Below are 72089 nucleotides of genomic sequence, written 5' to 3' on the forward strand. Positions count from 1 at the left end.
CAGAGTGAAATATTTCAATATCTATCTGTGATGTACCTGTCGAGCCCAGTTCCAAAAAACAGTCTAAATGTCTGTCTCTTGCAGAAATGGTGAGAAGTGAGGGTTTGTCATTTATCCCTTAATCAACATCACTTAAAAAGAAAACAGATTTTCTGGTCATTATCGCATTGCTGTTTGTGGGATCTTTCTGTGCGCAAATTGGCTGCTATGTTAATTTACAACAGTGACTACATTCAAAAGTACTTCATTGGCTGTAAAGCACCTTAGAATGTCCTGATATCATGAAAGACGCTATATAAATGCAAGTCTGTCTCTATTTATATCATGCCTCTGCCATCTTCTTTCTTGTACCATTGAGTGGAGGTTTTATCGTCACTAGTTTATTGGATTGTCAACCAACTCTTCCTTTTTATCTTCAATCCTTCATTTCTTTGCTTATCTTGTCTTCCGATTTCATGTCCACACTGTTAGTGTCCCTAATAAATATGGAGGTAAATTAATTATTCAATACATGGCCATTTTACTGCTATTACCTGTGAGTTTATCCTGTACATGCCTGAGTGTCTTTATCCCAATTCTGATTTTTTCTTTATTGTTCCAGTGTGTGCAGAGTATTTTATTATTTCTATTTATCTGTCCTTGATCAGAACTCCACAATCAGATAGTTTCACTCTATCAATCTTTTCAATACAATAAATCTTAAATGCCTCGAAGATATTACACTTGCAGCTTCTATACCAAAGGGACTGAGCAAAGCAGATTGAGTGCGTGAGTGTTGTCATAACAGTTTTGCTTTTTGTTTAAAAAAAAACTGAGTTCTGTGTGCCTTTAAGACTGAGAAAAAAGGACTTTCTGTGGACACTGAATGGGGACTTGGTGTTTGAAGTACAGGCTGTAAAACCTGTATTCAAGCAACCAGACAGATTGTTATTGAAAGCTTTTAGTTACAGTTCTACAGTGTTTAATATGCACCAAGCGCATCAATGCAGCTTCTGCGAAACATGCAAGTCAACACACGACTGTCATTCATCAATAGACCAAATTCTGCCAGTTTCCTGCAGCATTTCCTTCTGCTCCTGTCACTGCTTTTCCTGCAGCTCCCTCTGCTGCTCCAGCTCTCTCTACTGCTCCAGCTGCCAGGTGAATTAGTTGCTTGTTGAATTCGGTGTGTTTGCATGAAACCCAACTTTCCCTGGAGAGCAGGGAGTGGGAATGAAAGATGCAGAACATTGAGAAGTGACGGGTTTTGTAGGTAACAGGATAAATAAGCACTGGAATCTCATCTTCCTGCTTCTTCCAGGCAGTGAATACATATATTTTGCATATTTTCCCACTGGCTTTCAAAGTGAAGAAAGCTGAGCCATGATCAGCTAATGATGTTCAGCAGGTCTACTAAAAGCAGAAACATAACACGCCGATCAAAACAATGACACTGATACCTGCAGTTAAACATTGACACCATTTAAAGTGTCATTCAGCAGGTCTGCTTCCAAATCCTGTAATAAAAATCAGAAGAAAACTTATTGGTGAATTTCTTCAGTAGTATGACGTCAAAACACAAGGCAAGAAAGTGTATTTAGCATTAATGACTGTGAAGACAGCAGCAGTGGCGTTGTGAAAGATAAAACACAGAAAGAAGCCATTCAGCCCAACATGCTTCTTTGACGCAGCAGTTGTGATTGGTGAATCAGAGTGATATATCTACCAATTTGAACAGCAAGCAGGAAAAGCTGCCCCAATACCACCCACATTTTGCTCGCACCAGCATCGTTTCGTCAGTTTGTCCATCATGCCTTGCAACCTATCATAGCCTTTCCATTTTTGTTCTATAAGTGCTATAGTGCGATATTCCTTCACCAGAATTCGAAGTCAGGTTGCAGTGGCAGCTGAAATATCAGGCCATAACCACTAGACCTCCAGATGCACTGCACTACAAGTTAGCTAAGCCACTTCACTTCAGTCCATTTTCGCTACAGACAACATTCTCACACCAAGTGGCCATTTGAGATAGAACACATAGCACTTATTCAGCCAATGACAAGACCAGGTATGGTTATACACGGACATGAAATGTACAGTGAGGTGAAATAGTACCACAAGCTTCTTTTCCCCTCCTCCTTAAAACTTGCCTCTGACCAACCTTTTAATCATCTGCCCTAATATCCTCTTATATGGCTCAGTTTCACATTTTGTCGAGGATCGCTTCTGTGAAGTGTCTTTAAACATTATACTGTATTAAAGGCATCATATAAATGCAGGCTGTCGTTATGGTTCTAAACATAGGAATAGACCATTCAGCCCCTTGAGATTGTTCCACAATTCAATTAGATCATGGCTGATCTGTGTCTTAACTCTATTTGCCCACATTCATTCCCTTATCTTATGTTTTCTCTGCTCTTTGCTATGTACTCCGTTTTAGACTCTGATTTTGTTCGAAGTCTGCATCATTGTCTCAATTATTGCCGAAGATCCCATTGAGCTCTAGTATGGCTTTTTCTAGTTGCACTTCCAGCGTCCTGGTCTGTGTCTATGTTCCAGAGGATGAGGCCATGATTACTGCCATTGAGGCAACATCAGGACCATGGGCGAGGTGGGAAAACACTTCCAGTGGGTAGGGGTTGCAGCTGAGGATGGGACATAGAATTCTCGAATCACAGCACTGGGTGGAGGCCATTCAACCCACTGTGTCTATGTCAGTTCTTTGCAACGGTGATCCAATTAGTCCCACACTGCTGCTCTTTTCCCATAGCCCGACAATGTTTTTCATTTACACTTCCCTTTCGAAAGTTACTATTAAATCTGCTTTCACCGCCCTTTCAAGCAGTTCATTCCAGATCACAACAACTTGCTAAATTAAACAAAAACTTCTCACCCCATCTTGTCCACCATGGCATTTTTTTAAACAATTATCTTAAATCTGTGGCTTCCGGTTACTGGTGTCATGGAAACAGTTTCTCCTTTTCTGCTCTATCAAGCTGCACTGATGCTCATAATTTTGAACACCTCTATTAAATCTCTGCTTATCTTCTTTGCTGAGAACAATCCCAGGTTCTTTTGACTCTCCACATTACTGAATTTCTTCATCCCAGGATCTGATGCATGTTAGAGAGGTTTTGGAAAATATTGCCACTTGGGAGCCGGAAAGTTCAAAAGGAACCAAATAAGAAAACCCAGTCTCCAGCTTTGTGAATCCTGAAAAATGCTTTGGGAAAGGGAATCAGAGGAGAATGAGGGGTGAACTTCCCAATTGACCAGAGGAAGTCAAGACACCTTTCTCTTCTTTTAAGCTGGAACATTGACATTCATTAATTGGAAAATTACTGCACATCAGGAATTAAAATCTAATGTCGATTTTGTGACATTAAGAATTCTTAGTAGCAGATAAGGTACCGAAAGGGAGACAGCACCCAGTTGTAGGAGAGCTGGTTCATGGTGACATGGATGTGTCTGCAGTGGGTGGGATCAGACTGTTTCCATGTATCCACAATGAACGTCCCACCCTTTAATTTGGAGAAGGAAAACTGACAGAGGACAGTTGCCGTTCTGGTTGCTCTAACTCGTTGACACCCTGATATAGGGCTAAAATAAAAATAGAAAACGTTGAAAATACTCAGCAGATCTAGCAGCATCTGTAGAGAGAGTAACTGAGTTAACGTTTCAAGTTGATGACCTTCCATCAGGGCATCAGAACCCTGATTTAGAGAGTATTGCAATGCATGCATGTGAGTCTCAGAGGTGCAATTCATTAGTGCGTTTGGTTGCTAGCCTAAAGGTTGGTGTTTGTGGCCACCGAAGATGAAGCCTTTCACTGTTATCTCCCCTTCAACTTTCATTGTTGCATGGGCGCAGGTTTTCCATGTGTGCTGTGACTGCAAGACAATATTCCCAAACAGTGCCAGTTCTGCTGTTATCCAGTAAGTTCCCACCCAAATAATTTCTTGAAAATTAATTTCAAACATGAAGTAGACAATATGCAGTTGTGATGATGCAAAACCCACTGTCGAATTCAGGAATGAGGAACTATAGTTCAGTGGATACACTGGGAAGCTGGGGTTGTTCTCCTGCAAGCAGTGAAGGCTAAGAGCAGATTTGATAGAGGTGTTTAGATCGAGGAATTAAGTAGGAACTGTTTTCAATGGCTGAAGGGTTGGTAATCAGGGACACAAATTTAAGATTATTCCCAAAAGAACCAGAGGCAACAAGAGGAAAAGTTATTCATGCAGCAATGAATTGCTTGAGAGGGCAGTGGAAACAAATTCAAAAGCAGCCTTCAAAAGTGAATGCTTAAAAGGAGAATTTTCTTCAGGAAAATGGGGAAAGAGAAGGTGAATGAGACGAACTGCATTTTCAGCACAGACACAATAGGTGAAATCATCTCTTTATGTGAGGTACTTCTCAATGATTTTACAATTCTGTGAATTTTAATCAATGTGAACAATAGATAAATACATTTCAGAAAGCTAAAGCACTTTGAACGTTCACCTGCCAGTGAAAATTTCGCATCAGCTTTCATCACCTGTTATTTTTTCAACTCCACTGCTGCTGCCTTCACAGTCAATCTACCGTTTTACAACCCATTATTGTGAAACACACTTTCTTGCATTGTATCATGCTCTTGTGACGTCATAGCATTGAGCAAATCTAGTGGGAGGTTGTCTTGTATTTCTGTCTCAAGGTTTGGAACCAAACATGCTGAATGACACTTTAAATGGTGCCAATTCTTAACTGTACTGTTGGTTAGTTTATTGACTTGTTTGATTGGTGATGAACATCCACAAGCATAGAACATAGAACATTACAGCGCAGTACAGGCCCTTCGACCCTCGATGTTGCGTCGACCTGTGAAACCATCTGACCTACAATATTCCATTTTCATCCATATGTCTATCCAATGACCACTTAAATGCCCTTCAAGTTGGCGAGTCTACTACTGTTGCAGGCAGGGCGTTCCACGCCCCTACTACTCTGTGTAAAGAAACTACCTCTGACATCTGTCCTATATCTAACACCCCTCAACTTAAAGCTATGTCCCCTCGTGTTTGCCATCACCATCCGAGGAAAAAGACTCTCACTATCCACCCTATCTAACCCTCTGATTATCTTATATGTCTCTATTAAGTCACCTCTCCTCCTCCTTCTCTCCAACGAAAACAACCTCAAGTCCCTCAGCCTTTCCTCGTAAGACCTTCCCTCCATACCAGGCAACATCATAGTAAATCTCCTTTCCAAAGCTTCCACATCCTTCCTATAATGCGGTGACCAGAACTGCACGCAATACTCCAGGTGCGGCCGCGCCAGAGTTTTGTACAGCTGCAGCATGACCTCGTGGCTCCGAAACTCGATCCCCCTACTAATAAAAGCTAACACACCATATGCCTTCTTAACAGCCCTATTAACCTGGGTGGCAACTTTCAGGGATTTATGTACCTGGACACCAAGATCTCTCTGCTCATCTACCCTACCAAGAATCTTCCCATTAGCCCAGTACTCTGCATTCCTGTTACTCCTTCCAAAGTGAATCACCTCACACTTTTCCGCATTAAACTCCATTTGCCATCTCTCAGCCCAGTTCTGCAGCCTATCTATGTCCCTCTGTAACCTACAACATCCTTCGGCACTATCCACAACTCCACCGACCTTCGTGTCATCCGCAAATGTATTAACCCACCCTTCTACACCCTCTTCCCGGTCATTTATAAAAATGACAAACAGCAGTGGCCCCAAAACAGATCCTTGCGGTACACCACTAGTAACTAAACTCCAGGATGAACATTTGCCATCAACCACCACCTTCTTTCAGCTAGCCAATTTCTGATCCAAAGCTCTAAATCACCTTCAACCCCATACTTCCGTATTTTCTGCATTAGCCTACTGTGGGGAACCTTATCAAACGCCTTACTGAAATCCATATACACCACATCCACGGCTTTACCCTCATCCACCTGTTTGGTCACCTTCTCAAAAAACTCAATAAGGTTTGTGAGGCACGACCTACCCTTCACAAAACCGTGCTGACTATCGCTAATGAACTTATTCTTTTCAAGATGATTATAAATCCTATCTCTTATAACCTTTTCCAACATTTTACCCACAACCGAAGTAAGGCTCACAGGTCTATAATTACCAGGGCTGTCTCTACTCCCCTTCTTGAACAAGGGGACAACATTTGCTATCCTCCAGTCTTCCGGCACTATTCCTGTCGACAATGACGACATAAAGATCAAGGACAAAGGCTCTGCAATCTCCTCCCTGGCTTCCCAGAGAATCCTAGGATAAATCCCATCTGGCCCAGGGAACTTATCTATTTTCACACTTTCCAAAATTGCTGACACCTCCTCCTTGTGAACCTCAATCCCATCTAGCCTAGTAGTCTGTATCTCAGTATTCTCTTCGACAACATTTTCTTTCTCTACTGTAAATACTGACGAAAAATATTCATTTAAACGCTTCCCCTATCTCCTCTGATTCCACACACAACTTCCCACTACTATCCTTGATTGGCCCTAATCTAACTCTAGTCATTCTTTTATTCCTGATATACCTATAGAAAGCCTTAGGGTTTTCCTTGATCCTATCCGCCAATGACTTCTCGTGTCCTCTCCTCGCTCTTCTAAGCTCTCCCTTTAGATCCTTCCTGGCTAGCTTGTAACTCTCAAGCGCCCTAACTGAGCCTTCACGTCTCATCCTAACATAAGCACCAAAACATCACAAGGCCCTAAAGTCCAAGAGGAAGAAGATCAACATGTCAGCCCTAAAAAAAGAGAGGAATTCCAATTGCAGCTCAGAATCATTCTGGAAAATCTTCATCCAACTCAATTTCAGAACAGTGGGACCAAATAAAGTCAGCAATATTAGACTCATGTGCCCAAACCATTGGGGTTGGACTTTGTCATAACCAAAACTGGTTCAATGAAAATGATACTCAAACATGTGACCTCCTGGAAAAAAAAAAACAGCAGCCTTCATTGCCTGGCAGAACAACCCAAGGTTGCAACTCAAGGAGGCAGCATACCAACAGCTCAAGGCTGATGCCCAAAGACAAAACCGAAATATAAAGGAAATGTGGTGGAAAGAGAAAGCCAGAGAGGTTGGCGGAGACAGTGGTGTAGTGGTAATGCAACTGGACTAGTAATTCAGAGGCCTAGCCTAATGCCCTGGGGATCCAGATTCAAATAGCTCTACAGAAGCTGGTGGAATTTAAATTCAATTAATTGATAGAATCTGGAATTGAAAGCGAGTCTCAGTAAAAGTGCCATGAAATGATTATCGATATTCATAAAAAATCCCATCTGGTTCATAATGTCCTTTAGGGAAGGAAATCTTCCATCCTGACCTGGTCTGGCCTACATGTGGCTCCAGATCCACAGCATTGTGATTGACACTGAACTGCTCTCTGAAACTGCCACTCAGTTCAAGGGAAATTAGGAATGGACAACAAATGCTGCCCTTGTCAGCATCACCCACATCCCATGAAAAATAGAAAAAAGTATGCTGCTCATCACGAAATGCAAAGTCTTTTTTTTTTGAAGCTACCAGAGCCTTCTTCTTTGGCCTCCTTGTCTCTCGAGAGACAATGGGTCAGCACCTAGAGGTGGTCAGTGGTTTGTGAAGCAGCGCCTGGAGTGGCTATAAAGGCCAATTCGAGAGTGACAGACTCTTCCACAGGAGGTGCAGATAAAATTGGCTGTCGGGGCTGTTACACAGTTGGCTCTCCCCTTGCGCTTCTATCTTTTTTCCTACCAACTGCTAAGTCGCTTCGACTCGCCAAACTTTAGCCCCGCCTTTATGGCTGCCCGCCAGCTCTGGCGATCACTGGCAACTGACTCCTACGACTTGTGATCAATGTCACAGAACTTCATGTCGCGTTTGCAGACGTTTTTAAAGCGGAGACATAGATGGCCGGTGGGTCTGATACCAGTGCCGAGCTCGCTGTACAATGTGTCCTTGAGGATCCTGCCATCTTCCATGCGGCTCACATGGCCAAGCCATCTCAAGCGCCGCTGGCTCAGGAGGGTGTATATGCTGGGGATATTGGCCGCCTCGAGGACTTCTGTGTTGGAGATACGGTCCTGCCACCTGATGCCAAGGATTCTCTGGAGGCAGCGAAGATGGAATGAATTGAGACGTCACGCTTGGCTGACATACGTTGTCCAGGCCTCACTGCTGTAGAGCAAGGTACTGAGGACACAGGCTTGATACACTTGGACTTTTGTGTTCCGTGTCATTGCGCCATTTTCCCACACTCTCTTGGCCAGTCTGGACATAGCAGTGGAAACCTTTCCCATGCGCTTGTTGATTTCTGCATCAAGAGACAGGTTATTGGTGATAGTTGAGCCTAGGTAGGTGAACTCTTGAACTACTTCCAGAGCGTGGTCGCCGATATTGATGGATGGAGCATTTCTCACGTCCGGTCCCATGATGTTTGTTTTCTTGAGGCTGATGGTAAGGCCAAATTCGTTGCGGCTGCCAGAGCCAACTATAGAGTGAGGCCAAGTGGACAAAACCCACTTCATTCATGGGCTGGCATTTCTCTTAAAGATGACAATACCATCCGTAAATGACGGAAGGAACATTTTGAACAACTCCTCAGCCATAAATCCACAGTGGCAGCTGATACTCTCCAGGCTATTCTCCAGTGCCCTGTAGTAGAACCCGTGGGTGAACCACCATCGATGGGAGAGCTGCAACAAGCAATCAAACAGGTGAAAAACAACAAAGCCTGCGGCCCGATGGTATTCCAGCTGAGGTCTTCAATGCTGGTGGGCTTTTGCTTCATACACTTCCCCAACGGATCTGGGAAGAAAAAGAATTCCCTCCACCCCTGACTTCAGGGATGTGACAATTGTAACTATCTCCAAGAAGGAAGATAAATCATGCTTTAGGAACTAGTTAGATATTTCCCTCTTGTCCATAGCAGGAAAATCCTGACACACGTTCTCCTGAATCGCCTGCTTTCTGTGGCTGAGAAAATCCTCCCAAAAACACAGTCTGGCTTTAGGCCTTCCAGAGGAACCTCTGACATGGTCTTTGTTGCCCAACAAATCCAGGAAAAATGTCGAGAACAACACCAGGAACTCTTCATTGTATCGAAATGACCAAAGCTATGTGAATTGTGCTCCAATGACTTGGATGTACTAGAAGTTTCATCACAATCTTGAAATTGCTTCATGATGACATGATTGCAACTGTCTGAAAGAGACACCTTCAAAATACGGACTGGCGTCAAACAAGGCTGTGTGATAGCCCCCATACTATTCACAATCTATCTTATATTGGCTATTTACCACATCAAAGAGCAACTACCTTCCGGTGCCAGTATTAATTGCTATCTAGATGGAAAGTTGTTAAACGTCGATCACCTCCATGCCATAACAAAACTGACCACCATTGACATGCATGATCTACATTTGTGGATGACTGCTGTGTCATTGCCATCTCTGCACCAGATTTGCAAGCTACTCTCAATCTCTTCAATTCTGCATACAAGTAACTCGACCTGTCCTTGAATGTTGCCAAAGCAAAACGCATGTATCAACCCACACCTGGTCAGCCAAATATTCCACCTGTTTTATATGTTGATGGATCGACTCTGGAATATGTCGAGCACTTCTCATACCTTGGCAATTACCTCTCTCAAAAGGCCGCCATTAATGAGTTGAGCCAGTTCAGCCTTCTGCAAATTATGGCAGCGAGTGCTTGACAACAAAGACCACTGAAAATCAACAAGAGTCTCAGTGTAAAGAGTAATTGTTATCACCACCCACTTGGACTGCAGTGAGACCTAGATTGTGTATCAGCAACACATTAGAGCACTGGGGCAATTTGATTAGCAAGGCTTCTGGATTCAATGGAAGGACCATCAGACAAACACCAGTGTCCTTCTTGAATCCAGATCCACAGACATTCAGGCAAAATACCTGCAAAATCAACTCCGATGGAGTGGCCACTTTTTCCACATGGCTGAAATTTGTGTCTCCCACCAGCTGCTGTTCTCACAACTCTCAAATGGCCAACGTTGCAGGGGAGGGCAAAAAAATGCTTCAAAGACACGCTGAAGCTCTACTTAAAGCGCGGCTGCATTGGCCTTAACAACCGGGAGGAGCTTGCTACCAGTCATTCAGAATAGTAACCTCACTATTTAAAAAAATGAGGGAGAGGAAAAACAGGGAATTACAGACCAGTTAGCCTTAGATAAGTAGTGGGGAAAATGCTAGAGTCTATTATAAAGGATGTGATAGCAGAACACCTGGAAAGCATAAACGGAATTGGACAAAATCAGCATGTGTTTATGAAAGCGAAATCATGCTTAACAAATCTACTAGAGGTTTTTGAGGATGTAACTAATAGAATAGATAAAGGAGAACCGGTGGATGTGGTGTATTTGGATTTTCAGAAGGCTTTTGATAAGGTCCCACGCAAGAGGTTAGTGTGCAAAATTAAAACACATGGGATTGGGGGTGAAAGACTGGCATGGATTGAGAATTGGTTGACAGACAGGAAACAGAGAATAGGAATAAATGGGTTTTTTCCCGGGTGGCAGGCAGTGACTAGTGGGGTACCGCAGGGATCAGTGCTTGGGGCCCAGCTATTCAGAATATATATCTTCATGACTTGGGTGAGGGAACTAACTGTATCATTTCCAAGTTTGCAGATGACACAAAGCTGGGGGAGGGGGGGCGCTGGGTGGGAATGCAAGCTGTGAGGAGGTTGCAAAGAGGCTCCAATGTGATTTGGACAAGTTGGGTGAGTGGGCAAATGCATGGCAGATGCAGTATAATGTGGATAAATGTGAGGTTATCCACTTTGGTTGTAAAAACAGAAAGGCAGATTATTATCTGAATGGTGATAGATTGGGAAAGAGGGAGGCGCAATGAGATCTGGGTGTCCTTGTACACCAGTTGCTGAAAGCAAGCATTCAAGTGCAGGAAGTATGTTGGCCTTCATTGCAAGAGGATTTGAGTACAGGAGCAAGGATGTCTTACTGCAGTTATGCAGAGCTTTGGTGAGATCACATCTGGAGTATTGTGTGCAGTTTTGGTCTCCTTATCTGAGGAAGGATGGTCTTGCCTTGGAGGGAGTGCAAAGATGATTTACTAGGCTGATTCCTGGGATGGCAGGATTGACGTATGATTTATTTTATGTAAATATCAGTGACAGCTTCGATTAGTTCACCACAAACAACTGGTCAGCATTTTCCTCTGAATCTGGCATCCCTTTATCATGGAACAGAATGACTGTGGTTATACCCTTATCAGGTAGAGTTATTAACAGATTTGTTTGAAAAGTTGTATCAAGGTTTTCATGGCGAGAGTGGTATACATTGAGTAAGATATTTATTTATGGTTCACGCCATGTGAATTTTGTCTGAACTAGCAGTTGTTACCTTAAAAGAGAGGAGTTCTTAGAAGAACTGGCAGACCTCGACGTTTTGGACAGTGTACACTGCATACATTCTGGAGAAATTTCTTGAGACAACGGGAAGAGTACGCTACCCAAAATGTCGAGGCCTATCAGTTCTTCTAAGAACTACTCTCTTTTACCTTAACAACTGCTCTTTTCAGAGAAAGTCAACATGGTGTAAATTGTAAAAAAAAGTTGTCTTACTCAACGTATGATTTGTTTTGTGCTGAAGTAATTTATTGGTCCTGGTAAATGTTATAATTTTGTTGAGGGAATTTAATAAACAATGACCTTCTTTCAAAGCTCAGTATTGTTGAGTTATAAAACAGTAAGCAGCAGAATTCTCAGCTGGAAACAATATTGATCCATTGTGTGTGTCTGTGTCACATCGTTGTAAAAGATCAATCCGACTGTTCAAAACCTGCCCAGACCATGTGGCTTTATTGTAGCAAAATACAATTCAGTTAGCACCTCCTAATAACAGAGCCAGACCCGATGTTTCCTTCGTGCAGAAGTCACATATTGGCAAAGTAATTCATGACTTGCAGTGATTAACTTCAAAAGCTGACACTTCATTTTTAAAGATTTCACTCTTTTTAAGAGATGCTGGGTGAAGGATTGCACCATTGTATCCATTCATAGGAAATCGGGCAGGGAGAGTTATCATACTTCATAAAAGAGTCTGAAATCCAGAAGTATAAATAGTTTTAATAATGAGGAAACTGTAAAACTGTCTGCGAATAAACAAGTGTGAAGATAATTCCTGTAGCGAGCTCTGTCCTTCAGGACTCATCCAGTAGTGGTGCTACCAAGCCGCTTTTGATGATCAGAATTGAAGTTCACCCACACAGAGCACATTCAGTGCCGTTGCTACTTCAGTGCTTGTTCCGACTGGGGTTCAACATGGAGGAACACTGATTCATCAACTTAGGAATCGTGGTAATCAGCAGGATGTATCCTTCAGAACATAGGAACATAGGGTATAGGAGCAGGAGTAGGCCATTTGGCCCCTCAAGCCTGCTTAACCGTCAACTAGATCATGGCTGATCATCTGAATTATATTTTCCCACACTATCACCATATCCTTTGATTCATTTGATATCTAGAAATCTATCGATCTCTGTCTTGAATATATTCAATGACTGAGCCTCCACTGCCTTCTGGGGTAGAGAATTCCAAAGATTCACCACGCTCTGAGTGAAGAGATTCCTCCTCATCTCAGTCCTAAATAGCCGACCCCTTATTCTGAGACTGTGTCACCTGGTTCTAGACCCTTCAGCCAGGGGTAACATCCTTCCTGTATGTACCTTGTTGAGCCCTGTAAGAATTTTATATGTTTTGATGAGATCACCACTCATTCTTCTAAACTCTAGAGAATACAGGCCCAGTCTCCTCAATCTCTCCTCACAGGACAATCCCACCGGAGACCAAAACTGTACACAGTACTCCAGGTGCAGTCTCACTAAGGCTGTAGAAAATTTCAGCAAGACATCTTTACTTCTGTACTCAAAACCTCTTGTAATAAAGGCCAACATACCATTTGCCTCCCCAATTGCTTTCTACACCTGTATATTAAGAACAAAGAAAATTACAGCACAGGAACAGGCCCTTCGGCCCTCCAAGCCTGCGCCGATCCAGATCCTCTATCTAAACCTGTCGCCTATTTTCTAAGGGTCTGTATCTCTTTGCTTCCTGCCCATTCATGTATCTGTCCAGATACATCTTAAAAGACGCGATCGTGCCCGCGTCTACCACCTCCACTGGCAATGCGTTCCAGGCACCCACCACCCTCTGCGTAAAGAACTTTCCACGCATATCCCCCCTAAACTTTTCCCCTCTCACTTGTGACCCCTAGTAATTGAATACCCCACTCTGGGAAAAAGCTTCTTGCGATCCACCCTGTCTATACCTCTCATGATTTTGTACACCTCAATCAGGTCCCCCCTCAACCTCCGTCTTTCTAATGAAAATAATCCTAATCTACTCAACCTCTCTTCATAGCTAGCACCCTCCATACCAGGCAACATCCTGGTGAACCTCCTCTGCACCCTCTCCAAAGCATCTACATCCTTTTGGTAATGTGGCGACCAGAACTGCACGCAGTATTCCAAATGTGGCCGAACCAAAGTCTTATACAACTGTAACATGACCTGCCAACTCTTGTACTCAATACCCCGTCCGATGAAGGAAAGCATGCCGTATGCCTTCTTGACCACTCTATTGACCTGCGTTGCCACCTTCAGGGAACAATGGACCTGAACACCCAAATCTCTCTGTACATCAATTTTCCCCAGGACTTTTCCATTTATTCTATAGTTCACTCTTGAATTGGATCTTCCAAAATGCATCACCTCGCATTTGCCCGGATTGAACTCCATCTGCCATTTCTCTGCCCAACTCTCCAATCTATCTATATTCTGCTGTATTCTCTGACTGTCCCCTTCACTATCTGCTACTCCACCAATCTTAGTGCCGTCTGCAAACTTGCTAATCAGACCACCTATACTTTCCTCCAAATCATTTATGTATATCACAAACAACAGTGGTCCCAGCACGGATCCCTGTGGAACACCACTGGTCACACGTCTCCATTTTGAGAAACTCCCTTCCACTGCTACTCTCTGTCTCTTGTTGCCCAGCCAGTTCTTTTTCCATCTAGCTAGTACACCCTGGATCCCATGCGGCTTCACTTTCTCCATCAGCCTACCATGGGGAACCTTATCAAACGCCTTACTGAAGTCCATGTATATGACATCAACAGCCCTTTGGAGATGTCACTTCCTCAAAGAATTCCATTAAGTTGGTAAGACATGACCTTCCCTGCACAAAACCATGTTGCCTATCACTGATAAGCCCATTTTCTTCCAAATGGGAATAGATCCTATCCCTCAGTATCTTCTCCAGCAGCTTCCCTATCACTGACGTCAGGCTCACCGGTCCATCATTACCTGGATTATCCCTGCTACCCTTCTTAAACAAGGGGACAACATTAGCAATTCTCCAGTCCTCCGGGACCTCACCCGTGTTTAAGGATGCTGCAAAGATATCTGTTAAGGCCCCAGCTATTTCCTCTCTCGCTTCCCTCAGTAACCTGGGATAGATCCCATCCGGACCTGGGGACTTGTCCACCTTAATGCCTTTTAGAATACCCAACACTTCCTCCCTCCTTATGCCGACTTGACCTAGAGTAATCAAACATCTATCCCTAACCTCAACATCCGTCATGTCCCTTTCCTCGGTGAAAACCAATGCAAAGTACTGGTTCAGAATCTCACCCATTTTCTCTGACTCCACGCATAATTTTCCTCCTTTGTCCTTGAGTGGGCCAATCCTTTCTCTAGTTACCCTCTTGCTCCTTATATATGAATAAAAGGCTTTGGGATTTTCCTTAACCCTGTTTGCTAAAGATATTTCATGACCCCTTTTAGCCCTCTTAATTGATCGTTTCAGATTGGTCCTACATTCCCGATATTCTTCCAAAGCTTCGTCTTTCTTCAGCCGCCTAGACCTTATGTATGCTTCCTTTTTCCTCTTAGCTAGTTTCACAATTTCACCTGTCATCCATGGTTCCCTAATCTTGCCATTTCTAGCCCTCATTTTCACAGGAACATGTCTCTCCTGCACGCTAATCAACCTCTATTTAAAAGCCTCCCATATATCAAATGTGGATTTATCTTCAAACAGCTGCTCCCAATCTACATTCCCCAGCTCCTGCCGAATTTTGGTATAGTTGGCCTTCCCCCAATTTAGCACTCTTCCTTTAGGACCACTCTCGTCTTTGTCCATGAGTATTCTAAAACTTACGGAATTTTGATCACTATTCCCAAAGTAGTCCACTACTGAAACTTCAACCACCTGGCCGGGCTCATTCCCCAACACCAGGTCCAGTATGGCCCCTTCCCGAGTTGGACTATTTACATACTGCTCGAGAAAACCCTCCTGGATGCTCCTTACAAATTCTGCTCCATCTAGACCTCTAACATTAAGTGAATCCCAGTCAATGTTGGGAAAATTAAAATCTCCTATCACCACCCTGTTGCTCCTACATCTTTCCATAATCTGTTTACATATTTGTACCTGTATCTCACGCTCGCTGTTGGGAGGCCTGGAGTACAGCCCCAACATTGTTACCGCACCCTTCCTATTTCTGAGTTCTGCCCATATTGCCTCACTGCTCGAGTCCTCCATAGTGCCTTCCTTCAGCACAGCTGTGATATCCTCTTTGACCAGTAATGCAACTCCTCCACCCCTTTTACCTCCCTCTCTATCCCGCCTGAAGCATCGATATCCTGGGATATTTAGTTGCCAATCGTGCCCTTCCCTCAACCAAGTCTCAGTAATAGCAATAACATACTCCCAGGTACTAATCCAAGCCCTAAGTTGATCTGCCTTACCTACTACACTTCTTGCATTGAAACAAATGCACCTCAGACCACCAGTCCCTTTGCGTTCATCATCTGCTTCCTGCCTACTCTTCCCCTTAGTCATGCTGACTTCATTATCTAGTTCCTTACAGGCTTTAGTTACTATCTCCTTACTGTCCACTGACCTCATTTGGTTCCCATCCCCCTGCCACATTAGCTTTCAGTGACTCATGGACAAGGACACCCAGATCCCTTTGGACATCAACACTTCCCAATCTCTCACCATTACAGAAATACTCTATATTTCTGTTTCTCCTACCAAAGTGGATAACTTCACATTTTTCCACATTATATTCCATCTGCCATGTTCTTGCTCACTCATTTAGCCTGTCTTAATCCGTTTAAAGCCTCTTTGCATCCTCATCACATCTCACATTCCCATTTAGTTTTGTGTCCTCAACAAATTTGGAAATAATACATTTGGCCCCCACATCCAAATCATTGGTATAGATTGTGAATAGCTGGGGCCCAAGCATTGATCCTTGTGGTAATCCACTAGTCACAGCCTGTTTACCTGAGAATGACCCGCTTATTTCAACTCCCTGTTTTCTGTCCGTAAACCAATTCTCAATCCATCCCAGTATATTATCCACAATCCCATGTGCTCCAGTTTTATTTACTAACTCTTGTGTGGGACCTTATTGAAAGCCTTCTGAAAATCCAAACGCACCATATCCCTTATCTACTCTTCAGATGTTTGACCTGATGCTGTAAGACTGCAGGCGTCAGGAGTCAATATGCCGACTTAGAATATTGGGCCACAGTTAATCAGGCCACACTTAGAATATTGCGTGCAATTCTGGTCGCCACACTATCAGAAGGACGTGGCGGCTTTGGAGAGGGTACAGAAGAGGTTTACCAGGATGTTGCCTGGTCTGGAGGGCATTAGCTATGAGGAGAGGTTGGATAAACTCAGATTGTTTTCACTGGAACAACGGAGGTGGAGGGGCGACATGATCGAGGTTTATAAAGTTATGAGCGGCATGGACTGAGTGGATAGTCAGAAGCTTTTTCCCAGGGTGGAGGAGTTGGTTACTAGGGGACATAGGTTTAAGGTGAGAGGGGCAAAGTTTAGAGGGAATGAAGACAATAAACAGATCAGAAATGATCTATTCGAATGTGAGTACTGACTCAAAGGGCTGAATTTTCTTCCACTTGTTCTAATGTTTCATCCTATGAACTAGCACATCCCAGAGAGGAGAGAGTGCGATACCAGTCAATGTAAAACTGAAGCCAGCCATGGTCGGGGGAGGAGAGATGGAGAGAACCAGCTGGTGTAATATTGAACCCAGCCAGAAACAGCATCCTCAGTGGAGAAGAGACTGGAGAACAAATGAGTGTAGAACTGAACACAGCCAGAGGTAGCACCGACAGGGGAAAAGAGGGAGTACAATCAGTGATTGTGCAACCGAACCATGGATTTGAAAGAGTAGAGTGTGAGCTGATGCATTTTAGTAGAAGGGACTGGGGATGGCAATATAATGCTTAATGGCACAATTCTAAAGAATGTGCAGAGAGAGAGAGACCTGGGGGTTCATGTGCCGAGGTCTTTGAAGATGGCATGTTGCGAGAGTATTTGGCATAGCTTACAGGATCTTGGGCTTTGTAGGATGTGAGAGTCCTCTGTGGAGCATCACTTCGGCTCGGAGCCGTACTCTAGATGCAACAGGAATGAGTGACTCAACACCAAATAATGTGTAAAAACAGTAATTTTGTTGAGTAATTATTAAACAATTATTAATGATAAAAAGGAAGAGAAGGAAAAGAGTATAGAAAGATAAAAAAAACTTCTCGCACACTGCTGTAATACCAAATTAGTCTGTTGACGACTCCCTAAAATGGTACTGTTTCCCCCTTGCTATATACATCACCAAGTCTCCAGAGAACCTTGTATGGGGGTAGACGCTCCAGTCAGTCACTCTGTTGACATCCCTTCCTCAGTAGTCTTCAGTCGATGACTAGTGCGCTCCGGCTGCAAACCCGAACGTTGGATGCTGTGCCCCTTTAAGTCCAGTTTCTGGCTCCATCCCAGCTCCCCAAGGTTTCCATCCAGACATTCTCAAAACAAAGGTCTGACAACCATGAGTCCTTATGAAATTCTTCTCACAGGTACGATGAGACTATTCAGGTTATTGACACATCAACAAAGAACAGTACAGCAAAGGAACAGGCCATTCGGCCCTCCAAGCCTGCGCCGATCTTGATGCCTGCCTAAACTAAAACCTTCTGCACTTCCGGGGTCCGTATCCCTCTATTCCCATCCTATTCATGTATTTGTCAAGATGCCTCTTAAACGTCCCTATGGTACCTGCTTCCACCACCTCCCCCGGCAACAAGTTCCAGGCACTCACCACCCTCTGTGTAAAGAACTTGCCTCGCACATACCCTCTAAACTTTGCCCCTCTCACCTTAAACCTATGTCCACCCTAGGAAAAAGCTTCTGACTATCCACTCTGTCCATGCCGCTCATAACTTTGTAAACCTCTATCATATCGCCCCTCCACCTCTGTCGTTCCAGTGAAAACAATCCGAGTTTATCCAACCTCTCCTCATAACTAATGCCCTCCAGACCAGGCAACATCCTGGTAAACCTCTTCTGTACCCTCTCCAAAGCCGCCACGTCCTTCTGGTAGTGTGGCAACTAGAATTGCATGCAATATTCTAAGTGCGGCCTAACTAAAGTTCTGTACAACTGCAGCATGACTTGCCTATTTTTATACTCTGTGCCCCGACCAATGAAGGCAAGCATGCCGTATGCCTTCTTGACTACCTGATCCACCTGCGTTGCCACTTTCAGTGACCTGTGGACCTGTACGCCCAGATCTCTCTGCCTGTCAATACTCCTAAGGGTTCTGCCATTTACTGTATACTTCCCACCTGCATTAGACCTTCCAAAATGCATTACCTGACATTTGTCCGAATTAAACCCCATCTGCCATTTCTCCACCCAAGTCTCCAACCGATCTATATCCTGCTGTATCCTCTGACAATCCTCATCACTGTCCGCAACTCCACCAACCTTAGTGTCGTCCGCAAACTTACGAATCAGACCAGCTACATTTTCCTCCAAATCATTTATATATACTATAAACAGCAAAGGTCCCAGCACTGATCCCTGCATAACACCACTAGTCACATCCCTCCATTCAGAAAAGCACCCTTCCACTGCTACCCTCTGTCTTCTATGACCGAGCCAGTTCTGTATCCATCTTGCCAGCTCCCCTCTGATCCCATGTGACTTCACCTTTTGTACCAGTCTGCCATGAGGGACCTTGTCAAAGGCTTTACTGAAGTCCATATAGATAACATCCACTGCCCTTCCTTCATCAATCATCTGTGTCACTTCCTCAAAAAAAACAATCAAATTAGTGAGACACGACCTCCCCTTCACAAAACCATGCTGCCTCTCGCTAATAAGTTTGTTTGTTTCCAAATGGGAGTAAATCCTGTCCTGAAGAATCCTCTCTAAAAATTTCCCTACCACTGACGTAAGGCTCACCGGCCTATAATTTCCTGGATTATCCTTGCTACCCTTCTTAAACAAAGGAACAACATTGGCTATTCTCCAGTCATCTGGGACCTCACCTGTAGCCAATGAGGATGCAAATATTTCTGTCAAGGCCCCAGCAATTTCTTCCCTTGCCTCCCTCAGTATTCTGGGGTAGATCCCATCAGGCCCTGGGGACTTATCTACCTTAACGCTTTGCAAGACACCAAACACCTCCTTTTTGATAATGAGATGACTCAGACTATCTGCACTCCCTTCCCTAGGCTCATCATCCACCAAGTCCTTCTCCTTGGTAAATACTGATGCAAAGTACTCATTTAGTACCTCGCCCATTTCCTCTGGCTCCACACATAGATTCCCTTCTCTGTCCTTGAGTGGGCCAACCCTTTCCCTGGTTACCCTCTTGCTCTTTATATACGTTTAAAAAGCCTTGGGATTTTCCTTAATCCTGTTTGCCAATGACTTCTCATACCCCTTTTAGCCCTCCTGACTCCTTGCTTAAGTTCCTTCCTACTGTCTTTATATTCCTCAAGGGATTCGTCTGTTCCTAACCTTCCAGCCCTTACGAATGCTTCCTTTTTCTTTTTGACAAGGCTCACAATATCCCGCGTTATCCAAGCTTCCCGAAACTTGCCAAACTTATCCTTCTTCCTCACAGGAACATGCTGGTCCTGGATTCTAATCAACTGACGCATGAAAGACTCCCACATGTCAGATGTTGATTTACCCTCAAACAGCCGCCCCCAATCTAAATTCTTCAGTTCCTGCCTAATATTGTTATAATTAGCCTTCCCCCAATTTAGCACCTTCACCCGAGGACTACTCTTATCCTTATCCACAAGTACCTTAAAACTTAGAGAATTATAGTAACTGTTCCCGAAATGCTCCCCTACTGAAACTTCGACCACCTGGCCGGGCTCATTCCCCAATACCAGGTCCAGTACGGCCCCTTCCCTAGTTGGACTATCTACGTTTTGTTTCAAGAAGCCCTCCTGGATGCTCCTTACAAATTATGCCCCATCCATGCCCCTCGCACTAATTGAGTCCCAGTCAATATAGGGGAAGTTAAAATCACCCTCCACTACAACCCTGTTACCTTTACATCTTTCCAAATTCTGTCTACATATCTGCTCCTCTGCCTCCCGCTGACTGTTGGGAGGCCTGTAGTAAACTCCCAACATCGTGACTGCACCCTTCCTATTCCTGAGCTCCACCCATATTGCCTCGCTGCATGACCCCTCTGAGGTGTCCTCCCGCAGTACAGCTGTGATATTCTCCTTAACCAGTAATGCAACTCCCCCACCCCTTTTACATCCCCCTCTATCCCGCCTGAAGCTTCTAAATCCTGGAACATTTAGCTGCCAATCCTGTCCTTCTCTGAACCAGGTCTCTGTAATAGCAACATCATAGTTCCAAGTACTAATCCAAGCTCTAAGTTCATCTGCCTTACCTGTTTTACTTCTTGCATTGAAACAAATGCACTTCAGACCACCAGTCCCGCTGTTCTCTGCAACATCTCCCTGCCTGCTCTTCCTCTTAGTCTTACTGGCCTTATTTACTAGTTCCCCTTCCTTTATTACACTTGCTGTCCTACTGCTCTGGTTCCCACCCCCCTGCCACACCAGTTTAAATCCTCCCGAGTGACGCTAGCAAACCTTGCAGCCAGGATATTTGTGCCCCTCCAGTTTAGATGCAACCCATCCTTCTTGTACAGGTCCCATCTGTCCCTGAAGAGATTCCAATGGTCCAGATATCTGAAGCCCTCCCTTCTACACCAGCTGTTCAGCCACGTGTTTAGCTGCACTATCTTCCTATTTCTAGCCTCACTGGCACGTGGCACAGGGAGTAATCCCGAGATTACAACCCTAGAGGTCCTGTTTTTTTAAACTTTCTACCTAACTCCCTAAACTCCCCCTGCAGGATTTCATCACTCTTCCTGCCTATGTCGTTGGTACCGATGTGTACCACAACCTCTGGCTGTTCACCCTCCCCATTCAGAATGCCCCCTGTCCGTTTAGAGACATCCTTGACCCTGGCACCAGGGAGGCAACATCCCATCCTGGAGTCTCTTTCACGTCCACAGAAGCGCCTATCTGTGCCCCTGACTATAGAGTCCCCTATAACTATTGCTCTTCTGCGCTTTGTCCCTCCCTGCTGAACAACAGTGCCAGCCGTGGTGCCACTGCTCTGGCTGCTGCTGTTTACCCCTGATAGGCCATCCCCCCCAACAGTATCCAAGACGGTATACTTGTTGGAGAGGAGGATAGCCACAGGGGATTCCTGTACTGACTGCATGCCCCTTCTAGCGGTCACCCATCTATCTGCCTGCACCTTGGGTGTAACCACTTCTCTAAAACTCCTGTCTATGACTCTTTCTGCCACTGCATGCTCCTAAGTGCATCCAGTTGCCGCTCCAACCGATCCATGCGGTCTGTGAGGAGCTGCAACTGGATACACTTCCTGCAGATGTAGTCGCCTGGAACGCTGGAAGCGTCACGGACTTCCCACATCTCACAGGTGAAGCACTTCACCCCTCTAACTGTCATTTCTAGCACTAATTAATTAATTAATATAAAATAAATACTTATTAAATCCTTACTAAATTGTTATAATTAACTATATGGTCCCTAGTGCTAGATTCCTACTATAAATATTAAATGCTAACTAAATACAGTAATCTCCTCCCTCTGGTTTAGTTACTCTACTTATTAATTAGTTAATTAAGGGTTTTAATCAATTTTTACCAATGTTTTATTTTCAAATTCAGTACAAATTCCCTACCAGCCATTCAGGTCACAGCTTTCCTGTGACGTCACTTTTCAGTTTTTTTTTTTACCAGAGGTAAGTTTATTATACTTACCGGTCCGGAACTCCGCCCTCCGAGTCTTCTCCGTGAATGTAGGCCGCGAATCCCCGAGCTAAGTTTTTTATACTTACCGGTCCGGAACTCCGCCCTCCGAGTCTTCTCCGTGAATGTAGGCCGCGAATCCCCGAGCTAAGTTTTTTATACTTCCCAGTCCGGAACTCCGCCCTCCGAGTCTTCTCCGTGAATGTGTCTCTCACCTGCCATTAATTTGGTGACACTGTCCATCTTTTGATACCACACCATAATGGACCACCCCATGTGCAAGGTTATCCATCGTCCTGGCTTGCAGTTCAAGGGTCATGGAATACCATAAGAACTGATTTCTGTTTAAACAATGAGAAAGCAACTGTTATTTTCATGGAGAAAAACAGTAGTGTAGACAAAAGCAACAGCTGTGCACGGCCTGGTCTGACCAGTATGAAAACCAAAGGACGAGGTTCTTGGAAAAATACATGTTCACAATTAATAATATACCAATGCTTACATAATTGATTAACTACTTGAGTCAGAGCACAATGACACCGAGTTTGAAATCAATGTCTACAAAGCAACCTTTAAAAAAATCAGGTTTAATACAGTTTTTTAAAAAAAAAATCAAAAGCCAAGAAAAAACAAGGTAGAAGTAAAATGCAAAAACTCACAAAAAGTAATGAACAAACAAAGAAGAAAATTACAGCACAGGAACAGGCCCTTCGGCCCTCCAAGCCTGCGCCGATCCAGATCCTCTATCTAAACATGTCGCCTATTTTCTAAGAGTCTGTATCTCTTTGCTTCCTGCCCATTCATGTATCTGTCTAGATACATCTTAAAAGATGCTATCGTGCCCGCGTCTACCACCTCCGCTGGCAACGCGTTCCAAGCACCCACCACCCTCTGCGTAAAGAGCTTTCCACGCATATCCCCCCTAAACTTTTCCCCTCTCAATGGCTGCAGGCCTCAGGCCTACAGCTTCATAATAGAGGTATTGAGTGCAAGAACAGGGTAGTTATGCTGGACCTTTATAAAGCTCTGGTCGGCCACAAATAAAGTATTTCTTCCAGTTCTGGTCACTACGCTTAAGGAAGGCTGCGAGAGTGCAGAGGATGGTCGCCACATTACCAGAAGGATGTGGATGCTTTGGAGAGGGTGCAGAGGAGGTTCACCAGGATGTTGCCTGGTATGGAGGGCGCTAGCTATGAAGAGAGGTTGAGTAGATTAGGATTATTTTCATTAGAAAGACGGAGGTTGAGGGGGGACCTGATTGAGGTGTACAAAATCATGAGAGGTAGAGACAGGGTGGATAGCAAGAAGATTTTTCCCAGAGTGGGGGATTCAAATACTAGGGGTCACGAGTTCAACGTGAGAGGGGAAAAGTTTAGGGGGGGATATGCGTGGAAAGTTCTTTACGCAGAGGGTGGTGGGTGCCTGGAACGCGTTGCCAGCGGAGGTGGTAGATGCGAACACGATAGCGTCTTTTAAGATGTATCTAGTCAGATACATGAATGGGCAGGAAGCAAAGAGATACAGACCCTTAGAAAATAGACGACATGTTTAGGTAGAGGATCTGGATCGGCACAGGCTTGGAGGGCCGAAGGGCCTGTTCCTGTGCTGTAATGTTCTTTGTTCTTTGATATTTAACAGAATTATTCCAGGGATGAGGGATTTTAGCTACAAGGTTAGCTTGGAGAAGTTGGAAAAAGGGAGATTTGATAGAGGTGTACAACATGATGACAGGTTGAGATAAGGTCGTAAAAGAAAAAACTGTTCCCATTAGCTAATGGCAAAAGGACTAAGGGAAACATATTTATGGTTTTGGTCAAGAGATGAAGGGGGCTGTGAGGCAGACTTTTTGTGCAGTAAATGGTAATGACCTGGAACTCGCTGCCTCTGGGGGAGGTGGAAGCAGAGACAATCGATAATTTCAAAAGGAAATTGGATGGACACTTGAGGGAAATAAACCTGCCGGACTACACGGATAGAGTGTGGGAACAGGACTGACTAGATTGCTCTACTGAGAGCTGGCATGGACACGATTGACCGAATGGCCTCCTTCTGTGCCGTACTAACTCTATAACTCGATGACAAGAGAGAAACGCTTTCCAGTGATTGTGGAGTCCAGGACAAGGGGGCTTAATGGACAATTAAAGCTAGGCCATTTGGGTGATTTAGGGAAGCATTCTTTCACACAAAAGTTGGTGGAAATTGGAATTCTCTCCATATATATATGTTGACTCTGAAAATATGAACACTGAGATTGATAAACCTCTTGTTAGACAAGAAAATGACGGATTAGGAAAACAAGACATGTAGATGGAGTTCATATACCGATCATCCATGATTTACTTGAATGTGGAACAGGCTCGAGAAGCAAAATGACCTCCTCCCATTCCTATGCTCCATAAGAGTCAGTGCCTGCAGGGGAAGGATAGGGAGCGGATTCCAAGAGTATATATCTGAACTGAGCAGAGAAAAAAAAATGTTTGGCAATTTTGTCTGCGGGAAAAGATTTCAAACGTCAATGTGTCTGGAAAAGCACCGAGGCACACACACCCGAGTGAGAGTGTTCTAATGCACTGACTGTGAAAAGAGCTTTAACAGTTACACAGCCTGAAAAAAAAACATTGTACCATTCACAGTGGGGGAGAAACCATACATGTGTTCTGTGTGTCGGCAAAGCTTAAATTGATCGTCCAACCTGGAGAGGGACACGGCCACCTGCACCACAGAGTAACCATGGAAATGTGGCGCCTGTGGGAAGGGATTCAATTACTCACCAGAGCTGGACTTTCATCGACGCATTCACACCGGGGAGAGACTATTTACCTGTTCTGTGTGTGAGAAAAGATTCAAACATTCCTCCCATCTGCTCACACCCTGGTATAGTTACAAGGGAGTGAAGGCATTTAAATGTTCCGTGGGTGAGAGGAATTCAGTTGGTTATACCAATTGCAGAGTTTACCTGGGTCTCCAGAACGTGAATTTTGCTATTATTATAAACGGTGTTAATCATACACGGGAAACTTTAATATTCTGGATAATTGTCAAATAACACAAATGGTAATGGGTCAAGTTCAAGCTTTGAAAGACTGAACCCATGACTGATTAAAGTTTAGCATAACTTCTTTGCTTCTGCACTTTATGCCTCTATTTATCAAGCCCTGGTCCTTGTATTCTTTTTTTTAAACAACTTTATCAACTTGTCCTGCCTCCGTCAAATATTTGTGTACATGGACCCTCAGATCTGGAGGAGTTGTGGATACCGAGGAGGGCTATTGTCGTCTGCAAAGGGACTTGGATAGGTTGCAGTGCTGGGCTGAAAAGTGGCAGATGGAGTTTAACCCTGAAAAGTGTGAGGTCGTCCATTTTGGAAGGACAAACACGAATGCAAAATACTGGGTTAACGGTAGGGTTCTTGGGCATGTGGAGGAGCAGAGAGACCTTGGGGTCTATGTGCATAGATCGTTGAAAGTTGCAACTCAAGTGGATAGGGCTGTGAAGAAGGCATATGGGGTGTTAGCGTTCATTAGCAGAGGGATTGAATTTAAGAGCCGTGAGGTGATGATGCAGCTGTACAGGACCTTGGTAAGGCCTCATTTGGAGTACTGTGTGCAGTTCTGGTCGCCTCATTTTAGGAAGGATGTGGAAGCCTTGGAGAGGGTGCAGAGGAGATTTACCAGGATGTTGCCTGGAATGGAGAATAAGTCTTACGAGGAAAGGCTGAACATTCTAGGCCTCTTCTCATTAGAAAGGAGAAGGATGAGGGGTGACATGATAGAGGTTTATAAGATGATCAGGGGAATAGATAGGGTAGACAGTCAGAAACTTTTTCCCCGGGTGGAGCAAAGCGTTACAAGGGGTCATAAATTTAAGGTGAAGGGTGGGAGATATAAGGGGGATGTCAGGGGAAGGTTCTTTACCCAGAGAGTGGTCGAGGCATGGAATGCCTTGCCCGGGGAAGTTGTTGAGTCAGAAACTTTAGGGACTTTCAAAAGGCTTTTGGATAGGTATATGGATAAAGGAGAATGATGGGGTATAGATTAAATTGTCCTTGACAGAGGACAAAGGATCGGCACAACATTGTGGGCCGAAGGGCCTGTTCTGTGCTGTATGTTCTATGATTCTATGATTCTATGATCTCTCTGTTCCTGCATCCCCTTTAAAATTGTAACATTTTTGTAATATTGTCTCTAATTCTTCGCAGCAAAATTTCTCATACTTCTCTGCATTAAAGTCCATTTGGCATATGTTTGCGCTTTTTATCTGTCTGTCTATGTCCTCATGAAGTCTGCTACTATCCTCCTCACAGTTTATACATTTCCAAATGTTGTGCTTCTGCAAACTTTGAAATTGTACATCTTGCACCTAAGTTACTCTGTTGTAAATATATATCAAAAATGAAAGTGATCCTAATACCAGCCCCTCGGTGACAGCATTGTATACTTCACCATAGAAAATAACCATTCAGCACTACTCTCTGCTCTCAATTTTCTCTTAGTCAGTTTTGTGTCCATGTTGCCACTTGCTCTTTAATCCAATTTGCTCAGTTTTGCCAACAAGTGTACCACACAGTACTTTATCAAACGCCTTTTGAAAGTCCACACAGATATCAACCATCAACACAGAATCATTACATTGCATATGGAGGCCATTTGGTCCATCGCGTCCACACTGGCTCTCTGAAAGAGCAATTCCCTCAGTTCCATTCCCCTGCCTTCTCTCCATAACCCTGCACTTTCTTCCTTTTCATATATGTGATGGAAACCACACCTGCCAAAATGAGACATATGAATTTCGTCATATGGAACATTATTTTTGAACTGTTACTGGACATTGAAATAACTTGTTCAAAAAGACCACAACAGTGGTTGAAAACATGGCTGCATATTTGCATTCTAAAAGACAGTTGCATGAAGACGACAATGGGAGTACTCCCTGATTCAATTAGCCAGATGGGTTTTGTCAATAGTGATGATCAAGAGACACTGAGAGTCATTGAGCCAGCATTCCACTCCCCCCCACCGGTAAGATTGGAGGAATGCAGAAATCTCACAGGCGAGGTTGCTTCAAACAAGGAACTAGTCACATGACTAACCTGCTGGCCAACCTGGGTTTTTTTTTTTTAAAATTGTGCCTGACAGAACAGATTTGGAAGAGATTGCAACTGAAATTCAAGAAGAGAGCACATCTCTCTCTGTATCTCTCTCATGCAATATTCCAGGGACCCACGGAAGTAACTCAAGCCTCAAGACAGAAGACCCCTGCAACCTTCCGGTACCAGCTAAACATGTTTAAAAGTGTGCACTGGGCCCCAACGAAAACTGCAAGACTTAACTTCAATCAAAGGCTTTACATCCAATCCAAAATCAGTAACTAAATTCCATCTACTACTTTAAATCTTCCCCCTTTAATTCTTTCTGCTCCTCTTTCTCTATTTGCATGTGTGTTTATTACATATGCATGCTAGCATGGTCGCGTCACATATTTTTAGTAGTTTCAACTGAGTTAGAGATTTAAGGTTCATAAACTTATACCTTTCTTGTTCAAATCTGAGAAAACCTGTCTGGTTGATTTCTTTGCCATTACAATTTGAGAGCAGTGAGCAAGGACTCACTGAGGGGAAGCTAAAACACTGTGTTTTTAAAAGTTAAACCCTGTTAATGCCAAACCAGGTAAAGGCTGAGAGGGAAGCCCTAGACCCCTTCCTCGTCTGGTCGTAACGTATAACTGTCTAATTCCCTTTTGAATGCTTCAATTAAAACTGTCTCCACCACATTCTCAGGCAGCGCATTCCAGACCTTAACCACTCGCTGCATGAAAAAGTTTTTTATTATGTCACTTTTGCTTCTCTGACCAAATACTTGAAAATCTGTGCCCCCTCATTCTCGATCCTTTTACGAGTGGGAACAGTTTCTCTCTATCGGCTCTGTCCAAATCCTTCATGATTTTGAATACCTCTATCAAATCACCTCTCAGCCTTCTATCCTCCAAGGAAAACAGTCCTAACTTCTCCAATCGATGCTCATAACTGAAATTCCTCATTCCTGGAACCATTCTCGTGAATCTTTTCTGTATTCTCTCCAATGCCCTCATGACTTTCCTAATGTGCGGCACCCAGATCTGGGCACAATACTCCTGCTGAGGCTGAACGAGTGTCCAATACAATTTCAACATAACTTCCTTGCTGTTGTACTCTATGCTCCTATTAATAAAGCCCAGGATACTGTACGCTTTATTAACTGCTCTCAACCTGTCCTACCACCTTCAATGACTTATGCACATATACACCCAGGTCCCACTGCTTCTGCACCCCTTTTAGAATTGTACCCTTTATATTTTCTCTCCATATTCATCCTATCAAAACAAATCACTTTACACTTCTAGAACATAGAACATTACAGCGCAGTACAGGCCCTTCAGCCCTCGATGTTGCGCTGACCTGTGAAACCATCTGACCTACACTATTCCATTTTCATCCATATGTCTATCCAATGACCACTTAAATGCCCTTAAAGTTGGCGAGTCTACTACTGTTGCAGGCAGGGCGTTCCACGCCCCTACTACTCTCTGTGTAAAGAAACTACCACTGACATCTGTCCTATATCTATCACCCCTCAACTTAAAGCTATGTCCCCTCATGTTTGCCATCACCATCCGAGGAAAAAGGCTCTCACTATCCACCCTGTCCAACCCTCTGATTATCTTATATGTCTCTATTAAGTCACCTCTTCTCCTCCTTCTCTCTAACGAAAACAACCTCAAGTCCCTCAGCCTTTCCTCGTAAGACCTTCCCTCCATACCAGGCAACATCCTAGTAAATCTCCTCTGCACCTTTTCCAAAGCTTCCACATCCTTCCTATAATGCGGTGACCAGAACTGCACGCAATACTCCAGGTGCGGCCGCACCAGAGTTCTGTACAGCTGCAGCATGACCTCGTGGCTCCTAAACTTGATCCCCCTACTAATAAAAGCTAACACACCATATGCCTTCTTAACAGCTCTATTAACCTGGGTGGCAACTTTCAGAGATTTATGTACCTGGACACCAAGATCTCCCTGCTCATCTACACTACCAAGAATCTTCCCATTAGCCCAGTATTCTGCAATCCTGTTACTCCTTCCGAAGTGAATCACCTCACACTTTTCCGCATTAAACTCCATTTGCCATCTCTCAGCCCAGCTCTGCAGCCTATCTATGTCCCTCTGTACCCTACAACATCCTTCGGCACTATCCACAACTCCACCGACCTTCGTGTCATCCGCAAATTTACTAACCCACCCTTCTACACCCTCTTCCCGGTCATTTATAAAAATGACAAACAGCAGTGGCCCCAAAACAGATCCTTGCGGTACACCACTAGAAACTATACTCCAGGATGAACATTTACCATCAACCACCACCCTCTGTCTTCTTTCAGCTAGCCAATTTCTGATCCAAAGCACTAATTCACCTTCAATCCCATACTTCTGTATTTTCTGCAATAGCCTACCGTGGGGAACTTTATCAAACGCCTTACTGAAATCCATATAGACCACATCCACGGCTTTACCCTCATCCACCTGTTTGGTCACCTTCTCAAAAAACTCAACGAGGTTTGTGAGGCATGACCTACCCTTCACAAAACCGTGCTGACTATCGCTAATGAACTTATTCTTTTCAAGATGATTATAAATCCTATCTCTTATAACCTTTTCCAACATTTTACCCACAACCGAAGTAAGGCTCACAGGTCTATAATTACCAGGGCTGTCTCTACTCCCCTTCTTGAACAAGGGGACAACATTTGCTATCCTCCAGTCTTCCGGCACTATTCCTGTCGACATAAAAATCAAGGACAAAGGTTCTGCAATCTCCTCCCTGGCTTCCCAGAGAATCCTAGGATAAATCCCATCTGGCCCAGGGGACTTATCTATTTTCACACTTTCCAAAATTGCTAACACCTCCTCCTTGTGAACCTCAATCCCATCTAGCCTAGTAGTCTGTATCTCAGTATTCTCCTCGACAACATTTTCTTTCTCCACTGTAAATACTGACGAAAAATATTCATTTAACACTTCCCCTATCTCCTCCGATTCCACACACAACTTCCCACTACTATCCTTGATTGGCCCTAACCTATCTCTAGTCATTCTTTTATTTCTGATATACCTATAGAAAGCCTTAGGGTTTAATTCTGTGCATTGAACTTCATCTGCCATCTGTCTGACCATTCCACCAACTTGTCCATGTCCTTTTAATGTTCTACAGTATCTTCCACACAGTTCACAATGCTCCCAAGTTTCGTATCATCTGCAAACTTTGAAATTGTGCCCTGTACACTAGGATCTAGGTCCTTAATATATATAAGGAAAAGTGTCCCAACACTGATCCCTGGGGAATTCCACTACAATAATAATAAAAGCAAAATACTGCGGATGCTGGAAATCTGAAATAAAAACAAGAAATGCTGGAATCACTCAGCAGGTCTGGCAGCATCTGTGGAAAGAGAAGCAGAGTTAACGTTTCGGGTCAGTGACCCTTCTTCGGAATACTACAAATCTTCCTCCAGCCCGGCAAACATCCATGAACCACTACTCTTTGTTTCCTGACACTCAGACAATTCCGTATCCATGTTTCGACCGTCCCTTTTATTCTATGAGCTTCAAGTTTGCTCACAAGTCTGTTGTGTGGCACTGTATCAAACGCCTTTTGAAAGTCCATGTTCGTCACGTCAACAGCATTGCCCTCATCAATCCTCTGTTACCTCCTCAAAAAACTCCAGCAAGTTAGTTGAACGTGATTTTCCCTTAAGAAATCCATACTGACTTTCTTTAATTAACTTGCATTTGTCCATTTGACTATTAATTTTATCCTCAATTATTTTTTCTGGAAGTTTTCACACCACCAAAGTTAAACCCGTAGTTGTTGGGCTTATCTTTACGCCCTTTTTGAACAAAGGCGTAACTTTTGCAGTTCTTCAGTCCTCTTGCACCACCTCCGAGTCTAAGGAAGACTGACACATTATGGCCAGTGTCTCTGCGATTTTCACCCTCACTTCCCTCAGTATCCTTGGAGGCATCTCATCCAGTCCTGGGGCTTTATCCACTTTAAAGTACAGACAGCCTATCTAATACTTCCTCTTTATCAATTTTAAATCCCTCTAGTGTCTGAATTGGCTCCGCTTTCAACATTGCCTGGATTGCATCTTCTTCCTTGTTAATGACAGATGCAAAGTATTTATTTAATACATCAGCTATGCCCTCTTATTTAAACCACTGCAAAAAAAAAAAAAACCCTTAGCAAATGTAATCACCTCTAAGTCTGCCAAATGATGCTTCACCTCCCGAAGGACGTGGATGAGCTTTCCGGACGTCGATGGTGGGCACTGAGGAAATGGCTTATTACCTGCACCAGCCTCCTCCCCCCCCCCGTCCCCTTCCCTGCTCCACCCTCTCAGCTCACCCCCTCACAACCCCGTCCCAGCCCGCCCCCCCCTCGCACCATCTTCACCCCGCACCCCCTTACTCACCCCCTCCCCCTCGCACCATCTTCACCCCGCACCCCCTTCCCCACCCCCTCCCCCTGCACCCCCCACCCCCCTGCACCCCCCACCCCCCTTGCATCCCCTCCTCCCACCGGCACCATCCTACACCTGTGTAGGGGCCCCAAAAACCCCACTGCCTTGTGGGTGTCTCGGGAGAGACCAAGGCTAAGGGAGTAAACTCTAACAGATAATCCGGAGCGGAACCCCGTAGGCGGTCATGTGTCACCTTTGGCATGTTTCTGGCAGTTCCTGCAGCCATACTGGTGCCAAACGTCGTGTCCTGCACTCCTTTGGACCCCACCAGAAAGGCCGAGAGGGGGGTTTTGACGACTGGGCAACTCTCAACCTCCATAAATTTGCCCAGGCATGCGCCATGGAGAGGTCACTCCATAGTTGCCTCACAGCGACTGAAACAACACGGAAGGCAGCAGTTACGGGTTATAAGTCCAGATAAATTGGCGTAGAAACTGGGCGCCACGGGTTGCCTTTGTCGGCGGGAGAGGTCATTGCACCTCACTGGACAGCTACCGCCCGCCTCAAACTGGGCAGCCCCCGGTCAATAAGGTTCTGTCCCGCCACAGTCTGCCTGCTTCAATGGGTGCTTGGAGCTCAGGGTCATTGCCTGAAAGGTGGACTGAAACACCGCACCAAACAACACGAAAAAAGGAAAGAAGGTACCAGCCCTTCGCTTTGCAAGCTGGAACGTCAGAACTATGTGTCCTGGCCTGTCGGAAGACCTTACATAAATCAATGATTCTCAGAAGACTGCCATCATTAACAACGAGCTCAGTAGATTCAATGTGGACATTGCAGCACTTCAGGAGACTCGCCTCCCCGCGAGTGGCTCTCTAGCAGAGCAAGACTATACCTTCTTCTGGCAGGGCAGGGATCCTGAAGAACCAAGACAGCATGGAGTGGGCTTCGCCATCAGAAACTCCTTGCTCAGCATGATAGAGCCTCCCTCAAATGGCTCGAAACGCATACTGTCCATCCGACTGCTCACCACCTCTGGTCCAGTACACCTACTCAGCATCTATGCTCCAACACTCTGCTCCCCACCTGAAGCTAAAGACCAGTTCTATGAACAACTTCATATCATTAGCAGCATCCCCAACACCGAACACCTATTCCTGCTGGGGGACTTTAATGCCAGGGTTGGGGCCGACCATGACTCATGGCCCTCCTGCCTTGGGCGCTATGGCGTTGGAAGGACGAATGAGAACGGGCAGAGACTGCTTGAGTTGTGTACCTATCATAACCTCTGCATCACCAACTCGTTCTTTCACACTGAACCCTGTCACCAGGTTTCATGGAGGCACCCAAGATCGCGTCGTTGGCACCAGCTAGACCTCATTGTCACAAGGCGAGCCGCCTTAAACAGTGTTCAAATCACACGCAGCTTCCACAGTGCGGACTGCGACACCGACCACTCCCTGGTGTGCAGCAAGGTTAGACTCAGACCAAAGAAGTTGCATCATTCCAAGCAGAAGGGCCACCCGCGCATCAACACGAGCAGAATTTCTCACCCACAGCTGTTACAAAAATTTCTAAATTCACTTGTAACAGCCCTTCAAAACACTCCCACAGGGGATGCTGAGACCAAGTGGGCCCACATCAGAGACGCCATCTATGAGTCAGCTTTGACCACCTACGGCAAAAGTGCGAAGAGAAATGCAGACTGGTTTCAATCTCATAATGAAGAGCTGGAACCTGTCATAGCCGCTAAGCGCATTGCACTGTTGAACTACAAGAAAGCCCCCAGTGATTTAACATCCGCAGCACTTAAAGCAGCCAGAAGTGCTGCACAAAGAACAGCTAGGCGTTGCGCAAACGACTACTGGCAACACCTATGCAGTCATATTCAGCTGGCCTCAGACACCGGAAACATCAGAGGAATGTATGATGGCATGAAGAGAGCTCTTGGGCCAACCATCAAGAAGATCGCTCCCCTCAAATCTAAATCGGGGGACATAATCACTGACCAACGCAAACAGATGGACCGCTGGGTTGAGCACTACCTAGAACTGTACTCCAGGGAGAATGCTGTCACTGAGACTGCCCTCAATGCAGCCCAGCCTCTACCAGTCATGGATGAGCTGGACATACAGCCAACCAAATCAGAACTCAGTGATGCCATTGATTCCCTAGCCAGCGGAAAAGCCCCTGGGAAGGACAGCATTACCCCTGAAATAATCAAGAGTGCCAAGCCTGCTATACTCTCAGCACTACATGAACTGCTATGCCTGTGCTGGGATGAGGGAGCAGTACCCCAGGACATGCGCGATGCCAATATCATCACCCTCTATAAAAACAAAGGTGACCGCGGTGACTGCAACAACTACCGTGGAATCTCCCTGCTCAGCATAGTGGGGAAAGTCTTTGCTCGAGTCGCTCTGAACAGGCTCCAGAAGCTGGCCGAGCGCGTCTACCCTGAGGCACAGTGTGGCTTTCATGCAGAGAGAGCGACCATTGACATGCTGTTCTCCCTTCGTCAGATACAGGAGAAATGCCGTGAACAACAGATGCCCCTCTACATTGCTTTCATTGATCTCACCAAAGCCTTTGACCTCGTCAGCAGACGTGGTCTCTTCAGACTACTAGAAAAGATTGGATGTCCACCAAAGCTACTAAGTATCATCACCTCATTCCATGACAATATGAAAGGCACAATTCAACATGGTGTCTCCTCATCAGAGCCCTTTCCTATCCTGAGTGGTGTGAAACAGGGCTGTGTTCTCGCACCCACACTTTTTGGGATTTTCTTCTCCCTGCTGCTTTCACATGCGTTCAAATCCTCTGAAGAAGGAAGTTTCCTCCACACAAGATCAGGGGGCAGGTTGTTCAACCTTGCTCGTCTAAGAGCGAAGTCCAAAGTACGGAAAGTCCTCATCAGAGAACTCCTCTTTGCTGACGATGCTGCTTTAACATCTCACACTGAAGAGTGCCTGCAGAGTCTCATCGACAGGTTTGCAGCTGCCTGCAATGAATTTGGCCGAACCATCAGCCTCAAGAAAACAAACATCATGGGGCAGGAGGTCAGAAATGCTCCATCCATCAATATTGGCGACCACGCTCTGGAAGTGGTTCAAGAGTTCACCTACCTAGGCTCAACTATCACCAGTAACCTGTCTCTAGATGCAGAAATCAACAAGCGCATGGGTAAGGCTTCCACTGCTATGTCCAGACTGGCCAAGAGAGTGTGGGAAAATGGCACACTGACACGGAACACAAAAGTCCGAGTGTATCAGGCCTGTGTCCTCAGTACCTTGCTCTACGGCAGCGAGGCCTGGACAACGTATGCCAAGAGCGACGTCTCAATTCATTCCATCTTCGCTGCCTTCGGAGAATACTTGGCATCAGGTGGCAGGACTATATCTCCAACACAGAAGTCCTTGAAGCGGCCAACACCCCCAGCTTATACACACTACTGAGTCAGCAGCGCTTGAGATGGCTTGGCCATGTGAGCCGCATGGAAGATGGCAGGATCCCCAAAGACACGTTGTACAGCGAGCTCGCCACTGGTATCAGACCCACCGGCCGTCCATGTCTCCGCTATAAAGACGTCTGCAAACGCGACATGAAATCGTGTGACATTGAACACAAGTCGTGGGAGTCAGTTGCCAGCATTCGCCAGAGCTGGCGGGCAGCCATAAAGACAGGGCTAAATTGTGGCGAGTCGAAGAGACTTAGTAGTTGGCAGGAAAAAAGACAGAGGCGCAAGGGGAGAACCAACTGTGCAACAGCCCCGACGAACAAATTTCTCTGCAGCACCTGTGGAAGAGCCTGTCACTCCAGAATTGGCCTTTATAGCCACTCCAGGCGCTGCTTCACAAACCACTGACCACCTCCAGGCGCGTATCCATTGTCTCTTGAGATAAGGAGGCCCAAAAGAAATGCCCTCTTCCTCCATGTGTAAATCCCCCTTCTGGTCTCTAATTGGCCCCATTCCTCTTTTTACCACCCTTTTAACATTTATATGCCGATAGAAAACTTTGGCATTTTCTTTAATGCTAGCTCCTAGTCTCTTTTCATGCTCTCTCTTTGCTTCTCCTATTTTTTTTTTCACTTTCCCTCTGGACCTTCTATCTTCAGCCTGGTTTTCAATAATATTTTCTATCTGGCATCTGTCATAAGCACACCTTTTCTTGTTTATCTTAATCACTACCTCTTTCATCATCCAGGGAGCTCTGGATTTATTTGCCCTACTTCTTCCCTTCGAGGGAACATACCTTGCCTGTGCCCAAACTATTTCTTCTTTGAAATTAGCCTATTGTTCATCAACTGGTTTTCCTGTCAGCTTTTGATTCCAATTTATTCACCCCAGCTCCATTCTTACCCCATTGTAGTTGTCCTTACCCCAGTTAATCATTCTTACCCTGCATTGCTCTTTGTCAAAGAACAAAGAACAAAGAAAATTACAGCACAGGAACAGGCCCTTCAGCCCTCCAAGCCTGCGCCGATCCAGATCCTCTATCAAAACCTGTCGCCTATTTTCGAAGGGTCTGTATCTCTTTGCTTCCTGCCCATTCATGTATCTGTCTAGATACATCTTAAAAGACGCTATCGTACCCGCGTCTACCACATCCGCTGGCAACGCGTTCCAGGCACCCACCACCCTCTGCGTAAAGAACTTGCCACGCATATCCCCCCTAAACTTTTCCCCTCTCACTTTGAACTCGTGACCCCTCGTAATTGAATCCCCCACTCTGGGGAAAAAGCCTCATGCTATCCACCCTGTCTATACCTCTCATGATTTTGTACACCTCAATCAGGTCCCCCCTCAACCTCCGTCTTTCTAATGAAAATAATCCTAATCTACTCAACCTCTCTTCATAGCTAGCGCCCTCCATACCAGGCAACATCCTGGTGAACCTCCTCCGCACCCTCTCCAAAGCATCCACATCCTTCTGGTAATGTGGCGACCAGAACTGCACGCAGTATTCCAAATGTGGCCGAACCAAAGTCCTATACAACTGTAACATGACCTGCCAACTCTTGTACTCAATACCCCGTCCGATGAAGGAAAGCATGCCGTATGCCTTCTTGACCACTCTATTGACCTGCGTTGCCACCTTCAGGGAACAATGGACCTGAACACCCAAATCTCTCTGTACATCAATTTTCCCCAGGACATTTCCATTTAAACAAAAAAAACAAAGAACAAAGATAATTACAGCACAGGAACAGGCCCTTTGGCCCTCCAAGCCTGCGCCGATCCAGATCCTCTATCTAAACATGTCGCCTATTTTCTAAGGGTCTGTATCTCTTTGCTTCCTGCCCATTCATGTATCTGTCTAGATACACCTTAAAAGACTCCATCGTGCCCGCATCTACCACCTCCGCTGGCAACGCGTTCCAGGCACCCACCACCCTCTGCGTAAAGAACTTTCCACGCATATCCCCCCTAAACTTTTCCCTTACACCTTTAGTTATTTCTTGATATCATGCGGAGTGATGTGAATTGGCTGAGGTCTGGCATCTGTGATGCTGGGGACTTCAGGAGGAGGCCGAGATGGATCAGCAACTCGGCACTTCTGGCTGAAGCTGTTGCAAATGCCTCAGCCTTAACTTTTGCTGTGATATGCTGGGCTCCCCCATCATTAAGGGTGGCGATACATGTGGAGCCACCTCCTCCAGTTAGTTGTTCAATTGTCCACCACCATTCATGACTGGATGTGGCAGGACTGAAGAGCTTAGATCTGATCCGTTGATTGTGGGATCACTTCGCTCTGTCTATCGCATGCTGCTTATACTGTTTGGCATGCAAGTAGTCCTGGGTTGGAGCTTCACCAGGTTGACACCTCATTTTGAGGTATGCCTGGTGCTGCTCCTGGCATGCCCTCCTGCACTCTTCATTGAACCAGGGTTGATCCCCCTGCTTTCCGACCTGAGTGTTTAACATCACCTGGCTGGAGTTCAGAAAGGACAATCTGGGGGGAGGATTGGATGGCAGGAACAGAACTTCAGCTTGGACACAGTCCTTCGGGGTCACGCTGAGAGGGACAAATGGCACTTTCGTCTTTCTCATCTCTCTTCAGTAACAGCAAAGGCCCCGTGTGGATTAATCCCGAGGCCTGTAAGAAATATGTCCCAGCCACCGTCTTCCATGGATCAGAGCTCCTGCGCACGGAACAGAAGGTTCCTTTTCAACTGTCTTTAGAGTCAGGAAGAACAATGGTGAATGCTGGAAACGTGCTGTCAAATCACAGATTCATGTAAAACTGTGATCTGTTCCTAACTGAAAGTGAAATGGCAGGTTTTAGTTTCCAGTCTGAAAATGACTGTGGTAATTATATTGCATTATATTATAAATGAATTAGTCCATAATCAAACCAGCTCCCCCAGAGGAGCCTGAATTGGCACTGCAGGCAGACAACCATAAGGTCTGCCTGTTTGAGACTTTCTTTGCAAAGTTAGAATACCCCGAGAATGAGTTCAACGGATCTTCCCCAGCTGTGGTTCAGCGAGCAGACCCAGCATTGAGAGTGTTAGCACAGGCTGCCCTGTCTGAAATTGAAGCAGAGGGAGTCCCTGATTTCTACGATTTAAACAATGAGGTACTGATGAGGAAATGGAGTTCTCCTCACAGACCTGATATCAAGGAGTGAACCAGTTTGTGGTGTCACAGAGGTACCGGAGAGAAATATTAAGAACAGCTCACAAGACTATAGTAGCTGTACATGTATATGAAAGAACAAAGCCCGCATACAACAGCAGTTTAATTGGCCAAAACTCCACAAAGATGTGTTGGAGTACTGCAGAAGTTGTCACATCTGCCAGGTTGAGGGGAAATCCCAACCTACAGTGAAATCTGCACCCCTAAGTTTTGTATCAATGTTAGGAGGACACTCCATCAGAGGGCAGGTGAACTGTTTGGGACCCCTGGCGAGGACAAAATGGGACAGGCAGGCACAAGGCTGGCAAAAGGTTAGATAGGGAAAGGGGCAGGTTTAAGGATGTCCAGGAGGAATCCTGGATGAAAGCTAGAAAAAATTGAAAAGTTAAATCTCACATCCTCCTATGTAAATGCAGATGCTAGAAGCACCCCACCGGACTTGCTAACAGCATTTATAGGAAGAGGGCGGCACAGTGCCACAGTGGTTAGCACTGCAGCCTCACAGCTCCAGCTACCCGAGTTCGTTTCTGGGTACTGTCTGTGTGGAGTTTGCAAGTTCTCCCTGTGACCATGTGGGTTTCCAACGGGTGCTCCGGTTTCCTCCCACAGCCAAAGACTTGCAGGTTGATAGGTAAATTGTCCATTGTAAATTGCCCCTAGTGTAGGTAGGTTGTAGGAGAATTGAAGGAAGGTGGGGATGTGGTAGGGAAAATGGGATTAATGTAGGATTAATATAAATGGGTGGTTGGTCAGCACAGACTCGGTGGGCTGAAGGGCCTGTTTCAGTGCTCTATGACAACCTGCAGAGACAAAGAAAATCCTCAAGAGGGAAAAGAAATCGTGAGTGTGATACCTCACATATTTGAAGTGCCACAGGGGAGTGCAGTAGAATCTGGACAAATACCTGCAGGCAGGAGTGTCCCAGAGGCCAAAGAGGAGATTAGAGAAGAATCTACCCCAGTCAGGAGAAAAAGGAATCAACCATCCCCCAAGGTAAAAAAAAAAACTCTTGCATGACTCAGCAAAGCACAAAAGTAGGGCAATTTTTCTGATTTTGTGCTATGACATACATAATCACCAGCAGAAAGCAAAACCAGGTAGGGAGGATTGTATGCCAGTTATGCAAACTATCCAATTTGCTGTCCATTAACTTAAATGGACACAAATATCATGTACATTCTGTTCGGAGCATGGGATACTCCCAACTCAATTGCCATTTAGATAATTATTTACCTCTCAGCACAAAAGTGGAAACTAACCTTATTAACTTTAGCAAAATGCAGTGCCTCTATTCATAGAATGTCTGTTTTTAAATATCATGACTCATGGTAAATTTTACAATTTAAAATAAAAAAATCACATCATAAAGATTCTAAACTAAAATAATCTTGACTGCAGTTGTTACGACACGACCGCACAAGTCAAAGCCTGATTGCGGTGGGAGCAACGCACTGTCAATTCAGTCCCGTCACTCCACAGGTCGCCTAACATATCACTTTAAACTTTCCCAACTAAAGAAATCTGCAGCCGAATTGAACCATCTACTAACCTCCATATGAGGTGAACCAAACCAGGTGTCTTTCAATCAACAAACTCACTGTTTATTAGTGTTTAAGATTTTAGTTTTTTTTCTAAGATAAAAACATTTAAAATAGAAAAGAATTGTGTCCTTTGAGATTTACACTTCCCAATGAACAATCCTCTGATTCAAGTCCACACACAATCTTCTAGGGTACGACGAGGAAAGAAAAAAATAGACCAACATCCGAAGCTTCAACTCGTCTTTCTTCCAGCAATGACCATTGCAGATAAACAACTCGCAAATACTTTTCAATGAATCAATTTAGCTTTAGAATTTTGAGGAATAAAAATTTGTCAGTCTAACTTCCCTTCCTGCAGTTTAAATTAACAGAGATCTCTGTTGAATTCATAATAATAAAAGCAAAATACTGCAGATGCTGGAAATCTGAAATAAAAACAAGAAATGCTGGAACCACTCAGCAGGTCTGGCAGCATCTGTGGAAAGAGAAGCAGAGTTAACGTTTCGGGTCAGCAACCCTTCATCGGAACTGACAAATATTAGAAAAGTCACAGGTTATAAGCAAGTGAGGTGGGGGTGGGGCAAGAGATAATAAAGGAGGTCTAGATTGGACCAGGCCACATAGCTGACCAAAAGGTCATGGAGCAAAGGCAAACAATATGCTAATGGTGTGTTGGAAGACAAAGCATTAGTACAGATTAGGTGTAAATACACTGAATATTGAACAGCAAGTGCAAACCTGAAAAAAAAAAAGTGGTAAGCAAACTGAACAAACCAAGATGAAATGAAATAAATGCAAAAAAAAAAAGATTGTAAAAAATGTAAAAAAGAACATAAAAAAAAAGAATAACTAAAAATGAAAGTAAAATGGGGGGCTGTCATGCTCTGAAATTATTGAACTCAATGTTCAGTCCGGCAGGCTGTAGTGGGAGAAGGAGGAAGAATGAGGAGAGGCAATAGAATCATGGAGTCATAGAGTTATACAGCACAGAAACAGGCCCTTCAGCCCAATGTGTCAAGCACCTATCTATTCTAATCCCATTTTCCGGCACTTGGCCCACAGCTGTGTATGTTATGGCGTTTCAAGTGCTCATCTAAATACTTCTTAAATGTTGAGGGTTCCTGCCTCTACCACCCGTTTACCACCACTTCAGGCAGTGTTCCAGATTCCAACCACCCTTTGGGCGAAAATTCTTTTCCTCAAATCCCCTCTAAACCTCCTGTCCCTCCTTCAGTCTATGTCCCCTGGTTATTGATCCCTCTGCTAAGGGAAAAAAAAGTTTCTTCTTATCTATCCAATCAATGCCTCTCAATTTTTTAAAAAAAAATTCTTTCATGGGATGTGGGCGTCGCAGGCCAGGCCAGCATTTATTGCCCAATCCCAAATGGCCCTTGACAACAGCATTCAGAGGGCATGTAAGAGTCAACCACATTGCTGTGGATCTGGAGTCACATGTAGGCCAGATCAGGTAAGGACAGCAGATTTCCTTCCCTAAAGGACATTAGTGAACAAGATGGGTATTTACAACAATCAACAATGGTTTCATCATTAGACGAGCTTTAAATTCCAGATATATTAATTGAATTCAAATTCCACCTTCTGCTGTGATGGGATTCGAACCCATGCCCCCAGAGCAATACCTGGGTCTCTGGGTTACTAGTCCAGTGACAATACCAGTATGCCACCGCCTCCCCTTTTTGGTATTCCTCAATCAGGTCCCCCTTCAGCCTTCCCTGCTCTCAGGAAAACAACCCAAGCCTATCCTGTCTCTCTTCATAGCTGAGATACTCCAGCCCAGGCAACACAGTGGCGCAGTGGTTAGCACTGTAGCCTCACAGTTCCAGCGACCCAGGTTCGGTTCTGGGTACTGCCTGTGCAGTGTTTGCAAATTCTCTTTGGTGACCACGTGGGTCTTCTCTGGGTGTTCCGGTTTCCTCCCACATGCCAAAGACTTGTGGATTGATAGATAAATTGGCCATTGTAAAGATTGCCCCTAGTGTAGGTAGGTGGTAGAAAAATTGATGGAAGGTGGGGATGTGAGAGGAAAAAATGGGAATTAATGTAGGATTAGTATAAATGAGTGGTTGATGGTCGGCACAGGCTCGGTGGGCCGAAGGGCCTGTTTCGGTGCTGTATCTCTCTATGACTCTAATATCCTGGTGAATCTCCTCTGCACCCTCTCCACTGCAATCACATCCTTCCTATAGTACAGTGACCAGACTGTACACAGTACTCCAGCTGCAGCCAAACTAGCATTTTATACAGCTCCATCATAACTTCCCTGCCCTTATATTCTACGTCTCAGCTAATAAAGACAAGTATCCCATATCTTCACACTTCTCAGGATTACATTCCATTTGCCATTGCTCTGCCCATCTCACCAGCCCATCTATGAGGTTTTCCTCCTCAATATTTACGACACCACCAATTTTTGTGTCATCTGCAAACTTACTGATCATACCTCCAATATTCCCATCTAAATCATTAATGTACACTACAAACAAGGGTCCCAGCACCAATCCCTGAGGTACACCACTGGTCACAAGCTTCCTCGCAAAAACAACCCTCGAACATCACCTTATCACCAATCCAACACTGACAGCAAACTACAATCCAGCGACATTACTGGGATAGGGAGAGAGTGTTTAGAAACACTCAGCAACATGACTCCAGTAAAACATGCAAAAAGGCAAAGGGGGAGCAGTGTGGCTGCCCTGATAGCCCCCTCCCCAGGCCTGTCAGTCAAACCCCCGACTCCTCACAGTCCACAGCTCAGCCGAGCAGCTTGCAGCTTCCTGCACCTTGAGTTAGTCCTACCCAGGTGCGGCTTAGTCCAAGGAGATAAAAACAAGAAATGCCGGAACCACTCAGCAGGTCTGGCAGCATCTGTGGAAAGAGAAGCAGAGTTAACGTTTCGGGTCAGTGACCCTTCTTCTTAGTCCAAGGGGAGTCTTTGTGGAACCAGGGAGCGGGGGCCTCCTGACCTGTGTTGTGTCCTAAATGGTTCCTCCCTCCCCCAGGCCCCTTTATAACTGAGATCAGTTTCCTTTAAAGTTTTGTCCTTTGATATTACAGTTTATTAGTAGATCCTCCAAAAGAGCTGGAAATCTGGCAGCCGTTACCGGGAAAAGCCTCGCTCAGTGTCAACGCAGGATAGGGAGCTCCTTATTGGGGATGTTGAGGCATACCCTCCCTCTCTCCATCCACTTGGTTTCTCACCCGCTGTGGATCCGACACGACCACCCCGCCCAACGCCACCCGCATTGTGCATGCTCCAGACTGTCCCACAATGCGCCTGTGCACTGGGTACTTGAAGCTCAGGACCGCAACCTTTGACCGCTCAGCTCACAATGCCCAGTTGAGTGACGTACCTCTGGACCAATAGCCAGAGAGGGTGGGACTGGAGGACCAGAGGCACTGCTGCCCGCTCCTTGACGCCAGCCACGTCCCTCACTCGCACCGATTGGTTGAAGGACGCAGCACCTGCTCGGTCCTCTCGTCCTGCCCCACTCATCCTATTGGGCCGAGGCTAACAGGGGACTTGTTAGCGAGGGTCTGTAAATGAAAGAGAAATGGTAACTGGTCAGCGAGTGTCTGTAAATGGAGACTTTTTCTAAAAAAAAACTTTGACTGATGAAAGGGAATAAACCCCAACAGAAAATCCGGAGCAGAACGCCCAAGGTGGTCATGTGTCACCTTTGGCATGTTTTCGGCAGTTCCTGCAGCCATACTGGTGCCAAACATCGTGCTCTGCACTCTTTTGGACCCCACCAGGAAGGCAGAGAGGGGGATTTTGACGCTTGGGCAACTCACAACCTCCAGACATCTACCCAGACATGCGCCATGGAGAGGTCACTCTATAGTCGCCTCACAGCGGCCAAAACAACACGGAAGGCAGCAGTTACGGGTTATAAGTCCAGCTCAATTGGCATAGAGATTGGGCGCCGCGGGTTGTCTTTGTTGGTGGGAGAGGTCATCGCATCTCACTAGACAGCTACCGCCCGCCTCAAATCAGCAGCCCCAGTCAGTAAGGTTCTGTCCCGCCACAGTCCACCTGCTTCAATGGGTGCTTGGAGCTCAGGGTCATTGCCCAACAAGTGGACTGCAACACTGCACTAAACAGCACGACAAAAAAAAGAGGAAAGAAGGTACCAGCCCTTTGTTTTGCAAACTGGATCAGAACCATGTGTCCTGGCCTGTCAGAAGACCTTACACAAACCAATGACTGTCGGAAGGCCGCCATCATTAACAACGAGCTCAGTAGTCTCAATGTGGACATTGCAGCACTTCAGGAGACACGTCTCCCTGCGAGCGGATCTCTAAGAGAGCAAGACTACACCTTCTTCTAGCAGGGTAGGGATCCTAAAGAACCAAGACAGCATGGAGTGGGCTTCGCCATCAGGAACACTCTGCTCAGCATGATAGAGCCACCTTCAAATGGCTCGGAACGCATACTGTCCATCCGACTGCTCACCGCCTCTGGTCCAGTACACCTACTCAGCATCTATGCTCCAACACTCTGCTGCCCACCTGAAGTTAAAAACCAGTTCTACGAGGAACTCCATAATATCATTAGCAGCATTCCTAATACCGAACACCTATTCCTGCTGGTGGACTTTAACGCCAGGGTTGGGGCCGACCATGACTCATGGCCCTCCTGCCTTGTGCGCTGTGGCATTGGAAGGATGAATGAGAATGGACAGAGACTGCTGGAGTTGGGCACCAATCACTACCTCTGCATCACCAACTCATTCTCCCCAGTCACCAGGTTTCATGGAGGCACCTGAGATCACATCGTTGGCACCAGCTGGACCTCATCGTCACAAGGCACTATAAACAGTGTCCAAATCACACGCAGCTTCCAGTGTGGACTGCGACACTGACCACTCCCTGGTGTGCAGCAAAGTTGGACTCAAACCAAAAGAAGCTAAATCACTCCAAGCAGAAGGGCCACCCGCGCATCAACATTACAGAATTTCTTATCCACAGCTGTTACATAAGTTTCTAAATTCACTTGAAAAAGCCCTTCAGAACACTCCTAAAGGGGATGCAGAGATCAAGTGGGCCCACATCAGAGAAGCCATCTATGACTCAGCAATGACCTCCTTTGGCAAACGTGAACAGAATGCAGACTGGTTTCAATCTCACTTTGAAGAGCTGGAACCTGTCATAGCCGCTAAGCGCATTGCATTGTTGAACTACAAGAAAGCCCCCAGCGAGTTAACATCTAGCACTTGAAGTAGCCAGAAGCGCTGCACAAAGAACAGCCAAGCACTGTGAAAATGACTACTGGCAATATCTATGCAGTCGTATTCAGCTGGCTTCTGACAGCGGAAACATCAGAGGAAAGCATTAAGAGAGCTTTTGGGCCAACCATCAAGAAGATCGCCCCACTCAAGTCTAAATCAGGGGAAACAATAACTGACCAACGCAAGCAAATGGATCGCTGGGTGGAGCACTACCTAGAACTGTACTCCAGGGGAAATGTGGTCACTGAGACCGCCCTCAAGCAGTCCAGTCTCTGCCAGTCATGGATGAGCTGGACGAATAGCCAACAAATCGGAACTCAGTGATGCCACTGATTCTCCAGCCAGTGGAAAAGCCCCTGGGAAGGACGGCATTAGATTTTTTGAGATTTAGATTTAGAGATACAGAACTGAAACAGGCCCTTCAGCCCACCGAGTCTGTGCCGACCATCAACCACCCATTTATACTAATCCTACACTAATTCCATATTCCTACCACATCCCCACCTGTCCCTATATTTCCCTACCACCTACCTATACTAGGGGCAATTACTAATGGCCAATTCACCTACCAACCTGCAAGTCTTTGGCATGTGGGAGGAAACCGGAGCACCCGGAAACCCACGCAAACACAGGGAGAACTTGCAAACTCCACACAGGCAGTACCCAGAATTGAACCCGGGTCGCTGGAGCTGTGAAGCTGCGGTGCTAACCACTGCGCCACTGTGCCGCCCCAGGGGCATTACCCCTGAAATAATCAAGAGTGCCAAGCCTGCGCTCCATGAATTGCTTTGCCTGTGCTGGGATGAGGGAGCAGTACCACAGGACATGAGTGATGCCAATATCATCACCCTCTGGAAGAACAAGGGTGACTGCAACAACTACCGTGGAATCTCCCTGCTCAACATATAGTGGGGAAAATCTTCGCTAGAGTTGTCTTAAACAGACTCCAGAAGCTAGATGAGCATGTCTACACTGAGGCACAGTGTGGCCTTCGAGCAGAGAGATCCACCATTGACATGCTGTCCTCTCTTCGCCAGCTACAGGAGAAATGCCGCGAACAACAGATGCCCCTCTACGTTGCTTTCATTGATCTCACCAAAGCCTTTGACCTCGTCAGCAGACGTAGTCTCTTCAGACTACTAGAAAAGATCGGATGTCCACCAAAACTACTAAGTATCATCACCTCACTCCATGATAATATGAAAGGCACAATTCAGCATAGCGGTGCCTCATCAGAACCCTTTCCTATCCTGTGTGCCGTGAAACAGGGCTGTGTTCTTGCACTTACACTGTTGGGATCTTCTTCTCCCTGCTGCTCTTGCATGCGTTCAAGTCTTCAGTAGAAGGAATTTTCGTCCACACAAGATCAGATGGTACGTTGTTCAATCTTGCCCGTCTTGGAGCGAAGACCAAAGTACGAACGGTCCTCATCAGGGAACTCCTCTTTGCTGACGATGCTGCATGAACATCCCACACAGACGAGTGTCTGCAGAGACTCATCGACAGGATTGCGGCTTCCTGCAACAAATCTGGCCTAACCATCAGCCTCAAGAAAACGAACATCATACGACAGGACGTCGGAAACGCTACATCCATCAATATCGGTGACCATGCTCTGGAACTGGTTCAAGAGTTCACCTACCTAGGCTCAACTATCACCAGTAACCTGTCTCTCGATGCAGAAATCAACAAGCACATGGAAAAGGAGTCCACTGCTATATCCAGACTGGCCAAGAGGGTGTGGGAAAATGGCGCACTGACATGGAACACAAATGTCCGAGTGTATCAAGCCTGTGTCCTCAGTACCGGTAGTGAGGCCTGGACAACGTACGTCAGCCAAGAGCGACATCTCAATTCATTCCAACTTCGCTGCCTCCGGAGAATCCTTGGCATCAGTTGGCTGGACTGAATCTCCAACACAGAAGTCCTCGAGGCGGCAAACATCCTCAACATATTCACCCCACAGAGCCAGCGGCGCTTGAGATGGCTTGGCCATGTGAGCCGCATGGAAGATGGCAGGATACCCAAGGACGCATTGTACAGTGAGCTCATCACTGATATCAGACCCACCTGCTGTCCATGTCTCCGCTTTAAAGACGTCTGCAAACGCGACATGAAGTCCAGTGGTATTGTCCACAAGTCGTGGGAATCAGTTGCCAGTGATCGTCAGAGCTGGCGGACAGCCATAAAGGCGGGGCTAAAGAGTGGTGAGTCGAAGAGACTTAGCAGTTGGCAGGAAAAAAGACAGAAGCTCAAGGGGAGAGCCAACTGTGTAACAGCCTCAACAACCAATTTTATCTGCAGCGCCTGTGGAAGAGTCCGTCACTCGGGGCAGCACAGTGGTTAGCACCGCAGCCTCACAGCTCCAGCGACCCAGGTTCAGTTCTGGGTCCTGCTTATGTGGAGTTTGCAATTTCTCCCTGCGACTGTGTGGGTTTCTGCTGGGTGCTCCGGTTTTCTCCCACAGCCAAAGACTTGCAGGTTGATAGGTAAATTGGCCATTATAAATTGCCCCTAGTATAGGTAGGTGGTAGGGAATATAGGGAAGGTGGGGATGTGGTAGGGAATATGTGATTAGTGTAGGATTAGTATAAATGGGTGGTTGATGGTTGGCACAGACTCAGTGGGCCGAAGGGCCTGTTTCAGTGCTGTATCTCTCTGCCACTCTAGAATTGGCCTTTATAGCCACGCCAGGCGCCGATTCACAAACCACTGACCACCTCTAGACGCTTACCCATTGTCTCTCGAGACAAGGAGGCCAAAGAAGATCTACCACTGCCTTAAAAATATTCAAAGACTCTGCTTCCACTGCCTTTTAATGAAGAGAATTCCAAAGACGCATGACCCTCAGAGAAAAACTTTTTCCTCATCTGTCTTAAATGGGCGACCTCTTATTTTTAAACAGTGACCCCTGGTTCTAGATTCTCCCATAACAGAAAACATCCTTTCCACATCCACCGTCAAGACCCATCAGAATATTATATGTTTTAATCAAGTTGCCTAACTCCAGCAGATACAAGCCTAGCCTGTCCAACCTTTCCTCATAAGACAACTCGCCCATTCCAGGTATCAGCCTAGTAAACCTTCTCTGAACAGCTTCTAACGCATTTACATCCTTCCTTAAATAAGGAGACCAAAACCTGGACAAATCATTGGTTAGGCAGCAGTTAGAATATTAGGTCATGTTTTGGGATCTTACAGCAGGAAGGATGTCAAGACCATGGAGAGAGTGTGGAAGAGATTCACTGAGATGATACCAGGGAAGAGAGGTTTTAGTTATCAGCAGAGATGAGAGAAACTGGGGCTCTTTTCATTAGGTCATTGGAGATCTGAGAGAGGACTTCAAAATTGCATCAGGTAAATGAGGAAAAAGTATTTCCACTAGTTGTTGAGGCAGTAACTAGAGAACATCAAATTCAATTGAGCACTAAAAGACTCAGACCAGGGATAGACATCAAGTGGAATGAACAATAATGTTCAGGACACTCACTGTCCCTCTGGATCTGTGTCTGGGGAGAAACTGATGGGTTTCTCATCACAGAATTACAGCATAGAGAGGGGCCATTTGGCCCATCGTGTCCACACTGGCTCTCCCAAAGAATAATTCACTTAGTTCCCTTCCCCCGCCCTCTCTCCGTTACCCTGCACATCCTTCCTTTATATAACTGTCCAATTCCCTTTTGAATGCTTCAATTGAACCAGCCCCTACCACATTCTCAGGCAGTGCATTCCAGACATTAACCACTCGCTGTGTGAAAAGGTTTTTCCTCATGCTACTTTTGCTTCTCTTACCAAATAATTTAAATCTGTGCCCTCTCGTTCTCGAGCTCCCTCGACACTGTCCCATCAAACACTCCCAGGGCACTGACAGTACAGGTTAGATACAGAGTAAAACTCCCTCTACCCTGTCCCATCAAATACTCCAACAGCAGATACATGGACTTGTTACCGATACAATCCCTGGATATTAAGACTAGGAGAGGCTCTCTGGAATATATGGGGAGCTGGGACATGTCCATGAGAATAACCGGAGGACTGAGAACTGAAATAATGTAGAATTATAATGAAGTGTTAGTCGTGGCTCAGTGATTACATTCTCATCCCCAAGTCAGTAGATTGCGTGTTGAAATCCACATCCAGAGACTCAAGCATAAAATCTAGGCTGATATTCCAATGCAGCACTGAGGGGGTGCTGCACTGTCAGAGGTCTCGTCTTTCAGATGACATCTTCAAGACCCCATCTGTCCTCTCAAGTGGATGTAAATGATCCCATGAAGTTAATTTGAAGAGCAGGAGTGTTCTCCCTGGTGTGCTAACAATATTTATCCCTCAACCAACATCACTAAATAAAACAACTTTCTGTTTGTGGGACTTTTCTGTGTGGAATTTTCCTGCCATATCTTCGACATTAAAAGAAGGATTTGCATTGATATACATGGTAAAAAGCTACCTTGAACTCAAAGGCAGTCACTCTCACCTACCTCTCGAATTCTGGTCTTTTCTCTACATTTGTGCCACGGCTGTAATGAGGTCTGCAGCTGAGTGCCCTGGCGGAACCCAAGCTGAGCATTGGTCAGCAGGTTATTGGAGAGTACGAGGCCAGAATTGAAGGAACAGAGTTCATAAAATCATAGAATGAAAGAGCACAGCAGGCCATTCAGCCCATCATGTCCATACCAGCCGTTTGAAAGAGCTGTGCAACTTAGACCCACTCACCCGCACTTCACCTGTAGTCCTGAAAATGATTCCAATTCAACTATTGATCCCTTTTGAAAGTTACTATTGAATCTGCTTCCACCATCCTTTCAGACAGTGTATTCCAGATCAGAACAACTCACTGCATAATGTCTTCCCTCATGTCACCTCTGGATCTTTTCCCAATTACCTTAAATCTGTGCCATCTGCTACCAACTCTTCTGACACTGGAAAGGGTTTCTCCTTATTCAGAGGGTTATATGGTTGGAGGAGGTCACCGAGATAGGGAGGGAGTGAGGACATGGAGGCAATTGAACAAAAGAATTAGTATTTTAAAGGCTGACGTCACCAGACATCTTCTCCAGTACAGAATTTGACTCACTACTGAAAGGATGTTACGTTAGCTGATAAATCTGCAGAAAGGTGAGTCTGTCCCTATAAATATCTCAAACAGATACAGAATGATGGGACAATCATTCTCTGTATCTTTAACTAACAGCAACATGGAAATAGGGAAATGAATGACCTATACAAATCTGGTCAACTTGCCAATGAAGTGACTGAAACTCAGAACTGGAACTCCAGGAAAACAAAACACTGACACATGTTAAACTGTTTTGTTGAAAAAAGCAATGTCAATGCAACTATTAAAAGATAAATAGTTTAAGAGGGGTTTATACTGACTCAACTAACTGGCCAAATCAGGTTCCACCCCTCAATCATTGGTTACAGAACATGCTGCTGCCTTGACTCTCTCTATGGGATGTGGGCGTCACTGGCCAGGACAGCATTCATTGCCCATCCCTAACTGCCCTTAAAAATGAGGCCATGAATTTGAGTTGTGAAATACAACCAGAAAAACAGGATTCAATTTTTAAACTAAACTGTTTAAAATCAAATCAAATGAATAGTTGCAATTAATTTATTCATTTTCTGCGACTCCAGTGGGAGTGGATAATGTTCACTGTTTTATACCATTTTTCCACCCTGCAGCCCTCACTCTCTCTCATCTATAGAAGTGGAAAGAACCTCAAACCTGTTGGACAATTGCAAGGGCTGAGCCTCCTCCACTTAATACTAATAAAACCTTACTAATAAATTACCTGAGTCACAGAAGATTCTTATTCTGATTATTCCAATTAATGTTAAACTAACCCCATTAAAATACCTTAGTTTAGATAAGAGAAAAAGAGAAAATGTTCACCAACCAATCACTTACCCTCTTTTCTGGAATGTCACACATCAATTCCTCTTTCCCCTTCTGCACCAAATTCCCACATGAACCAAATTCCCACCTTCACTCTCTGATTACGTCTCACTCAGGCAAAGTCTCCACACCGTGCAACTCATTCAAACTAAAAGACAACAAAATAAGCAGCAAAGTCGCAACAAAAGCAGAGCAAACCCTCCTAACTAAACCAGAATGTTGTTACCTGTGTCTAAGAGACACTCTGTATTCTGAAGTGCCCATCAGTCGCAGAAGGTATCCAGTGTGCTCCTTCTCCAGGGCCACCCGGGTACAGACCAGGCCATGGAGGAGAGGCCGGCAGCCAGAATGACCCCACCCCACCCCCCTCCCTAACATGGTCCCCGCACATCCTGGATCTACATATTACCGTTTTAACCAGGCCCAAGAACAGGTCCAGGAGAAGATCCTCCGACTGACCCACTCACCTACACAATGAGTGGCCAAAGATTAGGAAAGTGAGGCTAAAGTGAAACTAAGGCTTTTGATAAGGCCCCACATGGCAGACTGGTTACGAAAGTAAAAGCCTATAGGATCCAAGGCAAAATGGCAAGTTGGAGCCAAAACTGGCTTAGAGGCAGGAAGCAAAGGGGAATGGGTGATTGACGTTTTTGTAACTGGAAGGCTGTTTTCAGTGAGGTTCTGCAGGGCTCAGTACGAGGTCACTTGCTTTTTGTGATCTATATCAATGATTTAGACTTCAATATGGGGGGGGAGGGGGGGGTATGATTAAGAAGTTTGCAGATGATTTAAAAAATTGACCGTGTAGTTGATAATGAGGAAGAAAGCTGTAGACGGCAGGAAAATATAGGGACAGGTGGGGATGTGGTAGGAATATGGGATTAGTGTAGGATTAGTATAAATGGGTGGTTGATGGTTGGCACAGACTCGGTGGGCCGAAGGGCCTGTTTCAGTGCTGTATCTCTAAACTAAAACTAAAAGACATCACTGTCAATCCAGGATAGAAATTCACAACATTCTCTCCCCCGATGCCTGGTCCAGGACGGCTGTACATGCGTCCTGCTGTACATTGTCCTGAGGGAGGCAACACACCATCCTGGATTCACATCTGCTGCTGCAGAAACACCTGTCTATTCCCCTAACTGTTGAATCTCCTATCACTATTACTTTTCCAGTCTGCTTTGTGCCCCCCTGTGCAGCTGAGCCAGTCGTGGTGCCATGGACTTGGCTGCACTGCCCCAGATGGACCATCACTTTTATCAGCATTCAGAACTGAATACTGGGTGGAGAGTGAGATGCAGTGAGGTCTCCTGCACTACCTGCCTGTTTCTTCTTGACTTTCTGCTGATCACCCAGACCCTCTCTCCCTGCACACTCTTAATCTGCAGGATGACCACATCTATAACTGCACTATCCACTAAACTCTCAACCTCATGGATGTGTTCCAGTGATGGAGCTTGAGCTGCTGCAACTGACAACACTTCCTGCACAAATGGTTATTCAGGACATGGGAAGTATCCTGGAGTTTACACATAGCACCGGATGTGCATTCCAGAGGTTGCAGCTGCCCTTCCATTCCTCTATCCAATAGATAATAAACCTTCCTACTGCTAATAAACCTCTACACGGGCTACATGAATTTCAGTAAGGCGTCAGAAAAATAAAAGCTCATGGGATACAGGGAAATGTGCTAAGTTGGATCGAATGTTGCCTCAGTGACAGGAAACAAAGGGTCGAAGGATGTTTTTGCAAATGGAAGCAGTTTCCAGTGGTGTTCCACAGGGCAGAGTGTTGGGTCCCCTGCTGTTTGTGATATATATTAAAGATTTGGACTTAAATGCATGATTGGGAAATTTGCAGTGGACACAAAAATTGGCCGTGTAGTTGATAGCGAAGAGGATGACGGTGGATGACTCCAGAATTATATCAATGGTACGGTAGAGTGGGCGGAAAAGTGTGAAATGGAGTTCAATCCAGAGAGGTGTGAGGTAATGCACTTGGGGAGAGCAAACAAAGCAAGAGAATACACAATAAGCAGGAGCATATTGAGAGGGGTAAAAGAAGTGCACCTTGGGAGTGCATGTCCACAGGTCCCTGAAGGTGGCAGGACAGGTAGACAGAGTGGTGAAGACGACATATGGAATGCTTTCCTTTATTGGCCCAGGTATAGAATACAAAAGTAGGGATGTAATGCTGGAACTGTATAAAACACTGGTTCGGCCACAGCTGGAGTATTGCAAACAGTTCTGGTCACCACATTACAACATTACAGGAAGGACATAATTGCTCTGGAGACAGTACTGAGGAGATTTACAAGAATGTTGCCAGGGCTTGAAAGTTGCAGCTATGAGAAGAGATTGGATCGGCTAGGGTTGTTTCCTTAGAACAGAGAAGACTGAGGGTGAGTTGCTTAAGGTGTACAAAATTATGAGAGGGGCCTAGATAGAGTAGAGAGGAAGGACCTGTTTCCCCTCGTAGAGAGATCAATTATTGGGATTTAATGTGATTGGTAGAAGGATTAGAGGGGACATGAGGAAAAACCTTTGCACCCAGAGCGTGATGAGTGTCTGGAATTCACTGCCAGGAATGGTGGTGGAGAGAAAACCCTCAACTCATTTAAAAAGGTACCTAGACATGCACCTGAAGTGCTGGAACCGGCAAGGCTATGGACCAGGTGCTGGAAAGTGGGATTATTGGGGCGGCTAGTTTTTTCAACCATTGCTTACATAATGGGCCGTATCTTTTCTATGGTTCTGACGAATACTAATAAACCTCACTACTCAAAATAAAAGAGAAGACTCACCAGCTACTCACATCCCTTCTGTTGGTGTCACTTTAATCCAGGAAAGCTGCTCCTTATCCTGATGAAAACTGGAATGTTTCATTTCCAACTCCTTGAACTAACTTTCTAACTTTGGAGAAAGGGAAACAAAGCTACAATACTTACCAACCAATCAACTCACAGGCTTCCTGACTTGATAGAAAAGGAAGAAGAAACCGGGAAGCGGCAGCTCAGCGACGGGAGACACTGCACCATCGCTTTAATGATAGTGATAACCCCAACCCCAGCCTCAGCCTCTTCCCCTCACCGGACCCGGCGGCTCTGATTTGCCATTTGAGAGACTTGGTGTTGCTGAAGCTGCGCGCGCTTCCTAGAGCCGCAGCGCGCATGCACCGCGCCAACAAGCGGAGCCTTCTCGCACCTGCGCGTTGAGGCCCTTCTGTTGGAGATAGGCCGTATTCAGAAGCGCGGTGCATTCGGGGTAGGATAATCTGTCATTTATTACTAATTGCATGGAGTGAAAGTTCAAGTTCCATACTCAGAATAATCCAATGTTATAAAACAGTAAACATTATTCACTCCCACATAAAGGTCGCGCAAAATTAATATATTAATTATAACAATTGCATCAAACACAGTGTTCGAGTCCTTGATTTCTGTAAAATGAGGACATTGATGTCCTGTTACCGACTGCCATTTTTGGGCCTTTTCTCCTTTGTTAATGAAAGACTTGTATTTGTATAGTGCCTTTCACAACTTCGGGATGTCCCATAGTGTTTTACAGCTAATGGAGTTCCTTTGATGTGTACTCAGTTCTGTTGGCAACTGTACCTCAGTAGGTAGTACTCTTGCCTCTGAGTTTTCTCCAGTACTTGAGCACAAAAAAATCAAGGCTGACACTCTAGTGCAATACTGAGGGAGTGCTTCACTGTCTGAGGTGCCCCCTACTTTGGAATATCAGCCTAGATTTTGTGCTCAAGTCTCCGGATGTGGATTTGAACCCACAGCCTACTAACACAGAGATGTTCTACCTTATGATTGATGGAGTAGCACATACTTTTTATACAAAAGGAAAGTACTGGATGGTTCAATCTGAACTTGCATAGTTTCTCTGCATAGTCAAGGTATTGTGGTTCTAATGTACTTGAAGGGAAGAAAAGTACAATTTTGCAGCTGTATCTAGACAGTCACGCATTTTGAAATTTAGGGTTTTTTTTGTTTACCAGTTTTTTTGCATGAGAGAGTAGCAGCAGCAAAGATATAAGTTTCTTTTGGTGTTCCTTCCCAAAAAATTAATGATCTGTCCTAGTGTTACTTTTAAACGTTCTTCTTAATAAATAGACAGTACTTCTCCTCAAAGAAGCTTCCCAATAAGAACTGTCTGTTTCAGTAACAATTGTATTGAAGTAAGTTACAATCTGTGATGTTTTATCTGGATTCAGAATGCAATCTTGAACTTCTTGAACTTGGGTCTTACGGTTTTGAATGTAATTTGAACTTTTGTATTCATTCATGGGATGTGTGCATCACTGGCTAAACTAAACTAATTTTGAGCCAACAATAGTGAAGGAATGATGATATTTCCGAGTCAGCATGGTGTGAGACCTGGAGGGGAACCTGCAGGTGGTGATCGTGGTGAATGTCATAATGCTTTTTATGTACACCAAATAATTGGGTTCGATACTGTAATGCAATTACAAGATACTGATGACCCGACAATTTCTAACGTAAGACTATCAAAGAAGGTAGATTCCAGGAGAGAAGATGTTTCTCTAAACTAAAAGACATCAAGCACTCAGTACAAAATAGTATTAGTTTAGAGATACAGCACTGAAACAGGCCCTTCGGCCCACCGAGTTTGTGCCAACCATCAACCACCCACTTATACTAATCCTACACTAATCCCATGTCCCTACCACATCCCCACCTGTCCCTATATTTCCCTACCACCTACCTATACTAGGGGCAATTTATAATGGCCAATTAACCTATCAACCTGCAAGTCTTTGGCATGTGGGAGGAAACCAGAGCACCTGGAGGAAACCCACGCAGACACAGGGAGAACTTGCAAACTCCACACAGGCAGTACCCAGAATTGAACCCGGGTCACTGTGAGGCTGCAGTGCTAACCACTGCGTCACTGTGCCCCCCCCCCCCCTTGTTTAGGTTTAAACAAGAAAGGTAGAAGTTTATTAATCTTAAACTCTAATTCCGTCCATGACTACGAGTACACGACGTGACTAGCATGCATGCATGATAAATACACACACAGATAGTGACAGAAAGGAGTAGAAGGAATAAAGGGAACACATTTGAGGCAATAGATGGATTATAGTCACAGTCCTTTAAATTTGATCTTGAGTCTTTGGTTGCTGGTAAGTCTTGCTGCTCGTTGGGGCCCAGTACGCTCTTTCAACCTTGTTCTAATGTAGGATTCTTTTCTCTCTTGAGATTTACGTGTCATCAGTGGGTCCAGAGACTTGGGAGAAAGAGAGGGAGAGCCAGGCAGTAGACGGTCTCTCTTCTAATTTCAGCAGCAGTCTCAAATCTAACTGTGCTAATCAAAGTTCACAGAACTTGCTAGCAGGTTGGTCATGGACCGCTGGCTTCAGAACTTCTGTGTTTGTGGATTCTGCTTTTTTAGCAGACATACTGCAATGCGGGCTCTCTTATACAACAGTGCCTGATGATCAAAATCCATTTGGGTTAATTGGACCTTGGAACAGTCCTTTTGTCTCCCCAAGTACTGTTCTTAGAATGCAAAGTTTTTTTCTAGCCACGGCTGGTCTATTTAAACCAGTCAAATCCTTTATCCAGCAGCAGTTCAAAATTAATGTGCATATGAGAAAATTAATATGCCTCATTCTTGGCAGGTGGGGGCCGTCATAACAACATGTACAGCCACGGTAAACCCATGGGCCATTCTTAAGATTACACTACGGTACCTCAATGGCACCACTAACAGGTGAACCACTGTCCATTCTTTGTCCTCAGGTCTGTGAGGAGGTCACCACTTCCTCATCAGCACCTCATCCTTTACATAGTAGCAATCAGGAAATCCCTCTGCTTCAATTTCAGTTTGGGCAGCCTGTGCTAACTTCTTCAATACTGCGTCAGCTTGCTGAGCCTCAACTAGGGCGGATTCGTTTAATCTATTCCTTGGGTCCTCTAACTCCCCAAATAAAATTTCAGACAAACAGACAGCAGGATCATCTGTCTGCAGTGCCAGTTCAGTCTTCTGTGACCGAGCTGGTTTGGTCATGGCCCCAGTCACTACACATTTAGGGGAAATGTAGGGGACAGTCTCCTGCCACTGCCCTGTCTCTCTGACCTCCTTCAGTCTCTCTACCACTACTGGGGAAGCTACCAACTTCGCCCCCACTAGATCATTACCTAGCAGCAGGTGAACCCTGTCCACAGGCAAACTAGGACCTAAGGTCACCGGTCTCAAAAATAGTGCACTCCAGTGCACCCAACATAAAGGTCCAGATGTACATCGCGCTCGGATACCATTCACTATCATTCTGGTATTCACTGCACTTCCTGGAGTAGAATTCAGGCCTTTTCCCAGCAAAAAGGAATCTGGTGGCCACTGTATCCCTGAGTATGACGATGGACTTGCTTGCCCCACTCGAGGGGTATGGGGTTACTCTCTCTTTAGATACAAAATCCTGATAACTTTCAGGGATCTTGTTATATTTCCCTACACCCACAGAATTATGTTTCCTGGGTCTTACTGCTATTACTGTTAAAGCTACAGCCTGCTCTGCTGTGCTTTCCATCGGGTCCCTTCCTTTTCACAGGTCAGGTGTGCCCTGCTTAACCTGACAGGCTTTTCCCATAGTTTCCAGCAGTCAGCTCTGAGGTGACCTGCCTTGTTACAGTGGAAACACATAGGTCTCCGGATCTCACTCCTACTTTCAGCACTATCTTTTTTGGCTTGTGGAGGGCCCCATGTGTGTCCCACTGTCCTCTCCCTCCCAGGAAAGTTTGGGCTTCTATCATTTCCCACCTTTGTCCTTTTTGGGTTTGCGGGTGTGACTAGGGAAGGGTTTTTCTTAGGGGATGGACTTGTAGATGAGAGCAAACTCTTCAGCCAGCACCGCGGCTTGCCTCGCCCTTTGAACTTTCTGTTCCTCCACATGGGGTTTTATAGAAAGGGCGAGAGAGTTTTTAAATTCCTTGAGAGGATTCACCTCTCTGACTTTTTCAGATGTGGGCTGTACTTTAAGGGTCCTTAACCACTGGTCAAAATCCAGTTCTTACTCCTTTCAAACTCGAAGTAAGTTTGATCAGGCTGCTTCTGGAGGGTTCAGAATTTCTGGCGATACTCCGCTGGTATTAGCTCATATCCCCGAGGATAACATTCTTCGTCAATTCATTGTCTGATGAACTTTCATCTGGCAACAGTCAATAACTCATGTGCTTTTCCTGTTACGTTGCTTTTTAGCAGTAGTGTCCAGCTCTTGGCCGGCCATTTTAATTTTTCAAACGTGACAAAATATGTTTCCATGTCTCCCTCATTCAACTTTAGGATTAACTGGGAGAACTTTAGGAGCTCTGCACATGGTCCTAAGTTAAGTGCAGCTTCCATATTGGCCATGCTTTTACTGGGGTTACCATGCTGCCCCTCGCTAATTCAAGCTGTCTTAACTCGCTTTCTTCCTGCTCTTTGTGGAAAATCCTCTCTCTTTCTCTCTTCTGTCTCTCTATTTCTTTACCTACTCTCTCTTTTTCCTTCTCTTCTCTCTCTCACTCTCTTTCTCTATCTTCCAATTCCAGTTTCCTCTGTTCTAGTCATGTCTTAGCTAATATTGCCTTGTCTGAGTCTGACTCCAATGCTGTCTCTGACTCTTCAGGTTCGAGGGACAAATGGTTGGCCACAAGTCTTAGGATTTTGGATTTCTTAGCTTTGCACGGAACGTAATCCCAAACTGCCAGCTACATTTCTCAACTCTTCCACAGATAGGTCCTTTATCTTAACCCAAGTTACTTCACCCTGGCTTGGCAAGGTGCTGGCTTCAGAAGCAGACATGCTTGTATTCTAGCAACACAAACCACAAGCAGACCTGTATTGAAGTTTTTTTTGTTCATTGGGATCAATTTGGTTCCCCACTTCCAATTTTTCAGCACTTGTAGAGGCTTTTAATCTATTTTACATGTACATTATTTTTACTTCATATGGGCGTCACTGGCCAGACCAGCATATATTGCTAATCCCCAGTTGCCCATTGAGAAGGTGATGGTGGGCCGCCTTCTTGCACTGCTGCAGTCCGTGTAGTGAAGGTGCTCCCACAATGCTGTTCGGGAATGAGTTTCAGGATTTTCACCGAGCGATGATGAAGGAACAGTGATATACGTCCAAGTCAATAGCAACTATTTATATAGTGCATTTAATGTAATAAAATGTTCCAAGGCTTTCCACAGGAATGTTATCAAGCAACATTTGACACTGAGCCACTTAAGGAGATATTAGGGCAGGTGACCAAAAACTTGGTCAAAGAGATAGATTTTTTATTTGACCAGGAATCATGCAATTAATGCAGTGTCATTGAAGCAAACTGGTGGAGAAATGACAATTTCATACAATATTGCATATGTAATGAATAAAGTTGCACTGTTCTGTGAATACAATTTCATGAGACTTACCCGACAGCTGATAATTGGTTTTACAGAGCTTCACGTTCTCAATGTCCTGCTTCTGCGTATTTGTATATTGCTCATGTAAAAGATGTTCTGTGAATATGCATCAACTTTAATGGAAGCAATATATATAAGCATACCAGATGGCATGTTCTGGTACCTTGGTAAGCGATGTGCACAAATCAGTAAGTATATAAAGTAATAAAGAGTAAACATTTATACGACATTGACAATCTAGAAACTTAACCATAAGTGGAGTAATTTTTCTTACTTTGTACTGAAACTTACATAATCACCTGAACGAAGCAGAAAGCAAAACCAGGTACGGAGGATTGTATGCCAGTAATGCAGCCGCCCTATTTGCTGTCCATTAACTTAAATGGACACAAATATCACATGCATTCTGTTAGGAGCATGTGATACTCCCGACCCAATTTTCTTTCCAACAATTTTTACCTCCCAGCACAAAAAAGGAAAATAACCTTATTAACTTTAGCAAATGTCTTGCTTACATAGAATGCTTGTTTTTAAATATCATGACTCATAGTAGATTTTATAATTATTAGTAACATTATAAAGATTCCAAACTAAAATAATCTTGTTTTCAGTGCAGATTTCATCATAATCTTAATGAAAACTAATTAATAATGTGGCTTTCCTCTTCAAAGGGTCCAAATATTATGCAACGTACAAATTGTACCAGATCTTGCTAACCATAGTTAGCAATGAGACTAGTGTTGTAACTCTAGGAAGCAAATCCTGAACTCCAGGTCCCACTACCTGGTGGGATGTCCTACCCCGTGTGCCCAAAGATCTGCGGGCCGAGAATCAGCCTGTTCAGTCACCTGAAGACCTATGGCAGAAACTCGTGACCTTGAGTAGATGTCATCCTGGAATCGAGAGAGAGCCGACGTTGACCTCTATAGTAACAAGTTTGAGGTTCAGTTGCATCATCCCCAAATCAGGCTCAAAAGTTTAGTAATGGGCCTGTGAGAATGCAGAGGTTCAATGGACAGCTGTATATCCCAACAGTGATGAACACGTCTGGCTCCTGTTCTACTGCACCAATTGGTGCAGTGGCAGCTGCATTTAACAGCAAGGCGAGCTGAAAATCATAACTATTATGTTGTCTTGGAGAAAGGCAGCACTCTATATACATATTCATACATGTACAGAATATTGTGCCATCAGCCTCAGAAGCTCTGTGACCCACAGAGAGCTCACAGGATAGTTGCACTTTAGCCAATGCACAGCACTTGTGGTTCAGGATAGACTTTTCCAGATAATCTTAAGCAATACCAAAGCACACATTGAAGAAAGATGACCAGAGTTATACTCCTTCTCTTGCATCACTCTAGTGCAAAATACAGCTTCACACTGACTCAGGTTTACAGTGTGACTGGGGCAGTAGACAGTGAAAGTGAAGGTGAACATTGAATGAAATTCAGCCATACACCTGAGCAAACCGATAAGTGGAAATTCCAGATCACTTCAGTTGCTGCAATGCACAGGACATGTTAAGTTTATACAGCTCATGCTCACTGCAGGATATTCACATGCAGTAACCAGTTGGTGCAGGGTTTTCAGAAATTACTTCAGACACACACTGCTGTGTAAATGGAAGCAACTTTCAAATTCCTATTGACAGATCAATGTTTTTGCTGCAGACCAGCGACTTGCCAGCTACTGATGCTGCACCATTCATTTTAAGCCATGTCAAATGAGCTGTGTCACTTCTCAGGTGGTCTCTGCTAAGATATCCCGTGAAGGCAAAAACACATTGGGAATTGGTCTGTCTACACACACTTCCTCTTTGGCCATTTACAGAAGACTGATACACTGAAGTTGTGAAGGAGGATGCAGTTCACCCACTTACATTCCTGGTTGAAGTTTATTTCCACTGAGATGGAAGATGATAAAAAATAAAGACAACTTAAAAACAGGTAAAAAAGACCTCCGGGCAGCTTTGTGGTTGTCCGGCTTCAAAAACAAAAGATCAGGCAGCGGCACAGTGGTTAGCACCGCAGCCTCACAGCTCCAGTGACCCGGGTTCAATTCTGGGTACTGCCTGTGTGGAGTTTGCAAGTTCTCCCTGTGTTTGCGTGGGTTTCCTCCGGGTGCTCCGGTTTCCTCCCACATGCCAAAGACTTGCTGGTTGATAGGTAAATTGGCCATTAGCAATTGTCCCTAGTATCGGTAGGTGGTAGGGAAATATAGGGACAGGTGGGGATGTGGTAGGAATATGGAATTAGTGTAGGATTAGTATAAATGGGTGGTTGATGGTCGGCACAGACTCGGTGGGCCGAAGGGCCTGTTTCAGTGCTGTATCTCTAAACTAAACAGTTCCGACTAGTTTTTAAAGGCAGTCTTTTGGTTAAGGTCGAAAAGGGAGAAGCCAATGGTCGATTTCCGAAATCTGCTATGTGGCGGAAATTTCTTATCCCTGAGTTACTTGTGAATTCGCTGGTGTGCCAGCATGTAGGACGAAGGAGTGAATCACCTACCACATACTGAGCAGGTGAATGGTTTCTCCCCAGAGTGAACTTGCCGGTGTTTCAGAAGATCGGATGGAGTAGTGAATCCAAGACCACACTCTGAGCAGGTGAATGGCCGCTCCCAATATGAGGGCGGCACAGTGGCGCAGTGGTTAGCACCGCAGCCTCACAGCTCCAGTGACCCGGGTTCAATTCTGGGTACTGCCTGTGTGGAGTTTGCAAGTTCTCCCTATGTCTGCGTGGGTTTCCTCCCACATGCCAAAGACTTGCAGGTTGATAGGTAAATTGGCCATTAGCAATTGCCCCTAGTATAGGTAGGTGGTAGGGAAATATAGAGACAGGTGGGGATGTGGCAGGGATATGGAATTAGTGTAGGATTAGTATAAATGGGTGGTTGATGGTCGGCACAGACTTGGTGGGCTGAAGGGCCTGTTTCAGTGCTGTATCTCTAAACTAAAACTAAACTAAACTAAACTCTCTGGTGTATCAGCAGACAGGATGACTGAGTGAATCTCTTCCCACACTCGGAGCAGGTGAATGGTCTCTCCCAGTGTGAACTCGGTGTGTCAGCAGGTGGAATGACTGAATGAATCTCTTCCCACACTCTGAGCAGGTGAACTGCCTCTCCCAAGTGTGGACTCGCTGGTGTACAGTGAGATCAGATGATTGCTTGGACCCAATCCCGCAGTGAAAGAACCTGAATGATCTCTTCCCAGTGTGAACATGTTGATGGGACATCAGTTCAGCATAATCTTAATATCAATTCCCACAGTCTCGAAATTTAAAAGGTCGCTTGTCAGTATGAACTCGCTGGTGTGTCAACAGGGCGGATGAGTGAGTGAATCCCTTCTCACACTCAGAGCAGGTGAACAACCTCTCTAGGGCGTGACTGCGTGGATGAGTTTCCAGCTCAAGTGGATAATTCAATCCCTTTCCACAGTCCCTATATTTACATGGTTTCTTCCCAGTGTGACTGCGCTTGTGCTACGATAGGCCAGACGATCAGCTGAAACCTCGTTCACACACAGAACATGTGTACAGTTTCTCCCCACTGTGATTGGTGCTTTTTCCTTTCATGTTCAATATCCGGTGATATTCGGGTTACAATAAATTGGGCGACTCCTTCAGATCCCGATCTGACGCTTGCTTTGTATTTCACGGCTGCAATTCCTCCCCTTCTAAAGCCCTGTGAAATTGATTTGAAACAGAAAAAAGAGAGTGTGAGAGAACCCACAAAAACACAAAGGCAGGTTGTGAAATGGAGCTGAATGAATCTGGTAATTTAGGGGGCCGGCACGAGGAAAGAGTGACCTTGAAAGCTGCTGGATTGACATACAACCCCAACTGGTTCACTAATGTCCTTCAGGGAAGGGAACCTGACATCCAGTCTGGACCTACACAAGACTCTGCCCTCTATGGGAGGAGAGGGAGGGAGGAGAAGGAGAGGGAGGGAGGAGAAGGAGAGGGAGGCAGGGAGCGGACAGGGATTTTCTCTCTGTACAACTCGACCAGATCTTTGACAGAACCTCCCAAACCCTCAACTTCCATCATCTAGAAGGACCAGGGTAGCAGGTGTATGTGAGCATGATTACCTCCAAGTCACACACCATCCTGACTTGTCTGACATCCAGGACTGGATGAACAGAAATTTTTCCAATTAAATATTGGGATGTCTGAAGCCATTGTCTTCCGTTTCTGCTACAAACTCCACCACCTAGCCACCGACTCTATCTCTCTCTCCCTGGCAACTGTCTGAGGCTAAACCAAAACTTCATAACCTTGGTGTGATATTTGGTTCCGAGATGAGCTTCTGACTGCCTATTTCCACCTCAGTAACATCGCCCAAGTCCACCACTGCCTCAGCTCATCTGCCTCTGAAACTTACATCCATGCATTTGTTACCTCTCAACTTGATTATTCTAACACACTCCTGGCCAGCCTCCCACATTCGACCCTCCATAAACTTGAGATCATCCAAAACTCTGCTGCCTGTGTCCTTCCTCAAACCAAGTCCTGTCACCCATCACCATTGTGATTGCTGGCCTACACAAACTCCCAGTTAATCAGTACCTCAATTTTAAAATCCTCATCCTTGTTTTCAAATCTCTCCATGCCCTCACCCCTCACTATTCTCTTTCATCTCCTCCAGCCCTACAACCCTCCGAGAGATCAGGGATCATCTAATTCTGACACCTTGAACATCCCCAATTATCATTGCTCCACCACTGGTTGCCGTGCCTTCAGCTGCCAAGGCCATAAGCTTTGCAAATCCCTCCCTAATCCTCTCCACTTCATCTTCCGTGCTTCAGACACTTCTTAAAATACACCTCTTTGATCAAGCTTTTGGTCATCTGACCTAATATCTCCTTATGTGGCTCAGAGTCAAATATTGCTATCTAACAGTTCAGCCATGATCTTATTGAATGGCAGGGCAGGCTTGGGGGGCCGAATGGCCTACTCCTGCTCCTATTTCTTATGTTCTTAACACTCCTGTGAACAGCCTTGGAACACTTTATTACATTAAAGGTGCTATATAAATACAAGTTGATGTTGACTTGGACATATATCACCGTTCTTTCATCATGACTAGGTGAAGATCCTGTAATGCCTTCCCTCACACCATTGTCGGAGCACCTTCAGTGCACAGACTGCAGCGGTTCAAGAAGGTGGCCCACCATCACCTTCTCAATGGGCAACTGGGGATAGACTGGTCCAGCTAGTGACACTCATATCCCAAGAACTAAGTAAATGAAAACTGTATATGTAAAATGGATTAACAGCCTCTACAGAAATACTTGTTACTAAGATAATACTCTTTTACACTGAGTGATTGGTGTCCGTTTAGCAAACTCATCTTCCCTAGAATCTACTTCCCTTGACAGTCTCACATTGGAAATTGTTGGGCTCGACTGGGCTCAAAAGTATTCGGGATTAAATCCAGCAGCTTCTCCTCCTTTTCCACTCCAGATCAAACTGATACAACAAAATAGACCTACACAGGTTAGGGACTGACTTCCCCATCCAACACCCACTCCAATACAAACTGGCTCTCAATTGGTCTGTTTGTGCTTCTGGACTCAGCTCTGTGAACAACGCCTGCATTAAAATAACAAAGTGACTCCTAAAAACACAGCCCCCACCACCGACATCATCAGAGCGCTCCCAGATTCGCACATGCGCAGAACAGACTCTTGCTGCCAAGATGGTGCTGCACATGCGTAACCTACGTTAACACTCGGCTTGCCAGGACTAATTTGTGCACGCACACGAAAACTCGTGACGCCTCACTCCCAGCCTCACCACTTCTCCCCACTTGGCTCCCACCCGCTTCTATTGCACGAAAGCTGCCTGTCTTCCCTGCACGGGGGAAGCAAGGAAGAGAGAGAGTGACAAGATAGGGAGGCGAGGTAGACTATGAGTAGGAGGGAGCAGGGAGCGAGCAGCTGAGGAGGAAGAGGTGGCGAGGCCACGGACTCTGTTAAATTGCAGACGCAATCATACTGAACACAAGCTTCCAGGATTTATCTGTTCCAACTTCCAAAATGATAGAAATCTCTTTTTAAAATGCCCACTGGTTTAACATGCAGGTTTGTGTCCAGAAATAACGCTCAATAAAATTCGTTGCGGGGAGCAGGAGCGTAAACCAGAAGCAGGATGGAGCAGGGAGCAATGCAGAGCAGAGAGGAAGCACGGAGGCCGCAATGGCCTTATGGTTTCATTTGTTTTCATTTTTGTGATAAATTGAGCAGCGCCATCTTTGCTACTGGCAGCTGCCAAAAAACATCTCAGACAGTGATGCTTCAGTGCATGAGGCTGCATTTGCAAATGTGCAAGTACTGCGCTACATGTGGTTGCGTTGTCAGCAAAAGCAGCCTTAAATTAAAATGAAAATACTGCAGAAGCTGGAAATCTGAAATAAAAGGAGAAAATGCTGGAAATACTCAGTCGGTCAGGCAGCATCTGTGGAGAGAGAAACAGAGTTAATAAAAACAGCAAGTACTAGTGCTGCAAATACTCAGCAGGTCAGACAGCATATGTAGGGAGAGAAACAGAGTTAACAATTCAGGTGCATGGAGCTGCCGGAGCCTGCAGCCTGAAACTTGGTGTGAGAGAAGGAGGAAGAATGAGGAAAGGTAATATAGTCCAACACTCACAGCAATCTACAATCCACCTACATTACCGGGATAGGGAGAGAGTTTAGAAACACTCAGCAACACGACTCCAGTGAATCATCCCAGGAGGAAAAGGGGGGAGCAGTGTGTGTAGCTGCCCTGATATGCCCCTCCCCAGGCCTGTCAGTCAAAAAATAAAATAAAAGCAAAATACTGCGGATGCTGGAAATCTGAAATAAAAACAAGAAATGCTGGAAATATTCAGCAGGTCTGGCAGCATCTGTGGAAAGAGAAGCAGAGTTAACGTTTTGGGTCAGTGACCCTTCTTCGGAACTAGCAAATATTAGAAATGTCAAAGGTTATAAGCAAATGAGGCGGGGATGGGGCAAGAGATAACAAAGGAGAAGGTGTAGATTGGACAAGGCCACATAGCTGACCAAAAGGTCATGGAGCAAAGGCAAACAATATGTTAATGGTGTGTTGAAAGACAAAGCATTAGTACAGATAGGGTGTTAACGGACTGAAGATTGAACAGCAGCAAGTACAAACATGAAAAAAAAAGTGAGTAAGCAAACTGAACAAACTAAGATGAAATGAAATAAACATACAAAATAAAAATTTGTAAAAAATGTAAAAAAGAAAAAATAACTAAAAATAAAAGTAAAATGAGGGGCTGTCATGCTCTGAAATTATTGAACTCAATATTCAGTCCGGCAGGCTGTAGTGTGCCTAATTGGTAAATGAGATGCAGTTCCTTGAGCTTGCGTTGATGTTCACTGGAACACTGCAACAAACCCAGGATAGAGATGTGAGCATGAGAGCAGGGGGGAGTGTTGAAATGGCAAGCAACCGGAAGCTCAGGGTCCTGTTTGCGGACTGAGCGGAGGTGTTCCGCAAAGCGGTCACCCAGTCTGCGTTTGGTCTCCCCAATGTAGAGGAGACCACATTGTGAGCAGCAAATACAGTATACTACATTGAAAGAAGTACAAGTAAATCGCTGCTTCACCTGAAAGGAGTGTTTGGAGCCTGGGATAGTGAGGAGAGAGGAGGTAAATGGGCAGGTATTACACCTCCTGCGATTGCAGGGGAAGGTGCCATGGGAAGGGGACAAGGTGGTGGGGGTAATGGAGGACTGGACCAGGGTGTCGCGGAGGGAACGATTCTTTCGGAATGCTGACAGGGGAAGGGAGAGGAAGATGCGTTTAGTAGTGGCATCACGCTGGAGGTGGCAGAAATATTTAGAACATTACAGCGCAGTACAGGCCCTTCGGCCCTCGATGTTGCGCCGACCTGTGAAACCATCTGACCTACACTATTCCATTTTCATCCATATGTCTATCCAATGTCCACTTAAATGCCCTTAAAGTTGGCGAATCTACTACTGCTGCAGGCAGGGCGTTCCACGCCCTTACTACTCTCTGAGTAAAGAAACTACCTCTCACATCTGTCCGATATCTATCACCCCTCAACTTGAAGCTATGTCCCCTCGTGTTTGCCATCACCATCCGAGGAAAAAGACGCTCACTATCCACCCTATCTAACCCTCTGATTATCTTATATGTCTCTATTAAGTCACCTCTCCTCCTCCTTCTCTCCAACGAAAACAACCTCAAGTCCCTCAGCCTTTCCTCGTAAGACCTTCCCTCCATACCAGGCAACATCCTAGTAAATCTCCTCTGCACCCTTTCCATAGCTTCCACATCCTTCCTATAATGCGGTGACCAGAACTGCACGCAATACTCCAGGTGCGGAGGATGATTGTTTGGATATGGAGGCTGATGGGGTGGAAAGTGAGGACAAGGGGAACCCTGTCACGGTTCTGGAAGGGAGTGGAAGGGGTAAGGGTAGAGGTGCGGTAAATGGGCCGGACACGGTTGAGGGCCCTGTCAACAACAGTGGGGGGGAATCCTCGGTTGAGGAAAAAGGAGGTCATACCAGAAGCACCGTCATGGAAGGTAGCATCATCAGAGCAGATGCGTCAGAGACAGAATAACTGGGAGAATGGAATGGAGTCCTTACAGGAGGTAGCGTGTGAAGAAGTGTAGTCGAGGTAGCTGTGGGAGTCAGTGGGCTTATAATGGATATTAGTAGACAACCTATCCCCAGAGATGGAGACAGAGAAGGGAAGGGAAGTGTCAGAGATGGACTATGTAAAAGTGAGAGAAGGGTGGAAATTGGAAGCAAAGTTGATAAAGTTTTCCAGTTCGGGGCAGGAGCAGGAAACGGCACCAATACAGTCATCAAAGTACCGGAAAAAGAGTTGGGGGAGGGGGCCTGAGTAGGACTGGATCAAAGAATGCTCGACAAAGCCCACAAAAAGACAGGCATAACTAGGACCCATGCAGGTAACAAGAGCAACACCTTTTACTTGAAGGAAGTGAGTGGAGTTGAAGGAGAAGTTGTTCAATGTGAGAACAAGTTCAGCCAGGCGGAGGAGGGTGGTGGTGGATGGGGACTGGTTGGGCCTCTGTTCAAGGAAGATGCGGAGAGCCCTCAAACCATCCTGGTGGGGCATGGAAGTGTAGAGCAATTGGACGTCCATAGTAAAGAGGAGGCGGTTGGGACCAGGAAACTGGAAATTGTCAAAATGACGTAGGGCGTCAGAAGAGTCACGGATGTAGGTGGGAAGAGACTGGACCAGCGGAGAAAAGATAGAGTCAAGATAGGAAGAAATAAGTTCAGTGGGGCAGGAGCAGGCTGACACAATGGGTCTGCCGGGACAGTCCCGTTTGTGGATTTTGGGAAGGAGGTAGAAGCGGGCTGTCCAGGGTTGCGGGACTATGAGGTTGGAAGCTGTGGAGGGAAACTCTCCAGAGGAGATGAGGTCAGTGATAGTCCTTTGGACAGTGGCTTGATGTTCGGTGGTGGGGTCATGGTCCAGACGGAGGTAGTAAGAAGTGTCTTGTCAGTTGGCGTTGAGCTTCTGCAAGGTAGAGGTCGGTACGCCATACAACAACAGCACCACCCTTGTCTGCAGGCTTGATGACCATGTTGGGGTTAGACCTGAGAGAACGGAGTGCCTGAAGTTCAGAGGGGGACAGGTTATAGTGAGTGAGGGGGGCAGAGAAATTGAGATGACCAATGTCTTGCCGACAGTTTTCAATGAAGAGATCAAGAGCGGGTAAGGGGCCAGGGGGAGGGGTCCAGGTAGAGGGAGAATGCTGGAGGCGGGTGAATGGGTCTGCTGGTTGGGGGGAGGACTCCTGGTCAAAGAAGGTGACGGAAGAAGAGCTCAAAGTCCTGCCGAGCGCGAAATTCATTGAGGTGGGGACGTAAAGGGATAAAACTGAGACCTTTGCAGAGTACAGAACGTTCAGCATCAGAGAGGGGGAGGTCAGAGGGTATAATGAATACACGGCAAGGGGTCAGATCAGAGAGAAGTGAAGCGGAAGGAGGATCTGGAGGAGCATTCGTCCCCATCAGCTGCTGGAGCTTGCGTTCTTTGACATCTGAAAGGAAGAAAAAAAGTTTTTTGTTAATGCGTCGGATGAGACGAAAGATGAAATGAAACTGTGGAGTAGAACAGCTTTGAGATAAGGTGAGACGGTGCTGCTGGAGAGGGAAGTTCAGTGTGTGCATATGGCGGCGCATGGCACTGAGTGTGGATCTCAGGATGCGGCGAGAATAGCAGTCCGAGGAACGTTGTATTTCTCGGAGATATCTGTAGTCCTGGATATCAGATATCAGCTTCTCTCCCGATTCCGGTCATGTTCGCTTCTCTCTGTACTTGGGTAAGCGGCGTGGCGCAGGATTGAGAAACACCCGGTGTAGGCCGCCGGACGGCAGCTGCGGGACTTTACACGTGACGGTCGGGGTTTAACTGCCGCCAGATTTCCAGCTCTTTTGTTGGAATTAATGATTAATAAATTGCAACATCAAAGGACAAAACTTTAATGGAAACTGACCTGTTATAAAGGGGCCTGGGGGAGGGAGGACCTATTTGGGACACTCCCCCGTTCCACAAAAACTACCCTTGGACTGGCTCAAGGTGCAGCAAGCTGCTGGGCTGTGGAGTTTGACTGACAGGTCTGGGGAGGGGCGTATTAGGGCAGCTGCACACACTGCTTCCCCTTTTCCTCCTGGGATAGAACAAAGAACATTACAGCGCAGTACAGGCCCTTCGGCCCTCGATGTTGCGCCGACCTGTGAAACCATCTGACCTACACTATTCCATTTTCATCCATATGTCTATCCAATGACCACTTAAATGCCCTTAAAGTTGGCGAGTCTACTACTGTTGCAGGCAGGACGTTCCACGCCCCTACTACTCTCTGTGTAAAGAAACTACCTCTGACATCTGTCCTATATCTATCACCCCTCAACTTAAAGCTATGTCCCCTCGTGTTTGCCATCACCATCCGAGGAAAAAGGCTCTCACTATCCACCCTGTCCAGCCCTCTGATTATCTTATATGTCTCTATTAAGTCACCTCTTCTCCTCCTTCTCTCTAACGAAAACAACCTCAAGTCCCTCAGCCTTTCCTCGTAAGACCTTCCCTCCATACCAGGCAACATCCTAGTAAATCTCCTCTGCACCTTTTCCAAAGCTTCCACATCCTTCCTATAATGCGGTGACCAGAACTGCACGCAATACTCCAGGTGCGGCCGCACCAGAGTTCTGTACAGCTGCAGCATGACCTCGTGGCTCCGAAACTCGATCCCCCTACTAATAAAAGCTAACACACCATATGCCTTCTTAACAGCTCTATTAACCTGGGTGGCAACTTTCAGGGATTTATGTACCTGGACACCAAGATCTCTCTGTTCATCTACACTACCAAGAATCTTCCCATTAGCCCAGTATTCTGCAATCCTGTTACTCCTTCCGAAGTGAATCACCTCACACTTTTCCGCATTAAACTCCATTTGCCATCTCTCAGCCCAGCTCTGCAGCCTATCTATGTCCCTCTGTAACCTACAACATCCTTCGGCACTATCCACAACTCCACCGACCTTCGTGTCATCCGCAAATTTACTAACCCACCCTTCTACACCCTCATCCAGGTCATTTATAAAAATGACAAACAGCAGTGGCCCCAAAACAGATCCTTGCGGTACACCACTAGAAACTATACTCCAGGATGAACATTTACCATCAACCACCACCCTCTGTCTTCTTTCAGCTAGCCAATTTCTGATCCAAAGCACTAATTCACCTTCAATCCCATACTTCGGTATTTTCTGCAATAGCCTACCGTGGGGAACTTTATCAAACGCCTTACTGAAATCCATATACACCACATCCATGGCTTTACCCTCATCCACCTGTTTGGTCACCTTGTCAAAAAACTCAACGAGGTTTGTGAGGCACGACCTACCCTTCACAAAACCGTGCTGACTATCTGTAATGAACTTATTCTTTTCAAGATGATTATAAATCCTGTCTCTTATAACCTTTTCCAACATTTTACCCACAACCGAAGTAAGGCTCACAGGTCTATAATTACCAGGGCTGTCTCTACTCCCCTTCTTGAACAAGGGGACAACATTTGCTATCCTCCAGTCTTCCGGCACTATTCCTGTCGACAATGACGACATAAAAATCAAGGACAAAGGCTCTGCAATCTCCTCCCTGGCTTCCCAGAGAATCCTAGTATAAATCCCATCTGGCCCAGGGGACTTATCTATTTTCACACTTTCCAAAATTGCTAACACCTCCTCCTTGTGAACCTCAATCCCATCTAGCCTAGTAGTCTGAATCTCAGTATTCTCCTCGACAACATTTTCTTTCTCCACTGAGCCTTCACGTCTCATCCTAACATAAGCCTTCTTCTTCCTCTTGACAAGCTCTTCAACTTCTTTAGTAAACCACAGCTCCCTCACTCGACAACTTCCTCCCTGCCTGACAGGTACATACTTATCAAGGACACGCAGTAGCTGCTCCTTGAATAAGCTCCACATTTCGATTGTTCCCATCCCCTGCAGTTTCCTTCCCCATCCTACGCATCCTAAATCTTGCCTAATCGCATCATAATTTCCTTTCCCCCAGCTATAATTCTTGCCCTGCTGTATATGCCTGTCCCTGCCCATCGCTAAGGTAATCCTAACCGAA

The 72089-nt window shown here is 45.5% G+C and overlaps 1 long non-coding RNA gene across 1 annotated transcript; it reads right to left on the reverse strand.

Moving 5' to 3' along the window:
• Nucleotides 1–1018: 1018 nt before the first annotated feature.
• LOC137372360 (uncharacterized) lies at nucleotides 1019–54042 on the reverse strand. Its single transcript, XR_010975423.1, has 3 exons — nucleotides 53954–54042; nucleotides 22396–22521; nucleotides 1019–1392 (listed from the first exon to the last, which is right to left on the reverse strand). It is a non-coding gene; the product is annotated as an uncharacterized lncRNA (long non-coding RNA).
• Nucleotides 54043–72089: the final 18047 nt, after the last annotated feature.

The sequence above is a fragment of the Heterodontus francisci genome, chromosome 7 (genome assembly GCF_036365525.1).
Source record: "Heterodontus francisci isolate sHetFra1 chromosome 7, sHetFra1.hap1, whole genome shotgun sequence".
In the NCBI taxonomy this organism is placed as follows: Eukaryota; Metazoa; Chordata; class Chondrichthyes; order Heterodontiformes; family Heterodontidae; genus Heterodontus; species Heterodontus francisci.